This window comes from Lagenorhynchus albirostris, chromosome 13 (genome assembly GCF_949774975.1).
Source record: "Lagenorhynchus albirostris chromosome 13, mLagAlb1.1, whole genome shotgun sequence".
Taxonomy (NCBI): domain Eukaryota; kingdom Metazoa; phylum Chordata; class Mammalia; order Artiodactyla; family Delphinidae; genus Lagenorhynchus; species Lagenorhynchus albirostris.
This window is the reverse complement of record NC_083107.1, coordinates 20620770-20692858: the sequence shown is the minus strand read 5'-3', so window position 1 is coordinate 20692858 and position 72089 is coordinate 20620770. Positions and strand designations below refer to the sequence as shown.

Here is a 72089-nt window from a genome sequence, read left to right as displayed (position 1 = left end):
GAGCTATACACTAGCTTGTGACACTTGTCTTGTTTCTTTCGTTAAGCCATAATAAAATGTTTATTGGTTTGAGTCCCTAGTTGAAATCAATATATGAGCCTACTCATCAATGGCCTGATGACGGATGCTTTCAATTGGCTATACTTAAAAGGAAATAAATGTTTGAAAGCTGTCATCATAAACAGCTGCCAGATTGGTACTTATGAGAGAATCAAATTATAAGGGGAAAAAAAGGAGTTCTAAAGAATCTTTTATTAAAAGAACAGAAATCCAACTTAAACAAAAATCTAATATAAATTCCCTTTCTTAAAAATCACCCCATTACTTCAGCAATTCCCCAGACCTTCCTACAAATAGTGAGGAAATAAATCAGCTGGAGGCCAATATTCAAGGGCTAACAGAATCTGTCTTTTTCTTGCAAATCTCTATAAAACCAGAAGTACACCTCTAGAAACATGTCAAGGACCACCAAATCTTTACTAGTCCCAAGGCCTCACCTATTCCTCTCAAAGTGCTTTTAGATATCATAAAAGATCAAGATATTGGATGAAAATTGTCCTGCACTTAAGAAAATATATTTTAACAATAATTACCCTAAAACTTATGATAATAGAGCAATATATTCCAAAACTCTTGGAGAAATCTTACATTTTCTTTCTCTGTCCCTTAAAGTTATAAACCTTACCATGTCTTTGAAATGTAAAGGTACCTCACGTAGCTTGAGACTGAGTGCTTATTAACTAACTCAATGGGTAGAACATGATACTACAATTAAAAAAAAAAAGAAAGAAAAGAAAGAAGGGGGCCTTTTTCAGCACAAAATGCTAAAAGGACTCTCATTCCTAAACTCTTATAAATAACAACTTATTTAACATTGTATGTCCAGGGCAAATACAGATATTAAACATCTTCTCTAAAATAAGTAAGGACTTTAGCCATCTCAGTGAATAATGATTTTTATAAACTAGTGAGTTTTCTATTGCATCTGCTTCATCACTAAATTTTTAACATGAAAATATGAGATCTCTTGTTGTGACTGTCTGTATGTGTATGTTACCTCTGGGTAGGATTGCCAAGAGCTCTACTTAGTTGGCTTTAACAAACAAGTGCCTATATAAAAATTGTCAAAAAGATATTAAAAGCTAACTTGAATGTGCTTCAAGTTCACATGATCTAAGATAATCTTTAGTAAATAAAAGCTAATTTGAAGCTTGTTGGTTCAATAAATACAGGTATGTCTTCAGAGTTAACATTAAATATAATGCAGATAAACAACTTTTATTCCACCTGGGTTCATTTGTCAAATGGGCTAATGTTGCTTCTGATGCAAACTTTGTTAGAAAAGCAAATTAAAAAGTGACATAATTTCTAACTGCTTTAATGTCTCAGGAAATTTTCATGAGTAATCTAAGTATGATTATTAAGAACAAATAGATTAAAGAGATGTAAATGAGTAAAGAGTTGTTAGGTGAACTTCTTACCAATATTTGTTTTAAAAATGTCTACTGCAATAGTTTCTTAGTCTCTTTGGTAATTACATCCTTAGATTTTTTGCTAAGTTAAATTAAATGATGCGAATTCGTTGAATATCTACATCATTTCCATGTAAGATAAAATATTGAAACATTAATTGTTAAACAATATAAGTTTATACTTACTTTTAATCTCTTAGCACAGAGAAACTAAGTATGTTTGTATTTGTTAGTAATTATATCTTGTGCTTTACTGAAAGACTGTACTATGAAATAACATATGTTTCTAAAATTATAAAATGTGTTTGTGCTTCCTAAGCCACAAAATGTTAATACAATTCACAATTGTTTATTTTCACTAAAGAAATTAAGATTTCAAAGGTTTAAGAACTTTAATATATATGGTTAAAACAACCAGATATAATAATAGAAAAAGGATGTGTTTGGGGATAAGAAAAGGTATAAGGTATGGAGATGTTTTTATTTTATTTATTATTATTATTTATTTATTTTTTTTTTTTGCGGTACACGGGACTCTCACTGTTGTGGCCTCTCCCGTTGCGGAGCACAGGCTCCGGACACGCAGGCTCAGCGGCCATGGCTCACGGGCCTAGCCGTTCCACGGCATGTGAGATCTTCCCAGACTGGGGCACGAACTGCATGGGCAGGCAGACTCTCAACCACTGCGCCACCAGGGAATCCCTGGAGATGTTTTTTGTTTAGGAAAAAGAAAATGATTTTGTTCCAAAGTTGGTGATTTCTAAATGGGAAAGAAAACCAGGGACAATTTAAAATACACATAGAAAACTGTAAAATATTTGTAAATAAAGGAATCTTTGGAAAGGAACTGTATGTGTGGTCAGGACTGAGTAAGACTGGAATGAATTTAATTTAATAGGTGAGTTTTAATATCAAAATTAAGCTGGTAGAAAATTAGAACTGGTTTTCTCATTTTGTTTTTGTTTTTATTTTCTATTGGTCTGCTCCTGATAATAAGAGATTATGAAAGGTTTTTCTTTATATTTAAGTAATCTGCTAAAATAAACAACTTGTGTCTTGTCAAAATAATCACTACATTATATGTTATCTTTATCAGGTCTTTGCTTACTTAAGGAAGCCTAGTTCTCTCAATAATAAAGAGTAAAGTTTAATATAACCTTCTACATTTGCCTATGAAGTCTTTAATTGTTGTTTTAGTTAAATGGATGACCATGATTTGTTCTACTGTCACCTATATGACTAAGTGTTTTTAAGCCTTTTTGATAATTTTGTCAAACTTCCCCAAAAGCAAATTCTAAATAAAGTCTTTTTGAGTTAGAAATAACTTTGAGATATGAATTACATTAGAGAGCTCTTGAAGTATCTCAAAAATTTGTTTTCTCTCCTTTATGAAAAGAGCAATGTTCAACTAAATATATTTGATATGTTAAATTACATGGGACACATTGTCAAATAAGAAGTAACATTAACTCTTCTTTATGTTGTGTCTGTATGGATTTGTACTATAAGTGTCCCCAGAAACTACATAAAAGTCGTGGAAGTCATATATGTTCTGACATAAGATGTTAACTGTCATTAAAATTGAGGCTTATGCTAAAGGGACTGAACCCAAATATCAGGGAAATGCCCTGACTTTCGCGAAAAAGCAGCACCAACAGAATCTGTAAGGTTGTGGCACATGTGGTTGAAGTTCATTCTGCTTCTGTAAAAACAAAAAACAAAAACAAAACAAAACAGAACAAAAAAACGCTTATTGGCAGATTTATGTGATCTCAAGGTGCTTGTGACAAAGCAACAGTCTGCACCTAAATGAGAGAAATTAAGATGGATAAGCAATAGCTCTAAATTAACAAACAGTGAGGGAAATGGGAAACCAAAAAGGCCATTTGGTTCTTCGTGTCTATTTGGAAAACCTCATTTTTTTTTTCTTGCATTTCTTTACCCACCATAGTGAAGCTAAAATAATTCAAATTGTAAATAGCCATTGTCAGGAAGATTTCTATAAAATTAAGAAAACAGTCTACCTGCAATGTCTGAGCTGCTGGGTTCATAACACTGGGGAAAAAATAATTTTGTCCTCAGCGGTCTCAGACTTCCTTTCTCTGGACCTTTTGGACATCCGCAGCTGGACTTCATTCAACTATCACTTAATACTGGGTTATCAAAATGTTATTGTTACTGTATGTATGTTTTTCAAATGGGTTGAATCTTTCCCCTGCTGCAAAGCTGATGCCCTCACAATGGTAAAGAAACTTTTAAAAATGTGTTTTCTGCTTGGGGTCTACCTTCCACAATCTCCAGTGGTCAGGAACTCACTTCACTGGGCAAATACTATAAGCCTTAACAACAAACTTGCAAACTTCTTGGATTCGCACTGTCCCTGTCACCTCAATTTTCAGGCACGGTCAACAGAACTAATGGAAAACTGGACTAAAAAACCAAGAGTGAATTACATGGGAATGAATGAACTGATGAATTATTATAATTTTTATAACTTTTTGTCTAAAATACTACTGATTTTTTAACCTTTTTTTTACAGATACAAGGAAATTTTTTAAAATGTTTACAACGATTTGGTAAGACATACTGTTATAAGCAGAGTTGAGACATTGATCTTTTTCTCCCTAACTGATCCTTCCAGAATTCAGAAACTCTCAGTGAGCATTCTTATTTCCTTGGCAGTATAGTTATTTGCATAAGTTCAATAAGAATCTGTTCTCTTTATAATACAACGCAATTAGAAACACTGATTATATTACCAAGGCTTTGACTGGAATGTCATATAGGAAAGAGACACGCATAGACAAATATGACCAGAGAGCTTAGAGGAACTAAGCCTGACTTCTTGGAGCCAATAAGGCCCCTTGGAAAAAAATCCTTGTACCTTGTTAACAGGGTTTCCAGCAGCCTTACCTGGTAAATAAAGAAGGGTCCTTCCTGGAAGGCCCAGGAAACTTAGGATACTTTGGGGACTTCAAGAGGAGTGGAATTCACAAAATCTACAGTTATTATAGGAAAACCTGACAGCGAATATCTGGTGTGACTTACTGGCCCTGAGAGGTTACTAAAAGTTTAATATGGAGATTTCTTATAACAAGTTCCAGCAAAACATAATTAAAAGAGCCTACATGGGTAATCACTATTCTTGCTGGACTTATGAAAATAATCAGGTAAAGCTTATTAAATTAAAATATTTTCCAAACAACTTAGTCTTTTTTTGGCTTTGTAAAATGAGGGTGATTTTAGAGAGAAAAAATATGTTTCAATTAAACTATAATACCCACTTGTAGATATTAATTTCTAGTGCTATTACTTTCTTTTGAGATTTTGTTACTTACCTGAAAATTGGACTGGTTACCGACTTTTTCTAGTTTTCTGCAATATCTAACTACAGTTCTCTAAAGTTTCCAGTTTTACCCTCTTCTTTTGTTTTGGGATTATTGAGAACTAAAACTGCCCTTTTCCTGAAGCCCTGCAAATTGAAGCTACATGATGTGATATAAATTTCAAAGAAATCACTAGAATAGCTCATATTTAAACAATCCTTGTGCCTGTTTCCGTATAAGCCACTCAGAAAGTTTACCCACGCATCCTATTACTTCCTCAGAGATAATTCAAACTGCAAAAGATGCTTTGTCCCTGACATCTAGCAATCTGCTTGACTGACTGCAACCTGGGCTCAGAAACTGGTTTATAATCTGCTGTCTCATTAACCTTTGTTTTCCTTTTGTTCCCACAGAAGGGTCTCTTATTAAATACCTGATTCCTTGCACATATGTCTGGCTTGGGGAGCCCATCTGCATCATCACCTCATAAATGAGATACAACTGTTTAACTGATCTGTTCTCAGAACTAAAACGTTGGTTCAATGAAATGGAGGATCCTACTAACCTGTCCTCTTTCTATATAGTCAACAGCTCAGCTTTAAATATGAGAAACTTCCAAGTTTCAGAGGAAGTAGCTATTGGGGCCCAGGCTAGGCTGCCCCTAAATGTACTTCAATGGTACATTGATCCTATTGAATTAAAGTTACTTAAGAAGTAGCTAAGGAAGAGGAACACTCTGACCCTCCTTTCTGTCTCCCTGAAAGCAAGAATTAAATCTCTCATGTGAAATGTAGACTCCCTGCATCTGGAGGTAGGAGGACACCTTTAACACCAATGGTAGGGAATTTCAACTGAGAGGCCCATGTAAACAGACTTTGTTATTTCTTTAATTTACTTCCCCAAGCCCAAGCTCTGTTTAGGTTCTTCACTAATTAGGTACCCAAAGCCTAAGTTTCTTTATTCTGTCAATTCCTCACAAATTTATTATTTCTTTGTCTAAAAGTATAAAAGTTTCCTACTTTGTCCACTTCTTAGGTTCCATTTCTATGGGGCCTCCATGTACATAAATTAAAATTTGCTTATTTTTCGCCAGTTAATGTCTTGTTTCAATTTTATTTCAGCCACAAGAACTAAAGAATGGTAGAGGGGAAAACTTCCCCATCCCCAACAATACCATGATATATTTCTCTTGATAAAAGTAAGCAAGCAATTAATTTTTGAACATTAATACATGCTGGATTGTTGCTTTTTTAAATTTGAGATATTTCATTTTTCAAGAAGACTTTAAACACACAATGAGTTTCCAGGAATAAAAGATCTAATACTTTAAAATGCATATAGATATATTGTGGCTAGTGTTATATAGAGAGGGAGCTGCTGCAAGATAAAAGAGGAAAATTTAAAACAACAATTGACACAATAGTTGTCTCATCAAAGTTTTTATTGCCCCCAATAGCTGCATACTTATTGAGATAATTATCCATTTGCTTACATCTATGTCCGGCCAAATTTCACGTGCAAGGTAATAAAATTGAGGACTTTTGCTCTGTCCATAGTGATGCCTTTTTCAGGGAAGCTTTACTCCCATCCCTTCAATATGTACCTCCTTGGCCTCAGGGACCTCGACATACTATCTTCTGACTTCGTTTCACCATGTACAGAGGAGCTCATTTCAGGCCTTTCCCATCACAAGTCCTCTGAAACTCTTCTGATAGATGGAAAGCAGAATGCTAGATTTCTAGAGTTCATGTGTCCCAAGTGGAGTAATTCCTTAATAAGTCCCCAATAAGGCTTAGCACAGTTCAAGGCTGTGACTGATAAGTGGTTCTGTTGGCTGTCTTCTGGTACTTGTTCACTACGTTCCACCCTTGTACTAGGTATAGAAAACTTTCTATAGAGAGATTATCTCCAACTTGTTTTAATTCTTGGCAGTCCTGTGGGTAAGAACCTGACTAGAAAAATTTGACCTGTAATAAAAGGGGCTAAAAGAGCACATGATGGACTGAGGCCATTTCTGGTCTACTTACAACACAACCATTTTTACTTCAAAGGAAAAGTCTAGAACATTTAACACACACTTTTATTGCATGTTCTATTGGCAGCTACTATCTTAAATGCTTTACAAATAGTAGACTAGTTCATCTCCATCACATAAAAATCTGAAAATACAGGTGATGTTATTGAGCATATTTAACAGAGGAAAGAACTGAGGATCGCAGAGGCTAAGAAACTTAAGATCAAACAGCTACATAGTGCTGGAGCTGGATTGATTTGAAACCAAGAAGTTTTCTTTCAAGGTAATTTTATATTGCTAAAACTTTCTGTGTTCCTTTTCTTTAGTATCTTTATATTCAACCTATCCAGCTCTCTGAGGCCTGACTGATCTTAATAAATAACCATATATTGATCATGGCTATAACTACAGACCCCACGGGAAGAGCATAAAAATGAATAAATGTGAGACATCAAGCACAAAGTCCTTTGACCTACACTTAATTTGTCCTTTATGTATTTACATACACCAGATTCACTAACATGGGGGGAGAGGATGTTGTACTTTCTTATCTCAACATAGTTGTAAGCAAGCCCCACCCTTGGTCACAAACACATGGGGTCAGATAAATTAAAATCAGGATGGAGCCTGGAAAGATAGAGCCTCAACCTCTCACTCATGACTCAGTGTGTGTCCATGGAAATAAAGAACATAAAAGCATTAGGAAAAGAACCAGATATTATACAAAAGCATCCATGGTCTCTCCCTCCTCTAAATCGCATTATCTTTGAGTGGTCAGAAACACATTCTCCATCAAGCCACCAGTTATTTAATTTACTTAATTTGAGCAAGAAGTCTCTAGAAACATTGTAAATTTCTCACATTCAGAAATAGCTTTTTTTCCTCTAGATTCCTCCTCTATAAAGCCTTGAATTTGAATTATAAGGGGAGGGCACAGGTGAAAGCTCAGAGACCCTACAGAGGGTCCTGACAAGGAAATTCCAACATCAGGAGTAGCCGCTTCTTGGAACACCCTGGGAATTGTCACAGATGTGGTCCCATGCCCCAGACAGGTTGGCAAACTGTCCAAGTCAAAGGCAGGATTTGCCCTTCCCCAGTAGCAACCAGATGCTCTGTTCCCATGATCCCGAGCACAAGGGGAAGGAACTGAGTCCTTCCAGGAAGAGTGATGGCTGGTGTGAGAGGGAGGACAGCAGGGGGCCTGCAAAGAGAATGTGAACCTATAATGGGACAATCTGTGGGACACAGGGACAAGGGGGGCAGTGGGACCAAATGTGGAGCAACTTTGCTTGGGGCAAGTGGGGAAAGCAGCTTGAAATCACAGAACTTAACTGACTTGTCCAATATCTTACTGTCAAAGAAAGAGGGGTTAAAATTCAACACTTCTGTCTTCCAGTATATTTTTTCCTTCTTTTGCTTTCTTTCAAAATTCATGCTGTTCTTATCTCTGAACACCTCCACTTGCAGATTTCCTACTGAGTCCTTGTTTTGTTGGCCCTCCTCTGCCATCAGTTTCCTGACCTGTCCTCTGCCTGCATTGCTCTGATATGATTTCAATGGATTGACCAAACCACTCCTTCATTTGAACTGTGCCCATCTTCCAAGTAGCCTGTAAGCCCATGCTGCTTTTCTTCCATTGAGCACACTTTAAGGTCAGTCAGGATCACACACCATCCCTTGCAAATGGACCTCCTGGAATCTTTAAACATCTCTCTGATGGGACCATGCTGGTCTGTCCTCAGACCCTGCCATCTGGTGGATGTTTTCAACACTGGTGTTTTTCTTATTTTTCTAACTTCTGGGTACAATAGGGTCAGACAGAGAATTCTCTTTCACAATATTTTCCTTAAGCATGGCCTGATACAGGCTTAGGATACAGCAGAAGATAGACTAAATCTGTTCATTAAGATCTGACAGGCATTGGGCCTTTCATACTCAGAGAAGGTAATTTTCACTCAATAAGAGTGATTCCAGCCTAAGCCCCACATATTTTATCCCATGGAAACCCCACTGTATTAGTTTAATTTTGCTGTGTAACAAACTCCCACTTGTTTTCAGGTTATTGGCAGAATTCAGTTCCTGGTAGTTGTAGGACTGAGGTCCCATTTCCTGCTGGCTGTCCACTGAGGTGCCACTCTCAACTGCACACCTTGGTACATGGTCACCTCCATCTACTAAACCAGCAAAGACACAATAAATATTTTTGGTGCTTTGAATCTTTTGACTTCCCCTTACATAGTCAATCAGAGAAAACTGCATCTAAATGGCTCATGTAATTAGATTGGGCCCACTTCAATAATCTCCCAGAAAGTTCTCATTTTATTGACTCAATTAACTGATTAGTGACCTGAATTGTTTCTTAAAGAATCCATTTTGCCATATAACATAACATCATTGAGGGGTTGCTATCTCATCTTGCTAAAGGCTCTTTTCACAATCAAGGGGAGACAGTTTATAAGATCAAGTGTCATTGGGGGTCATTGGCATTCTGGATAACCCAGACTTATCTGCCATTCATGCTTCCCTGAGATGCACCTCACTCAAACCTGTATAATGAGATAATCCCCCTATTTCTTATATGAAAGCACCTGAAAGCACTCTTTTGGAGACTGAGACATTTCCTCTCTAATTTGCTTGTACTTGCCCCTGTGGCCATTCTCCACCTCTCTCCCAACCACCCCCACCTTGTACAGAAAGTTAGCCCCTGTATCTCTTCCCTCACTTAGAGAAAATCTAGATGGCCCAAGTTATGTTTGCTAATTTTCAAGAATATTCCTTTAATCTTGACAGTAGCTGAAACAACCCACCTTCCCATGCTACAGCTCCATAAAACAATACATATTTCTGACCCAAATCAGAATGTTCATTGGGAGGCTTCTCAGGCCAGATATTTTGAATAAAGGCTAACAGTGCTCTGCTTGATTTCCTTCCAGTTTTTGGTACACTGACTTGAACAGGGCTGGACCTCCTACCACTCAGTTCAGCCACTTCCAGAAACCCCTTGACATCTCTCCACCTGAGAGTCCCAGCAAATATGTGACTGAGGAAGGCCCCTCCTAAGCACTGCTCCACTCTCTTTGCTTTATAGAGTGGTTTAAACCCTTATTCTCTCTCTTCTTTGTCCTTGGTCTAAGCTTCTTGACCTAATCTGTTTCACCATGGTACTCATGGTTATCTAGAAAACCTGGGAAAGCAGTGCTGAGGAGATGCTGAATTTTTTTCTTCTATCTTCTTATCACTTGACTATGAGAAACTGATAGTCATTCAAAAAATTTCAGGGTCATTTTCTGCCTTTTAACATGACAAAGATTATGGTACCAATAGTGCTAAACACTTGAATCTCAGCTAGGATTTTATGAAAGAAAATTTAGAATGTCACAGTGTCATTAGGGGAATTTGAGATATAAATAAGACCCTCTCATTGTATAGTACCTTAAAATCAAAAGGTTTAAAGATTCTAAATATTTAATCATCTACATTTTTTAAAATCTTGTGAAGATGAATTTATAAATATATAAAAACTCTAAAAATGTAAGAAAAGTTGAAAATTCCTTTCTTTAACCATTCCTGAGGATAGACAAATAAAACAGACAATCTAACCCCCAAATTTAATGGTATTTTGGTTGATTCTTTTCCAAACTTGTTTTCTTACCTGATTTCCTGATCCATGACCTCGTGAAGTTCACAGTATTTGATATTAGCAGATATTTCAGGAGGGTATTGGTATAAGAGTCAGTTTTCCTTCAGAGAGAGGCTCTTGGAAAGCTCAGGAAAGAAGATGGAACTCCTAGTATCATGCAGGACTAGACATCATGTCAGGACTGGGTCTGTAACAACTGTAGATTTATAAGAGGGAGGGAAAGAGAGACACTGTAGGACCTTGGGGGAAAGGGAGGGAGGGGAGGACTGCCAGAGGAAAAGGCCAGGATAGCAGGTCTGACAGGTGTAATTTTAAAAAGAGCAAGAAACCTGGTTTTATATTGAAAGGAAAATGCAATGGAAACAGCAATAGAAATTAGGAAGTTAGACATAAGACATCTCAGTTAAAGTCCTTTTCTTCCAATGTGCTGCAAACGTTACTTCATTTCATGTCAAGGACCATGAGCTCTCTGAAATTTTGCTCTAATAGCAAGGCTAGTTGTCTCCCCATGGTTACACAGATATTTGCAGGAGGCAAAGGACATTAGTACTTGTAGCATCATGAGTTTCACAATATTCATCTCAGTCCCCCTTACTCGCTAGTCCCATGGTGGGGACATAAATGGGCCCATACAGGTGCCTTCACATGTAGTGGGTTATGTTATAGGAGAGGAATATCCCCTATAATTACACTAAAGGAGCTTGGGTAACATGAATCTTTATGATGGGCAGTAAGCTAGCCTACTCCTTACTTCAGATGGAGTCATCTTTCTTGTATTGGACAGTAACCAGGTGTGACTTACTTCACTCTGGATGGAAACACTATGTCAATTTTCTAAAACTATAAGCAAGCCTGCCTTTTGTTTGGAGAGAGATGCCATCTCTACTTTGTTTTTTTTTTTTAACATCTTTATTGGAGTATATTTGCTTTACAATGGTGTCTTACTTTCTGCTTTATAACAAAGTGAATCAGTTATACATATATCCCCATATCTCTTCCCTCTTGCATTTCCCTTCCTCCCACCCTCCCTATCCCACCCCTCTACGTGGTCACAAAGCATCAAGCTGATCTCCCTGTGCTATACGGCTTCTCTTGGTTAGTTATCTATTTTACATTTTGTAGTGTATGCCCATGCCACTCTCTCACTTTATCTCAGCTTACCCTTCCCCCTCCCCGTATCCTCAAGTCCATTCTCTAGTAGGTCTGTGTCTTTATTCCCATCTTGACCTTAGGTTCATGACCTTTTTTTTTTTTTAGATTCCATATATAAGTGGTAGCATACGGTATTTGTTTTTCTCTTTCTAACTTAATTCACTCTGTATGACAGACTCTAGGTCCATCCACCTCACTACAAATAACTCAATTTTGTTTCTTTTTATGGCTGAGTAATATTCCATTGTAAGTATGTGCCACATCTTCTTTATCCATTCACCTGTTGGTGGACACTTAGGTTGCTTCCATGTCCTGGCTATTGTAAATAGAGCTGCAATGAACATTGTGGTACATGACTCTTTTTGAATTATGGTTTTCTCTGGGTATATGCCCAGTAGTGGGATTGCTGGGTTGTATGGTAGTTCTATTTTTAGTATTTTAAGGAAACTCTATACTGTTCTCCATAGTGGCTGTATCAATTTACATTCCCACCAACAGTGCAAGAGGGTTCCCTTTTCTCCACACCCTCTCCAGCATTTATTGTTTGTAGATTTTTTGATGATGACCATTCTGACTGGTGTGAGATGATATCTCATTGTTGTTTTGAGTTGTATTTCTCTAACGATTAATGATCTTGAGTGTTTGTTGGCAATCTGTGAGAAATGTCTACTTAGGTCTTTTGCCCATTTTTGGATTAGATAGTTTGTTTTTTTGATATTGAGCTACATGCGTTGCTTGTATATTTTGGAGATTAATCCTTTGTCAGTTGCTTCATTTGCAAATATTTTCTCCCATTCTGAGGGTTGCCTTTTGGTCTTGTTTATGGTTTCCTTTGCTGTGCAAAATCTTTTAAGTTTCATTAGGTCCCATTTGTTAATTTTTGTTTTTATTTCCATTTCTCTAGGAGTTGGGTCAAAAAGTATCTTGCTGTGATTTATGTCAAAGAGTGTTCTGCCTATGTTTTCCTCTAAGTGTTTGATACTGTCTAGCCTTACATTTACGTCTTTAATCCATTTTGACTTTATTTTTGTGTATGGTGTTAGGGAGTGTTCTAATTTCATTCTTTTATATGTAGTTGTCCAGTTTTCCCAGCATCACTTACTGAAAAGGGTGTCTTTTCTCCACTGTATATACTTGCCTCCTTTATCAAAGATAAGGTGACCATATGTGCATGGGTTTATCTCTGGGCTTTATTTCCTGTTCCATTGATCTATATTTATGTTTTTGTGCCAGTACCATACTTTCTTGATTACTGTAGCTTTGTAGTATAGTCTGAAGTCAGGGAGCCTGATTCCTCCAACTCTGTTTTTCTTTCTTAAGATTGCTTTGGCTATTCGGGGTCTTTTGCATTTCTATACAAATTGTGAAATTTTTTGTTCTAGTTCTGTGAAAAATGTCAGTGGTAGTTTGATAGGGATTGCATTGAATCTGTAGATTACTTTGGGTATTAGAGTCATTTTCACAATGTTGATTCTTCCAATCCAAGAACATGGTATATCTCTCCATCTGTTTGTATCATTTTTAATTTCTTTCATCAGTGTCTTATAATTTTTTGCATACAGGTCTTTTGTCTCCTTTATTCCTATATATTTTAGTCTTTTTGTTGCAATGGTAAATGGGAGTGTTTCCTTAATTTCACTTTCAGATTTTTCACCATTAAGGTATAGGAAGGCAAGAGATTTCTGTGCATTAGTTTTGTATCCTGTTACTTTACCAAATTCATTGATTAACTCTAGTAGTTTTCTGGTGACATCTTTAGGATTCTTTATTTATAGTATCATGTCATCTTCAAACCCATCTCTATTTTTAAAGGCTCTTCACTACACAGACAACCTTGCAAATATAGTCCAGAACAAAGGGCAGTCAGTGTCTCTGCTTGCATGAAGTGCAGAAACATCAGAGCCCTGCACAGAATTATTTTCCAAGGCATCTCTGAACATTTTTTTTACTTCCTCAATGAAACAACAGGGTTCTTTCCACTTGTGATAGTCAATGACTTTTAGAAAAAAAAATATGATTTGCAAGGGTTTAAGTGTCTGGGGAAGGGTCCTTGTGTAACTGGCAACAGAGAGGTGCTCAGAGCATTTGGCAATCTTGAAATGTATGGAGTTGAAGAATGATTGTGCATAAAGCATTATACAACTAGAAACCTTTTATCATCCTTATGATACATTCTGAATAGCTCCTAAGGTATTGCAGGCATAACCTGCAGACAGCATCTCTGATTAACATTTTCTTGAGAAGTGTTACAATCAGGATATGAACTCAGTTTGGGCTCTTACATGCTGGAACACTGCCTCCACCCTAGAGAATGAGACGGCCTGAACTAGTTAGTGGCAGCTGTAAAGCAGAGAAGGTCACACACTGGAGAGCTATTAAGACATTAGAAAGGGCAAGTCTTGGTGACTGCTTAAAGTTATATCGCCTTCTTTTCATAATAACTGGGAATGATGAGTGGAAGTTTGAGTACAAGAATTTGCTCTTAAATTTTAATTAATTGAATATTGGTTCAAGATGGTGGAGTAGAAGAGTGTGCTCTCACTCCCTCTTGCAAGAACACCAGAATCACAGCTAACTGATGAACAATCATCAACCGGAAAACACTGGGACTCACCGAAAAAGATATCTCCACATCAAAATACAAAGGGGAAGCCACAGTGAGACATTATGAGGGGTGCAATCACAATAAAATCAAATCCCATAACTGCTGGGTGGGTGACTCCAAACTGGAGAACACTTATACCACAGAAATCCAACAACTGGAGTGAAGGTTCTGAGCCCCACGTCAGACTTCCCAATCTGGGGGTCCAGCAACAGGAGGAGGAATTCCTAGAGAATCAGACTTTGAAGACTAGAGGGATTTGATTGCAGGACTTCGACAGGACAGGGGGAAAGAGAGATACCACTCTTGAAGGGCACACACAAAGTAGTGTGCTCATCGGGACCCAGGGGAAAGAGCAGTGACCCCATAGGAGACTGAACCAGACCTATCTGTTAGTGTTGGAGGGTCTCCTGCAGAGGCAGGAGGTGGCTGTGTGTCACCATGAGGACAAGGACACTGGCAGCAGAAGTTCTGGGAAGTGCTCCTTGGTGTGAGCCTTCCCAGAGTCTGCCATTAGCCCCAACAAAGAGTCGGGGGAGGCTCCAGTCTGAGGTCACCTCAGGCCAAACAACCAACATGGAGGGAACCAAGCACCACCCATCAGCAGACAAGAGGATTAAAGTTTTACTGAGCTCTGCCCATCAAAGCAAAAGCCAGTTCTACCCACCACCAGTCCCTCCCATCAGGAAACTTGCACAAGCCTCTTAGATAACCTCATTCACCAGACGGCAGACAGTAGAAGCAGGAAAAACTACAATCCTGCAGCCTGCAGAACAAGAACCACATTCACAGAAATATAGACAAGATGAAAAGACAGAGGGTTATATACCAGATGAAGGAACAAGATGAAAGCCCAGAAAAACAACTAAATGAAGTGGAGATAGGCAACCTTCCAGAAAAAGAATTCAGAAAAATGATAGTGAAGAAGATCCAGGACCTCGGAAAAAGAAGGGAGGCAAAGATCAAGAAGATGCAAGAAATGTTTAACAAAAATCTAGAAGAATTAAAGAAAGAACAGAGATGAACAACACAATAACTGAAATGAAAACTGCACTAGAAGGAATCAATAGCAGAATAACTGAGGCAGAAGAATGGATAGGTGACCTGGAAGACGGAATGGTGGAATTCACTGTTGTGGAACAGAATAAAGAAAAAAGAATGAAAAGAAATGAAGACAGCCTAAGAGACCTCTGGGACAACATTAAATGTAACAACATTCACATTATAGGGGTCCCAGAAAGAGAAGAGAGAGAGAAAGGACCAGAGAAAATATTTGAAGAGATAATAGTCGAAAACTTCCCTAACACAGGAAAGGAAATAGGCAACCAACTCCAGGAAGTGCAGAGTCCCATACAGGATAAAGCAACAGAGAAACACGCCGAGACACATAGTAATCAAATTGGCAAAAAATTAAAGACAAAGAAAAATTATTGAAAGCAACAAGGGAAAAATGGCAAATAACATGCAAGGGAACTCCCATAAGGTTAACAGCTGATTTCTCAGCATAAACTCTACAAGCCAGAAGGGAGTGGCATGATATACTTAAAGTGATGAAAGGGAAGAAACTACAACTGAGATTACTCTACCTGGCAAGGATCTCATTCAGATTTGATGGAGAAATCAAAAGCTTTACAGATAAGCAAAAGCTAAGAGAATTCAGCACCACCAAACCAGCTCTACAACAAATGCTAAAGGATCTTCTCTAAGTGGGGAACACAAGAGAAGAAAAGGACCTACAAAAACAAAGCCAAAACAATTAAGAAAATGGTAATAGGAACATACATATCAATAATTACCTTAAACGTGAATGGATTAAATGCTCCAACAAAAAGACACAGGCTTGCTGAATGGATACAGAAACAAGACCCATATATATGCTGCATACAAGAGAACCACTTCAGACCTAGGGACACATACAGACTGAAAATGGTGGGGGAGGAAGATATTCCATGCAAATGGAAATCAAAAGAAAGCTGGAGTAGCAATACTCATATCAGATAAAATAGATTTTAAAATAAAGAATGTTACATGAGTCAAGGAAGGACACTACATAATGATCAAGTGATCAATACAAGAAGAAGATATAACAATTATAAATATATATGCACCCAACATAGGGACACCTCAATAAATAAGGGAACTTCTAACAGCTATAAAAGGATATCGACAGTAACACAATAATACGGGGGGGACTTTAAGACTTAACTTACACCAATGGACAGACTATCCAAACAGAAAATTAATAAGGAAACACAAGCTTTAAATGACACAATAAACCAAAAAGATTTAATTGATATTTATAGGACATTCCATTCAAAAAGAGCAGATTACACTTTCTTCTCAGGAGCACATGGAACATTCTCCAGGATAGATCACATCTTGGGTCACAAATCAAGCCTCAGTAAATTTAAGAAAATTAAAATCATATCAAGCATCTTTTCTGACCACAACACTATGAGATTAGAAATCAACTACAGTGAACAAATGTAAAAAAACACAAACACATAGAGGCTAAACAATACATTGCTAAATAACCAACAGATCACTGAAGAAATCAAAGAGGAAATCAAAAAGTACCTAGAGACAAATGTCAAAGAAAACACAAAGATCTAAAACCTATGGGATGCAGCAAAAGCAGTTCTAAGAGGGATGTTTATAGCAATACAAGCCTACCTCAAGAAGCAACAAAAATCTCAAATAAACAATCTAAACTTACACCTAAAGGAAGTAGAGAAAGAAGGACAAACAAAACCCAAAGTTAGTAGAAGGAAAGAAATCATAAATATCAGAGCAGAAATAAATGAAATAGAAACAAAGAAAAAAAATAGCCATGTTCAATAAAACTAAAAGCTGGTTCTTTGAGAAGATAAACAAAATTGATAAACCATTATCCCAACTCATCAAGAAAAAGAGGGAGAGGACGCAAATCGTTAAATTTAGAAATGAAAAAGGAGAAGCTACCATAGACACCGCAGAAATACAAGGTATCCTAAGAGACTACTACAAGCAACTCTATGCCAATAAAATGGACAACCTGGAAGAAATGGACAAATTCTTAGAAAGGTATAACCTTCCAAGACTGAACCAGGAAGAAATAGAAAATGTGAACAGACCAATCCCAAGTAATGAAATTGAAACTGTGATTAAAAATCTTCCAACAAACAAAAGTCCAGGACCAGATGGCTTCACAGGTGAATTCTATCAAACATTTAGAGAAGAGCTAACACCCATCCTTCCCAAACTCTTCCAAAAATTTGCAGAGGAAGGAACACTCCCAAACTCATTCTATGAGGCCACCATCACCCCGATACCAAAACCAACAAAGATAATACAAACAAAGAAAATTACAGACCAATATCACTAATGAATATAGATGCAAAAATCCTCAACAAAATACTAGAAAACAGAATCCAACAACACATTAAAAAGATAATACATCATGATCAAGTAGGATTTATCCCAGGGATGTAAGAATTCTTCAATATATGCAAATCAATCAATGTGATACACCATATTAACAAATTGAAGAAGAAAACCATATGAGCATCTCAATAGGTGCAAAAAAAAGCTTTTGACAAAATTCAACACCCATTTATGATAAAAACTCTCCAGAAAGTGGGCATAGAGGGAAACTACCTCAACATAATAAAGGCCATATATGAGAAGCCCACAGCAAACATCATTCTAAATGGTGAAAAACTGAAAGCATTTCCTCTAAGATCAGGAACAAGACAAGGATTCCCACTCTTACCACTATTATTTAACATAGTTTTGGAAGTCATAACCATGTCAATTAGAGAAGATAAAGAAATAAAAGGAATACAAATTAGAAAAGAAGTCATACTCTCACTGTTTGCAGATGACATGACACTATACATAGAGAATCCTAAAGATGTCACCAGGAAACTACTAGAGCTAATCAATGAATTTGGTACAGTAGCAGGATACAAAATTAATGCACAGAAATCTCTTGCATTCCTATACACTAATGATGAAAAATCTGAAAGAGAAATGAAGGAAACATCCCCATTTACCATTGCAACAAAAATAATAAGGTACCTAGGAATAAACCTACCTAGGGAGACAAAAAAACCTGTATGCAGAAAATTATAAGACACTGATGAAAGAAATTAAAGAGGATACTAACAGATGGAAAGATATCCCATGTTCTTGGATTGGAAGAATCAATATTGTGAAAATGACTATACTACCCAAAGCGATCTACAGATTCAATGCAATCCCTGTCAAATTACCAATGGCATTTTTTACAAAACTAGAACAAAAAAATCTTAAAATGTGTATGGAGACACAAAAGACCCCAAATAGCCAAAGCAGTGCTGAGGGAAAAAAACGGAGCTGGAGGAATCAGACTCCCGGACTTCAGACTATACTACAAAGGTACAGTAATAAGGACAATATGGTACTGGCACAAAAACAGAAATATAGATCAATGGAACAGGATAGATAACCCAGAGATAAACCCACACACCTATGGTCAACTAATCTATGACAAAGGAGACAAGGATATACAATGGAGAAAAGACAGTCCCTTCAATAAATAGTGCTGGGAAAACTGTACAGCTATATGTAAAGCAATGAAATTAGAACACTCCCTAACACCATACACAAAAATAAACTCAAAATGGATTAGAGACCTAAATATAAGTCCAGACACTATAAAACTCTTAGAGGAAAACATAGGAAGAACACTGTGTGACATAAATCACAGCAAGATGTTTTTCGATGCACCTCCTAGAGTAATGGAAATAAAAACAAAAGTAAACATATGGGACCTAATGAAACTTAAAAGTTTTTGCACAGCAAAGGAAACTACAAACAAGACAAAAAGACAACCCTCAAATGGGAGAAAATATTTGCAAACCAATCAATGGACAAAGGATTAATCTCCAAAATATATAAACAGCTCATGCAGCTCAATATCCAAAAAACAAAAAAACCAATCCAAAAATGGGCCGAAGGGTGGTGCAGTGGTTGAGAGTCCGCCTGCTGATGCAGGGGACACAGGTTCATGCCCCGGTCTGGGAAGATCCCACATGCCGCAGAGTGGCTGGGCCCGTGAGCCATGGCCACTGAGCCTGTGCGTCCAGAGCCTGTGCTCCACAACGGGAGAGGCCACAGCAGTGAGAGGCCCACGTTCCGCAAAAAAAATAAATAAATAAAAATTAAAAATGGGCCAAAGACCTAAATAGACATTTCTCCAAAGAATACCTACAGGTGGGCAAGAAGCACATGAAAAGCTGTTCAACATCATTAATCATTAGAGAAATGCAAATCAAACTACAATGAGGTATCACCTCACACCAGTTAGAATGGGCATCATCAGAACAATCTACAAACAACAAATGCTGGACAGCGTGTGGAGAAAAGGGAACTCTCTTAACCTGTTGGTGGGAATGTAAATTGATACAGCCACTATGGAGAACAGTATGGAGTTTCCTTAGAAAACTACAAATAGAACTACCATATGACCCAGCAATCTCACTGCTGGACATATACTCAGAGAAAACCATAATTCAAAAAGACACATGCACCCCAATGTTCATTGCAGCACTATTTACAATAGCCAGGTCATGGAAGCAACCTAAATGCCTATCGACAGATGAATGGTTAAAGAAGTGGTACATATATACAGTGGAATATTACTCAGCCTTAAAAAGGAATGAAATTGGGTCATTTGTAGACACATGGATGGATCTAGAGACTGTCATACTGAGTAAAGTAAGTCAGGAAGAGAAAAACAAATATTGTATATTAACGCATATATGTGGAACCTAGAAAAATGATACATATGAACTAGTTTTCAGGGCAGAAATAGAGACCCAGATGTAGAGAGTAAATGTATGGACACCAAGGGGGGAAAGGGGTGGGGGTGGGTGGGTGGTGTGATGAATTGGGAGATTAGGATTGACATATATACACTAATATGTATAAAATGGATTACTAATAAGAAGCTGCACTATAAAAAAAATACAATAATATTCAAAAATTAAAAAAAAAAGAATGTTGCCTATAGCCTGAAATATACAGGATAGCCCATTCTCAAGGCTCTGACCTTTAAGCATATAACACTCTTCCATTCATACACAGATAAAAAGTTGCAGAATAGAGAATAACATTTGTCTTGTTGGAGGTTTACAGGAACATTGTGACCTGACCTATGAGGACAGTTGCAAGAACAAAGGATTCCCACACCAAGAAGTTTGCAACTACCAACCACGTGCCTTCCTCACCTTGCCTTTAAAAATGCTTTGCTGAAACCCTTTGGAAAGTTAGGGATTTGGGGAAGCATGAGCCACCCATTCTCCTTGCATGGCCCTTCAATAAACCTATCTCTGCTCCAAACTCCAATGTTTTGGTTTATTTGACTTCATTGTGCATCAGGCATGTAAACTTATGCTTGGTAACAGCAGGAGGCCTGATCTCCTTCATCCTTTCTGGACTACCTCTTTGCTTCCCTTTTGCAGCCTTTCCTGGAAGATCTTTTCTCACTCTCTCCAACTCTTAAGGACACGAGAATTGGGCACCTGGGAGCATTCATAGAATGACAAAACTCCACCTTTGCCTAAAGGAAAGTGGGACTGATTGTGGAGAGGACACCTGACCTTGGACAGTTCTAGCCTATGCCTGGAAGGGCCTCTCCCCATTCTGGGAATCTCTCTGAGCCCACATCACCTTTGTCCCTTCTCAGTGTCCTGGCTTTGTTCTGCTCACTTCATAGGCTTTAATTTTGCCTCTACCCTTTCCTCTGGTTACATTACAACAAATATTCCTCATCTACTCTGGCAAAACCACTCAAGCTGGACAGTGAATGAGGGGGTGGAAAAGGAGTTCCTTCATTGCCTCCACCTCCTCCCACGTACACATTTTATAATTTTACAAAATTAAATATTTCTATGTAATTTATAATGGCTAATATTCAATTCAATAGTGTGCCACAATTTCTTAAACTTATCTGGCTTGTTGACTGTCTGTATTATTATTATTTTCATTTTAGGAAAGATAGGAATAAAAACTCTTGTAAATTAATAGTTAAAAATGCTCAGGATTGTTTGCAATGGTGTTGTTGTTTTCATTTTAAGAAAATCAGGAAGTACTTCTTTCTGTGAAAAGGCTGGCAGTAAAGAACTAGTTACAAATTTCCTATATTCTCGAAGTAACCAGTTGGCTTAGAGACCCAGAATATGAATACCAAGTGGCCTTATTCAAGTTCCAGGTAAACTACATATGATAGTGTTTAGCACATCCTTAGAAGAGCAGCAATACATTGATATCCAGTCTAAACCTGATTAAAGAGAAAACTTTTCAAAAGATTTAGTAAGTGACAATATCACAAATTTTTCCAAGTGTCTTCCTGATTCTCTGTCCTTTCATTGCTCTCAGGAGAAGGCAGAATTTTTATTTTATCATCACCAAATGACTTACTCACTTTTTGAAAATATATAGCATCACCAGCTTAGGTTTGAAAAATAATGTCATCTAAACCTTCAGTATCAGAGGGACTGATTACTTTCAAAGGGAGGCTGAGAATAACCAGAGAATATTTACATGATGATCTATGGAATAGGAAACCAAAGGAGAATTCACAATATAAGCTGGCAAAGAGAACTGAAAAGCTTCGACCAAAGGTATGAGGAAAAATGAGAAGAGTGATATTTTATGATGTCACTTGTCAATAACAAACTGACTATAAGAAAGTGACTGATCCTTGACTTGGAGTCTGCAAATTTGGGACGCTTCCCCTCACTGGACATACCTGTATTTTTAGTCTTTTGATGGAGGAAATATGGTAATTGCTGATAATCAACCAAAAAAGTAGGATTATATCATTTTTTACATTCTTTAATTCCAGTTAATTATTATGTCTAGTCTTACCTATCTCCAATTGTCTGAATGTGTGTGTGCTGAAAATCCCTGGGAACCTACCCTTTTCATTATTCTCTTTTCCCCTTTCTCTAAGAGCTCAGGTGGTCCACTAAGAAAATCCACTCCCTCCATGCTTCTGAGACCCCTTCCTGAGGTTTGTTGATAGTGATCACACTCTAAGATCCTGGAGAGTTTATAACTCATGTAATACTATATCCACTTTGCTCTAATTATGGTTCAAAGATGCACAGTAATTCAGGCTTCGAGCAACAGCCCATGACATTTTCCTGACCATAGTGATATGCTCAGTTTTGTCTAAAAAGGCAGGAGGAAGTCAGTATTATTCTTTTATCAATTGAGGAAATAATATATGTTCTACTGATATTAAGGAAACAGTAGCCCCAGCTGCTGCTGGCAACTCTCTTGAGCTATGAAAAGAAGGAAGCCAGTAGAGGAATAAAGGATACAGATAAAAGAGAATGTAGACAGGAGAACCCAAGAGAAATGACACTTGAGCCCTGGTCAAACTGAGCTCAAATCCTTCCTCACTGCTAGATTTTTCAGTAATGTGGTCCAGTAAATACCTTAAATTTTTGAGCCAAATCATTCTGGGATTTTTCTTACTTTCAACTTCAAATGTCATATCTAACACAATGGGTTCTCCAACAGGAAGGATAGGATCTGGTCCCCACAGCTGGAGTGGCTCACCTGCCATCAAAGGGAGAACTCAACTAAAATAGAAACTGACACAAGCACAATTACTGTGAACTTTTCAAACCCATGTTGTGACTTTAAACAGGGAAGAAAATCAAAACGTCTGACATTGTGCAATCATAAATTCATTGAAACTGATGTTTGGTGTTTCCACCAAAAATGCTGAAGGAATATTTAGTCAAGGCAGTCTATCCTAGAAAGAACAAATAACATTTAACAAACATTAAAAGAAAAAGACACTTACGATTCTTTTCATCTCTTTATTTAAGAAGCAATACCCTTACATGGCAAGACTGTAGTGTTCTTGGCCCATATGGAAAATTTTGTCAGTGTTCTCATAGAATAAATGCTTTTTTCCAGATTATGGAAAATCTGACCAAAACCATTTTTTCCACAATGGAAGCTTGTGGCGAGGGAGGGGTGATGATAAGGGGGGAAGGTAGATTAGTGGTCTTGAAATATGCAGATGCATGAAAAGTCTGGGTCTTGCCATCAGTTAGGTGAGGGGAACTTCTTCAAAAAACATCATTTTTTTTTTTAAGTATTAAAAAACATGTATTCTTGAACAGTGATTTGGATGGAAGTAGTATTCTGAGAAACTTATTTTTTTTAGGATAATGAAGCTATTTTAGTATTATTTAAAATAAGAACAACCTTTAAAACGTATGAAGTGGGCAATAGGGGAGAAGCACGCCTTCCTGAGAAGGGTCCTCCGAGAAGGGTCTTCTCAGGGGCAAAGGCAGCAAGGGTGGGTGGGCAGGAGGGAGTGCAGGCCTGGACGTCAGCGGTGCTTCCTCGGGGCGGGCTCTGCAGGTAGGAGAGGTGGCTCTGGGGCTTGGCAGCTCCTGGCTGAAGAGGAGAGAGCTGGCCTGGTGGTCCGTGCCAGTGACTCAGGCAGGGGTGGGGTAGGGCAGGGGTCAGCTGGGTAAAAGAAATGTGAGTTTGAGTGTCAGGAGGAGGTGGCCTTGGCTCTCAGGTCTCAAGGGGGACGTCAGGCTGCAGGAGGCCCAGACCCAGGAGTGCTGATCCGCCCCCATCTCTCCAGCGAGGCTCTGTGACTGTGCCCTGGACGGGTGGGGGGTGGGGGGACCTCACAGCAGGGTGGGCGGCAGACAGGGAAGGCTCAGGCAGGGCTGCTGGTCAGGCCGGGGCTCAGTGTCCTCTTCTCGGAGGCGCTTGCACCTGGAGCAGATGCTTCTTCTCAAAGGCCCCGGCCTGGGCACAAAGACAGGGACCACTCCAGTCCTCATCACGGGCCGGAAGGCCGACAGCCTGGGCTCGGGGCTCTCAGACCTGAGAGGCCCATCGAGCTGCCTTTGTCCTTCCTCGCATCGGCTGAGGGCCCTCAGCGCGGTCTCCTTGGCACAGGTGTCCAGGGACTCCTGGCTGGGCGGACACGTGGACAAACTGCTTAGGCTTTCAACGGGGGGCGGTACGGATGTCCACCAGGCTCTGCGTGTGGCAGGAGAGGCGGGCGTTCCACTGGGACCTCATCGTGAAACCGTTGCCATGGCCGGAAAACCCCAGCCCCGAGGAGGTGCGGAGGGACGGCCCGCTGGGAAGGCGTGTCCAACCCTGGGGCGCCGAGGACCCGCGGACCAGGTAGTACTTCCAGCTGCGCAGGGCGGCGGGGAGCGGCCGCCTGCTGCGGAACCAGAGCACGCGATCCTGGCGGCGGCGGCGGTAGCACAGGATTGGGCGCCCGTCCCGGCCCATCAGGAAGCAGGTGCCGCGGGCGGGCCCGGTCCATGGGAACCATGGGGACCGGCGCTTCAGGGCGTGGGCTGGCTGCGTGGCCTTGGCCGTGCCCAGGTATATGCTCAGGTAGCTGTCCATGCTCGCGGGTCAGCGGGGTCGGACCTTCGACGGGCTTTGGCTTCTGGGCGGCCCCGAAGTCTGTAGACGCGAAGCTTACGGCGCTGAGGCGACCGTTGGCATCGGGGTGTGGGACGGTTCGTGGGGCGTCGGAACCTCTGGGCACGAGGTCCTGCGCGCGCCAGGCCGGGGCCTCGCGGACCCGCCCGGTCGCGACCCCGGGGCCTCGCGACCCCGGGGCCTCGCGACCCCGGGGCCTCGCGACCCCGGGGCCTCGCGACCCCGGGGCCTCGCGACCCCGGGGCCTCGCGGGGCGCCCCTGTGTTCTGAGCACAGGGGATCCTTCAGCTCCCACTGCTGGCCCAGGCGCTTGGCTCTGGGTGGCGGGGGAGCCCTCCACTTTTTGCCCTTGACATTTAAAGGGAGAAAATATAATAATTTGTACCAGGTCCTGAAAATTGACTGAAGGGCACTCTCTTTCATTACTGTAAAAATGAACAAAATGCACTTGAATGCTCCTTTAAGGAAAAAGAGCGAATTTACTTGTATTTCTACAGAGGCTGTGTACTTCTTCTAGAGTGGCTGCTAATGTCACTTTTTGTAATTTTATTCTTTTTTTTTTAACATCTTTATTAGGGTATAATTGCTTTACAATGGTGTGTTAGTTTCTGCTTTATAACAAAGTGAATCAGTAATGCATATACATATGTCCCCATATCTCTTCCCTCTTGCGTCTCCCTCCCTCCCACCCTCCCTATCCCACCCCTCCAGGCGGTCACAAAGCACCAAGCCGATATCCCTGTTCCATGAGGCTGCTTCCCACTAGCTATCTACTTTACGTTTGTTAGTATATAAATGTCCATGCCTCTCTCTCTCGCCCTGTCACAGCTCACCCTTCCCCCTCCCCATATCCTCGTTCTCCAGTAGATCTGTGTCTTTATTCCTGTCTTACTCCTAGGTTCTTCATGACATTTTTTTTCTTAAATTCCATATATGTGTGTTAGCATACGGTATTTGTCTTTCTGTTTCTGACTGACTTCACTCTGTATGACAGACTAAAAAAGCATCATTTTTTTTAATACAGAAAATGTTTGTATATTTTGGAGACTAATCCTTTGTCAGTTGCTTAATTTTCAAATATTTTCTCCCATTCTGAGTGTTGTCCCTTCATCTTGTTTATGGTTTCCTTTGCTGTGCAAAAGCTTCATTAGGTTCCATTTGTATATTTTTGTTTTTACTTCCCTTACTCTAGGAGGTGGGTCAAAAAGTATCTTGCTGTGATTTATGTCATAGAGTGTTCTGCCTGTGTTTTCCTCTAAGAGTTTTATAGTGTCTGGCCTTGCATTTAGGTCTTTAATCACATCTTTATTAGAGTATAAATGTTTTACAATGTTGTGTTAGTTTCTGCTGTACAACAAAGTGAATCAGCTATATGTGTACATATATCCTTATATCCCTTCCCTCTTGAGCCTCCCTTCTGACCTCCATATCCCATCTCTCTAGGTCGTCACAAAACACCAAGCTGATCTCCCTGTACTATGCAGCAGCTTCTCACTAGCCATCCATTTTACATTTGGTAGTGTATATATGTCAATGCTACTCTTCATCCCAGCTTCCCCTTCCCCACCTGTGCTCTCAAGTCCATTATCTAAGCCTCTGTCTTTATTCCTGCCTGGCCACTATGTTCATCAGTACCGCTTTTTAAATTTCCGTATATATGTGTTAGCATATGGTGTTTGTTTTTCTCTTTCTGACTTACTTCACTCTGACAGATTCTAGGTCCATCCACCTCACTACAAAAAACTCAATTTCATTCCTTTTTATGGCTGAGTAATATTCCATTGTATATATGTGCCACATCTTCTTTATCCATTCATCTGTTGATGGACATTTAGGTTGCTTCCATGGAAAAAAATAAGTTAAGAGAAATCCTGCCAGACAATAAGTTGCCCAAATCCAGTCCTGACTGGAGTCAGAGTGTTTTAAGAGGACCTTCTGGGGTTTGTCCTCCCAAGTGCCTTCTAGGAACAGGGCAACATGTAGTTAAATGGACTCGTGCCAATCGACCATGGCAAGGGAAGTATAGAAGCTGAAATTGTACAACAATTAGAAAGATTACCTTTTTTCTGTCAAAACTAATAACAAAACAATTATATATGCATTTCAAATATGTGTTTTATCCATTTAATTTTTGAATTTCTTCATTTTATTTCTATTTTATGAATGTTAATAAAATCTTATCATTATCTTTTACACGGATAGTTTAGGAAATACTGTTCTAAACATCATCAGATCCTAAAATGGTTGCCTCATACCATCAGAGACCTTGTCTAGGAATTTTTGTGCAGTAGAGTGTGTGGGAGAGCAATGTCTTTATATGTACACAACCCACATCCTACAGAAGCAGTGCTGACATACCTCACCACAAATATGCCAAGAGGAATATATATATATATATATTTATTTATTTATTTATTTATTTCCCCAGGGACCTGAGTGAAATTGGGCATAGATTGACCCACCAATTCCCCTCACTCACCCACTTCCTCCTCAGAGTTTGTCTATGAGAATGAAGCAGAGAAGCAATGAAAAACTAAAATTTTTATTATAGTACCTTGAAAACTCAGGTTATAGAACATAGAAAAGAGCCTGATATGAGGTTGGAGGGTAGGAAATGTCAAAATAAGGTGGTTAGATTGGGGGTGTGGGGAGAATATCCCCTTCTGGGATGGGTCTTCACACTTGGTTCCAAGTCCACGATGAACTACACACCAGACTCAGACTGCTGACTTCCCTTCTGACCTAGTCCTTGAACTTGCAGACATAGGATAAGTTAATATAACAGTTATAAACTCTCCACTTCAGATACCCTAAAGTGACAGAAGAACTCAAGTGAATGGGGCTGGTGGAGCTTGAGAATCCAATGGAGATATATCCCAGATTCTGGCCTAGGACTCAAATGCTCTCCTTCATCTTCATCAGGGTCCCACCCCGGGTAAAGAGACAGAAAGAAAGGAGAGAAGAGGGGTGATGGGAACAGACAAGCCAGTATTACAGTTCCAGCCCAGGAGGATTCTCTGAAAACCAGACCCAGAAATGGGGGATGAGGGGAGGGAAAAGGCTGGGCAGAAGTGACCTCTTCTGTTTCTTACCTGTGCTTTTTGACAGGCTTCCACAGTAGCCAGGGTTTGAGATGGTGGCTGGATTTCTCTTCCAGGCAACTTAATTGAGCACATCAGTACTACTCCACTCCCATCCACTGGCATTGGGCTCAGAGCCTTATAGAGCAGAGGATGGAGTCAGGTGAGGTGGAAAGGCCTTTAGAGTTCTCCTGGCCTGATTCCCTCAGCTGGAATGCCTGATCCCCTCCCCAGCATCATGGAATTTGCTCTGCTCTTCCATGTGGTGTCTCCACAGCTCTCCTCTGGGAAACTCTCCCTAAATCTATTGGCACATTCCAAAATGAATGATCACAAAGACCAATGGAACCTCTCAGAGTAACATGTCACTATCTGAACTACACTTAGTGGTACATTTGTGATTAACATCTAAACCTCGAAGATAACATCAGTTTTATAAGGGAAAAATGTGTCAGTCCTAAATCTTCATTTAGGACTCACTAAGCACAGTATGTGCAGACTCAGTGAATCATAGAGAACTGAATTACAAGGCATAATGTGTGAATCATGTAAAAAGTTTGACAAGAGGCAGCTTAACTTTACCTGGAGACCTGCACATAACTCAGCTCTGCAGCTGGTCTCAAGGCTCTCCATTTTTTTCCAATTATCCCCTGAGCTCCAGGGATTTCTAGGACATTTACTTGGCAGACACAGGGGACAGGGAGGGGCCTGGGTGGCCATAGCATCTTGGGAGGTAACAGATTAAAGAGGATGTAAGTGTACCTCTGTGGGGTCATGGAGCCCAATCCAGACGTCTGAGAGGAGTTTCAAATTGTTCTTGGCCAGGGAGGCCACGAAGAATCCCTCAGGCCCACTGAGCACAGACACAAGGTGGCCTGAGGGCCTCTTCTGGCAGGTCATCTGTGTGGAGAAGGGAGACACTGAGAAGGATCTTGAGATGCCTCATGCTGGGGGAAAAGCAGAGCCGAGGTAGGTGAGAAGGGGTGTGTTTGCAAAAGATGAGGTGCTCATTCTCATGCTCAAGAAGCTCTAGATAATGAGACTGCTCATGCCCCACAATCTGGTCTGTAATTTGCTTTTCACTATCACCCCTAACTGCAAATCCCAGCACTCAGGTCTGCATCCATCCAGGTTTTGGGTGCTATAAACAAGGCATAGCAGTAGGACACATAGGCCATGGAGCCTTTGGGGCATCTGATCCATGCAAAAGGAAGTTTGTTCTGGGAGTCTTCCCCTGGGGAGGAAGAAATAAAGGAGAGGCATGGGGTGAAATGGAGAGAGGGGATTGGAGTGGAGAGGTGACTTGGGTAACGTCTATGAGGCCAGTGCTTTGGGCAGTGACACCAAACTCCTGACTGCCTGTCACCATTGCCAACACTTCCAGGATTTTTTTTTTTTAATTTTGAATGAAAGTTACTAATTGAGAGATAATCTCTTTTGCTCTTACTATTCTCTTTTATTCAAAAGTCCAAGGCTTCTCCTCCTCTGGGCTGACTATTCTTACACTGGATCCTCCAATCATTTTCCTATTCATCTCATTAATGACACTCTATGCTTACCCTCCTTAATCTACCCACATGAATTAGAATCTAATGAGAAAATGGAAATCACCTCATCCCACTGTTACTAGACCGATGTGGTGCCTCCCACCACTAGTTACCCTGAAGGAAGGATGATGATGCAGGAATTGCAGGCAGTGTTGCTGTGTGGGGATGTACCATTACCACGGGAGGCACACAGGAGCTTTCCTCCTCTTCTTGGACCTGAATAAACACTGGGAACCCAGTGCTAGAGGCAGAGAAATCTCACCTTGGACCTGAGACAGGAGCATTAGGCAGGAGTGCAACATCCATGGAAGGCATCATTTTGTCTGTGATGTGCAGAGGCAACCAGAGAACTAAAGGGTGGTCAGAGAGAGGGCGTGAGAAAGCCCCTGTTGTACCTCTTGTCTCTTCCTCTGTCTAGTCCCCTCAGAATAAATCTATCTTGATGGCATCCATCCCCTTCTATATTTCTTGAAAGAATTGGAAAATCTATATACCCTACTACACCTGAGACCTCCTGGGACTGCCTTTGCCTTGTCTCAGTGCTCCTGTGTTCTCTGAGGACAGGGATCCTTGTATACCTTCTCTGAAATGTGTGAGGTGAAACCCCTGCCAGGGGTCTCATCTTCTCTCAGCTCCCACTTATCTGTCTTGCAGGGATCTTCACTGGTTTGTCAGGGTAGAAAGGACTGGGCTTTTATAAGAGGATTTGAAGGAGGGGCACTGTAATGAATAACAGGAAAGTGGAGCCATGACAGGGGTCATGGGAGGAGTCTGGCTTTGGTTCAAGGAGATCCTGCCATGGGGAGGAGTCTCTTCCTTGCAAAGCCTGGGAATTGCCACAGATATTGCCTTTTTCTCATTATCAAGTCAGCACTTTTGCCAGGAACAGGTGAAGTTTTTTCTTTCCCTGACTCTTCCCTGTTAGACAACTGTGGCACAAAATGAGGTATTAACTTTTAAGGAGCACATCTCCTGGAGTAGTTCTTCTGGTTGATGCCACAAATGCTCACTCCTGTAGGCATACACATGTATTTCTTTCTAACTGTGCAGTAGAATTAAATAAATGTTGGATGTTAAGTGGAGGTGAGTATGGGAATGACAAGTATCACACATAGATAAAGGCAGAGAAGAACTTTGCCTCTTATACATGGTAGCTAGTTTTAAGGAAAATTCAGAATAATCTCACAAGTCTATAGATGAGACAAAATCTTAAGGAAAATGAGTTGCAGAAACTTGCCTTGCTGGTCTTCTTGAGAGATGTAACTTCCCTGATGGATAATGATAATGTGATATATTAAGAGGCAATGAAGGAATTTCAAACCTAGGAAGACTATAGTCAAATGATGGAGAGTCAAAGGAAGAATGAGAGAGGGTTAAGGAAGGGTAAGAGCAAGAACTGGATGAAATTGTAGACCTGATCCTACATTAAATGTAAGTTAGATCTCTACTTCATCAAGATGCTCACTCCCCTGGACTGATGCTCACTCCCCTGGACTGATGAAAACTGCCTTGCAAATTGTCATTGGCTGTAGAAGAATTGTCATTTCTTTTGTATTCTACCTGGGAGGGTGATCAGCTTTGCTTTTACTGAGAAAAACTTGTTAGTCAGGTTTCCTTCTGATTTGGAAATTTTGACAGCTCTGTGACACTGAACCTATATGGTTCAGGTTTATTTTAGAGATTCTGGTGAAAAGTTAGGCTGGTATTCTCTACAAACCTGACCCTCATGCAATTTTTATAGGTCAGCTTTTGTGCAGGTATCTACTGTGGACTTTTGTGAAGTGGTCAATGCAACTCAGCTTGTAGTTGATTTATGTCCTCCAAATCCAAAAGTCAATAGAACTCACAAATAATATAATAGGAAGGATAGCACAGCCAACAGATTCATTTGTTAAAAAGTAAGGATGGAATTACTTCACCAAAAAATAAGTAAATGTAAGGATATAACTATAGTGAGAGTTCGGTGAAAATTAAAGTTTAAAAAAACAGAATATCATGCAAATATGTTAGGATGACTTAAAAAGTAATATTGCTACATTAAAAGTATTATTTCAGTGAATTCTCTGGTGGTCCAGTGATTAGGACTCTATGCTCTCACTGCCAAGGGCCTGGGTTCAATCTCCAGTTGGGGAACAAATATCCTACAAGCTACATGGCATAGCCAAAAAGAAAGAGAGAATTATTTGAGAAGAAGTAAATAGTAGCAATCACATATGCAAAATGGAGTATGTATGTTCTTGAATTCTTGAAAAATTCGGTGTTGTGGGGAAAGATACCATTTTACATTAAAATACCCTAAAGATATACATCAACCTATTGTAGTAAGTAAATTTGAATGTTGTCTTGATTAATAAAGTACACCATTTGAGGGACAGTTATGAAATTGTCAACATACCCATGGGAGAGTCAGAAGACAAAAAGGGAAGATTTAGGTATCACAGGTAAAATTTTCCCCTCTCTTTAGCTGTTCTTGTTGTCATTTCACTACCAGAAAATCAGGAATGGAAAAAACAAACAAACAAACAAACTCCAGAACACTCTAGACTATGGAGTTAGTGACTTAATAAGAAATAGCATTCCTTGGACTTCCTGGTGGCACAGTGGTTAAGAATCCACCTGCCAATGCAGGGGTCACAAGTTCGAGCCCTGGTCCGGGAAGATCCCACATGCCATGGAGCAACTAAGCCCGTGTGCCACAACTACTAAGTCTGTGCTTTAGAGCCTGCGAGCCACAACTGCTGGAGCCGGCATGCCTAGAGCCCATGCTCTGAATCAAGAGAAGCCACCACAATGAGAAGCCCACATACCGCAAAGAAGAATAGCCCCCGCTCTCCACAACTAGAGAAACCCTGTATGCAGTAATGAAGACCCAACGCAGCCAAAAATAAATAAATAAATTTATTAAAAAAAAAAAAAGAAAGAAAATAAGGTCTATTTGTCTATTTAGAGTGATCACTCTCAGCACTGTCTTGACAGGAATGCCGAATGTCTTGAGTATGAGTAGAAATCCATGACTTTCAGTTGAAGGTGATTTAATTTATCAAGCAGATGGGATTTTGAGCACATCAGCAGGCTGCTATGGGAAGCCTTAGGGTCTTTCCAGTGATGGTTCTGATTTTTCAACTCACCTATGTATCACCATTATAATCCTTTGCTAGAGCTTTAACTGAACAGTAGATATAAAGTGGAAGAGGAAGTGAACATGAAGTTGATAAACCAAATTTTGATTTCTGCTATACCTCATTAGCTATGCTGTCTATGTTGCCCCTCATTCTTTAAAGAGAGACTGCCTTCCAATGCCCCTTGCATCTCAGGAAGGTGATTTGCAAACAACAGCAGTTATTGAAGCCACTTCCTCCCATCCAGGTTTTTCTCATTCCAGCTTTGTTAATACTTTGTTCCTGTTTTCCACTACCCCCAAGATCTTTGCTCTGAACTAGAATCTTGAGCTCTCTTCCCAGTATCTCCAGACTTAGTGTTTAATGTGCTTTCCCAGTTGGCTTAAGTGATCTATAAGGACACTCTTAGCTCTAACCCTATAAGGTACGACATACAATTGTTCAGCAAAACATTAAACATTAACATTCTGAGTTACAGGCCCAGGAGGTATTCAACTGGGTGATGATTTGTCTAGTTCCATCAAACTACACCACAAAAGGACTCTAAAGTTACTTATTTATTGATCTAAACATATTTAGGAGCCCACCAGAAGGTTATATGCTATATTCAAACATCATGCCTTTGAAATGAGTAGAAACCCAACTGTGCCTTCAAGAACAACTAACCCCAACCAGCATAATGTTGACCACAGAAATGCAAACATTTCCTAGTCCCCTTGATCTGCTTAGACAAACTATTGTTGGCTCTGATCTTTAATTTTCTACAGAACTCAGTTTTATATCTTTACCTTCAATCCCAGCATCTTCGGCTATTTTGACTTAGTATATGATTTTTGTTTTTGCTAGGACTTTCCTTCCCTCCAGTGGAGTTGTCCCTGCTTCTCTTCATCTACTGTATACATTATGATACTTTTGGCTGCAACAAAAGACCCAACCATAAGCAGCTTAAATAATACAGAGATTTATTGATTTACTTAAGTATTCTGGGAACAGACTTTTTCAGGTTTCACATTCAGAAGTTCAGAGATGTCAGGACTGTAGGTAGAGATCTCCATGATGACCTTGGCCTTTTCCTCATGGACAGAAAATATCACAGCAGCCTAGGCATTGTCCAACAATTTCCAGTGCAGTAAGGAAAGAAGGGAAGATGAGAAAAAAAGACTCCCTTCTTATACATTCTTTCTTACTATGGAGGAATATTTGTCTCATAAGCCTGTAGTCAATGTAGTCTTATATCTTATTGGACAATGTTGGGTTGCAGTTCTAGTCATCCCCTTTCCAAAAGAAGGTCTCAAAATTGTCATAATTTTCTTTGACCACTCAGGATTAATCTGCTGGGACTGGACATACTGTCTTTCATGCAAAGTGGGGGTTCTGTTAGCAGAATTTAAAAGAATAGCTGTTGTCAAATCAGTCAACACGTCTACTGTAATTATAGCCATGCTCAAGTTCCTTAGTTACTGATCGCAGAGGATATTTTGCTAAATTCATAGTCTTTATTGCTGACCAGTTTGTGTCCTGAACTATGTTATAAATTTTCTTCCCCTGGTAAACAATCATGAAGCTTTCCATCTAGAAGTCTAGAACAGAGGTAGGGAAGCAGTTTCCATCTTTCCTTCCCCTGTATCCATTCTGTCCCATTGAGCCCTCCATAACTTTGTGCCTTTCAGGCTGTCTAGAGTTCTACTCCTGACACAGTTGATAAAATTGTCCCTCTCCCCTAATATTTATAATTTCTTACTTTCTCTCTCTAGAAACTATTCCCACTCAATTTGGAGGGAAGATAAAGATCCTCCAATTTGTATGTGAGCCCTCAACACACAAACTTTGCATGAGAAACTTTGTATCATATCCGGTACCTGAGTTCCCCAGTGTCCTCTTCTAGAGTGCATACTCCTATTAGGTTGTTGAGAATTCAAAGGTGCCTTGACTGACATAGGACACAGGCTTCTTTCAGGCTCACTTAGTTTAAGCTATTTGCATATAAGGTGCTGACATGCATTGTAACTCACTCAAGTAAAAAGGAATGATTTAGGAAGGACACAGATTTATCTCAACGCACCCAAGATTAGGGCATATAGCCAAGTCTCACGAAGTACTAGACAAAGGAAGAACAAAGTCAGAAAATGAGGGTATGCTCTCCTTCCTTTTCTTTTTATTTCACTGGGTTTCATGCATATTCTTTTAGCCTGTCAGTTTCCTTGCCCTGGTGATACAGGAAGAGTGATCAAACATGGTTAATTCATTAGAGTTCTCCTAAGCTTTTCACTTCATGGACTTAAAAATTGACTACATTCTCAGTGAACAAATTAATTTTCAGTACAATATCTGATTAATGTAGGTAGGCCTGGGTATTTACTCCCATTCAATCAGTTGGGGCAAGGAATTTGAGTCACTTGGTATTATTATGGGAGCTGCACTCACCTCTTAAATAGGACCTGTGGATGAGACCTAGTTCTTAGAGAAGGGGACCAAGAAGGCACCCCAACATAAGTTACTGCAGCAAACAGACTATCTCAGCCTCTTGTTCTGACTTTGGCTTGTTTTCTGACCTAGATACCCTTCTTGGATATTTCCTCAGGTACCATAACTCCTTCTGACCTTGGACTGTCTTCCACTTATCCAAGAGTTATCCTACTGGCTGTTGTGTTCACTCTTCTCATGGTATTTTTCTAATCCTCATCTGCTTCGAGAACTATGTGTTTTGAATTTCTACCAGTCACTGGGAACCAATGAACTGGACCAAACCTCATCTCCAGTTGGATCAGCACATCCCCACAGGCTCCTCAGCCTCTGGTGGTGCCTCTATCATTGACTTTACACTCCGTCTAAATTTCGGTAGATAAAAATATATGATAGTAATAGCAAATGCACATAATAGTTGGATAAAAGTTAAGGGAACTTATTTGCCAATATCACCGAATGTGTTTCACTCTTTTTATTTTTAAGTTTTTCTCACTCTACTTCATAATGTCCTTATTAACTAGTCTGAGTAGTTTGTCCAAATACTATATTTACACAGCTAGATTTTGATTACTTACAATATAATTCTTAATGGTAAGAGAGGAATTCTTCCTCTTATATTAGCCAAGTCTCAGCTTTAAGTTTTCTTTACCAAAAAATAAGGTAACCAAACTGTACTTTTTATTCCTATTACCTTCCAAGTCCAATAATATTAATATTTGCAGATAAGCCTCAGTTGGTTATTCCTAGAATAATACAAGGGGTAAATGATCCCTTTGCAGGAATCCAGTATCTTTCTTCCAAGGATGTCAATATGTGAAGAGCTCCAGGAAGATGATTTAGCAGAGCCAAGTTCAAAAATAGCCTCAAAATATATTTTATTGAAGACATCACTAAAGCACACTATTTGGGATATATTAACCAAATATTCAGGATGCTAGTTTAGTCCTTTCATCTTATCCTAAGCCTATCAGAAGAAGTGGAAAATAATCAAATATAAAGATACCATGTACTTTGTGAAACAAGGCAAATGGGACAAACCTCAAAGTCTCTCAGGCAATAAGGAAAGTTATCAGTGTATCGCAAAGCTGATACCACAGCTGCTTGAATTTTGTTAGTCATATTCTCGTAATGAATAGTAACTAGTAATTAACAGTAACTATCTTATGACCTATGCAGTTATTGGGGGCAATAAAGTTTTTATCAGGAAATTGTGTCAAATTTTATTTGGTTTCAATGTCTCACATTGGTTTGGGACAGTTCACTCTTGTATTTCATGTTTATTCTTCTAATATATCTACTGAGTATTTTATAAAGGCTATTGGCTGTTATTTATTTTTCTTTTAGGATAAACTGGTCATAATACAAGGTGTTCTTCATTTGAGAAATAATTAAGATTATGTTTCCAACAGATTACCACCAATTATATTTAGTTTGTTCATGGTAATTCTGCAGCTCTGAACTGCATTTCCAGTGGTCACATTTCTTTTGGCAGCAAATAAAAATAAAAAGAAGAAATACTTCCTTAACCATATTGCTTTTCTTTCCTTTCCTTTTTTATTGAAGTATAATTGATTTACAATATTGGTTTCAGTTGTGCAACATCAGGATTCAATATTTTTATACATTATACTCAATTTAAATTTCTTATAAAACATTGGCTATATTCACTGTGCTGTACAATATATTCTTGTAGCTTATTTATTTTATGCATAGTAGTTTGCACCTCTTAATCCTATACCCCTATGTTGCTCCTCCCCTTTTCTCTCTGCCACTGAACACCACTAGTTTTCCTCTATCTCTGTAAATCTATTTTTTTTTTACTCATTAATTTGTTTCATTTTTTAGATTCCACATATAAGTGACAACATACAGTATTTTTCTTTCTCTGTCTGATCTATTTCACTAAGCATAATAGGTAATACCCTCCAAGTCTATCCAAGCTGCTGCAAATAGCAAAATTCCATATTCACCACTTCTTTGTCTGTTCATCTACTGATGAACAATTAGGTTGCTTCTATATCTTGGCTATTGTAAATAATGCTGCTATGAACATTGGGGTGCATGTATCTTTTCAAATTAGTGTTTTCAATTTCTTTGGTTATATACCTAGGAGTGCAACTGCTGGATCACATGGCAGTTCTATTTTTAGTTTTTTGAGGAAACGACATACTGTTTTCCATAGTGGCTGCACCAATTTACATTGCTACTAACAGTGTACTAGGGTTCCCTTTTCTCTACATCTTTGCCAACATTTGATATTTGTGTCTTTTTGATGGTATACATTCTAACATGTATGAGATGATATCTCGTTGTTCTCATCGTGGGGATTTTTTGGTAGCCCTCTGATTAGTGGTTACTTATAACTTTTATTTCATCTGATATGTAACTGGTGCCTTCAGGGTATTTCCAAGGATGTTTTGGGTACCAACTTATTGTGTGACATTGAGCAAGTAGTTTTCCCAACCTGAGACTTTCTTACCTTGTATAATGGGGAGTTTGGGATTAGACTATCTTCCTAGATCCTTCTAGCCCTGTGGTTAGTGTTTATATTTCTGAAAAATATATATATATTGAAATATAGTTGATTTACAATATTATTTTATTTTCAGGTGTACAGCATAGTGATTCAGTAATTTTACAGATTATACTCCATTAAAAATTATTACAAGATAATGGCTATAATTCCCAGTGCTCTACAATATTTACTTTCGCTTATGTATTTTATACATAGTAGGTTGTATACCTTTATCCCATACCTTTATCTTGCCCCTCCCACCTCCCCTCTCCCCAGTGGTAACCACTAGTTTGTTTTCTACATGTGTGAGTCTGTGTCTGTTTTGCTATATATGTTCATTTGTTTTATTTTTTAGATTCCACATATAAGTGATAACATACAGTATTTGTCTTTCTTTGCCTGACTTATTTCACTAAGCATAATATTCTCTAGGTCCATCCAAGTTCCTACAAATGGCAGAATTTAATTATCTTTATGACTGAGTAATATTCCTCTACTTTACCATTCATCTGTTGATGGAGACTTGGGTTGCTTCCATATCTTGGCTATTGTAAACAGTGCTGCTATGAACATTGGAGTGCATATATATTTTCAAATTAGTGTTTTCTGAGGATATATGCCCAGGAATGGAATTGCTGGATCATATGGTAGTTTGATTTTTAGTTTTCTATGGAAACTCCATACTATTTTCCATAGTGGCTGCACCAGTTTACATTCCCACCAACAGTGTACAAGTGTTCCCTTTTCTCCACATCCTTGCCAACATTTGTTGTTTGTAGACCTGTTGATGATAGCTGTTCTGACAGGTGTGAGGTATCTCATTGTGGTTTTGATTTGCATTTCTCTAGTAATTAGTAATATCAAGCATGTTTTCACGTGCCTGTTAGCCATCTGCATTACCTCTTTGGAAAAATGTCTATTACCATTGAGTATGAAGTTAGCTCTGGGATGGTCATAAATGACCTTTTTTAGGTTGAGCAATGTTCCCTTTACACCCATTTTGAAGAGAGTTTTTATCATGAATAGACGTTGAATTTTTTCAAATGCTTTTTCTGCATCCATTGAGATGATCTGTAATTTTTATCCTTCCTTTTGTTAATGTAGTGATCACATTGATTGATTTGTGAATATTTAATCATCCTTGAGTTGCTGAAATAAATCCAAATTGATGATGGCCTATAATACTTTATTTATATTGTTGCATTTGGTTGACCAATATTTTGCTGAGTTTTTTTGCATCTATATTCATCAAAGATCAATTTGGCCTGTAATTTTCTTTCTTTCTTTCTTTCTTTTTTTCTTTTTTTGGAGTGCCCTTGTTATTTGTATCAGGGTAATTATGACCTCATAACATGAATTGGAAGTGTTCTATCCTCTTCAGTTTGGGGGGAAAGCATGAGAAGTATAGGTATTAGTTCTTCTTTACATGTTTGGTAGAATTCCCACATGAAGCCATCTGATCTTGGACTTTGGTTTGCTTGAAGGTTTTTCATTACAAATTCCACTTCACTGCTCGTGATCAGTCTGTTCAAATTGTCTGTTTCTTCTTGATGTAGTCTTAGCAGGTTCAATCTTTTTAGAAATGTGTCCACTTTTTCCAGCTTGTCCAAAATGTTGGCATATAACTTCATAGTAATCTCTTATGATTTTTTGTATCTCTGAGTTATTGGTTGTTATTTCCCCTCTTTAATTTCATATTTTGTTTATTTGGGTCCCTTCTCTTTTCTTCTTAGTGAGCCTGGCTAAAGGCTTATCAATTTATTTTATGTTTCAAAAACCCAGCTCTTGGTTTCTTTGATCATTTCTAGTTTTTTAATCTCTATTTTATATATTTCCTCTCTGATCTTTACTATTTCCTTCTTTCTGCTGACTTTGGGCTTTGTTCTTTTTCTAATTCATTTAGATGGTAGGTTAAATTGTTTGAGATTTTTCTTGTTTCTTTAGGAAGTTCTCTATTGCTATAAAATTCCCTCTTAGAACTGCTTTTGCTGCATCCCATAGATTTTGGAGTGCCATGTTTCCATGTTCATTTGTCTCAAGGTATTTTCTGATATTTATTTGATTTATTCATTGACCCATTGTTTTAGTAGTATTTTATTTAGTCTCCACCTGTTTGTTCTTATTCCATTTTTGTTTCTGTAATCAATTTCTAGTTTCATACCATTGTGGTAGGAAAATCCTTGATATAATTTTTATCCTCTTAAATTTGTTGAGACTTATTTTCTGGCCTAGCATGTGATCTATCCTGGAGAATATTCTGTGTGCACTTGAAAAGAATGCGTATTCTGCTGTGTTTTGATATAATGTCCTGTAGATATCTGTTAAGTCCAACTGTCTTTTGTGTCATTTAAGACCACTGTTGCCTTACTGGTTTTCTTTTGTATGATCTGTCCATTGATGTAAGTGGGGTATTAAAGTCCCCTACTATGATTGTATTATTGTGAATTTCTCCCTTTATATTTGTTAATATTTTCTTTATATATTTAAGGGCTCCTGTATTGGGTGCATATATATTAACAAATGTTATATCTTCTTCTTGTATTGATCCCTTTATTATTGTATAATGACCTTCTTTGTTTTTTCTTATTGACTTTGTTTTAAAGTCTACTTACTCTGATATAAGTATTGCTACCCCAGCTTTCTTTTTGTATCCATCTGCATGAAATATCTTCTTCCATCCTCTCACATATGCTAACAGAGTCTGATTGTGTCTTTACCTCTGAAGTGAGTCTCTTGTAGGTGGCGTATAGATGGATCTTGTTTTGTTTTTTGTCCAGTCAGCTACATCTTTAGATTGGAGTATTTAGTTTATTGGCATTTACAGTGATTATCAATAGGTATGTACTTACTGCCATTTTGTTACTTAGTGTCTTGTTTTTTTGTAGTACTTTTCTGTTACTTTCTTCTTCTTTTAGTTTATTCCTTTGTGGTTTGATGTTTTTCTTTAGTGGTAAGCTTGTGTTACTTTCTCTCTAGTTGTTTATGTCTATTGTAAATTTTGGATTTGTGGTTACCATGGGGTTCATATATGTTGACCTATAATTATATTTTATTTTAAACTGATAGTCATTAAGTTCAAACATATTCTAAGAGATTTACCTTTTCTAATCTTCCCCCCCCATGTTTTGTGTTTTTGATGTCATATTTTACATCTTCATGTTAATCCCTTCACTGTTTATTGTAGTTAAAAATAATTTTACATTTTTTGTCTTTTAATCTTATACTAGCTTATTTGTCTTTTAATCTTATACTAGCTTACTTAAGTGGTTGATCCACAGCTTTCAGAATGTAGTCACCTTTAGTAGTGGGATTTTCCCTTTCCCATAAAATCTTACTTTTGTTTACCTTTTCTTTTCCACTTAGCAAAGGCCTTTTAACATATCTTTTAGAGTCAGTTTAGTATTGATGAACTTTTAATTTTTGCCTCTCTGAGAAGTCTTTTATTTTCTATTCTATTCTAAATGATAACCTTGCTGCATAGAGTGTCCTAGGTTGTTGATTTTCCCCTTCCAGCACTTTAAATATATTCTGGCCTTCAAAGTTTCTGCAGAGAAATCAGTTGATAGCCTTATGGGGGTTCCCTTGTATGTGACTCTTTGTTTTACTTTTGCTGCCTTTAGAATTCTCTATTTACCTTTAAATGTTGCCATTTTAATTATGATATGTCTTCATGTGGGTCTCTTTGGATTTATCTTGTTTGGGACACTCTGTGATTCCTATCCCTGGATATCTGTTTCCTTTTTCAGGTTCAGAAAGTTATATCAAATACATTTTTACTCCTTTCACTTTATGTTCATATCTTGACATATTTCTTTATATCTTCATTTTTTTGAGAAATAAAGGAGCAAAGTGAAGTAATAAACAGAAAATACAATAGTAGTCTATTTGCATCACCCCTCAGTTCCACTTCTCTTCTTACTTCTCCGTTATGAATTTTTGATCATTCTTCCAATTTAGGTTTTTGGTTTTTTGCAGTATGTGGGCCTCTCACTGTTGTGGCCTCTCCCATTGCAGAGCACAGGCTCCGGACACGCAGGCTCAGTGGCCATGGCTCACAGGCCCAGCCGCTCCGCGGCATGTGGGATCTTCCCAGACCAGGGCATGAACCCATGTCCCCTGCATTGGCAGGTGGACTCTCAAACACTGTGCCACCAGGGGAGCCCCAACTTAGGTTTTTAATAATTTACTACATATAGGTGTATAAATCAATAGATGTAGTATTATTTCATACTGTTTCATACTATGTAATATTTCCTATTATATACATGTATCATATTTTATATAACATTCTAAAATGTTTTTGTTCATTTGACCTTAGTTTTCAAAAATCTATCTACACTGAGATAGTCCTTATTTATTGATTTTAGCTGCAGTATACTATTTATTCATGTAAGTATTTCAAAACGATATATTCATTTCTCTACTCATGGAAATTTACTGTATTTTGTTGACTTTAAGATGTAACTTATCACATTTAAAAACCTCTGAAATCTGAATACAGTGCTAATAATGACAAATATGGCCTGCATCTTTACTGTGTAGGACAAGGGTCAGCAAACTTCTTCCATAAAGGAATATATAGGAAATAATTTGGTGTCTGTAGACCACACCATGTTTGTCATAAGCACTCATCTCTACCATTGACACATGAAAGCAGCCAAAGACAATATGTAAATGAATGGATATGTCTGTGTTCTAGTCAAACATAAATTATGGACATTAAACTTTGAATTTCATGTCCTTTTTATGTGTCACAGAATATTCTTCTTTTGATTGTTTTCTAACTACTTAAAATGTAAAAAAACAGAAAAAAATTTTAAGCTCTTGGGTCATAAAAAAACAGTCCATGTGCAAGATTTTGCCCACTGACTGAAGTTTTCTATATAAACACCTGGTATATATAAAATGAAAAGTCAAATAATAACACAATTGATTATAGTATGGTAAGAGCTTTGAAAAAATAAGTATAAAGATTTTTAAAACATAAGACAGAAAGGACCTGATCTGATCTTAGCAGACAGATAATAAGTTGATCTGAATCCAAATTCCAACTGAAGGTTTTCTGCAAGGAACTAGAAAATGCAGATCCAAGTTCCAGGTCCAAAGTCCATGTCCAGAGTATAGGTACTTAGTCAATATCTATGACCAAGGTTAGGTCTAAGTTCAAGTCCATGTGATGGTCCAAAGTTCATATATCTAAGGACAAAAGTCATGTCTAATCTCATGGTCCAATGTATATTTTCCCCATCCAGGATCTGGTCTATTATCAGGTCCAAGATCTAGGTCAAATCCATTTATGAGTTCCAGATTCATCATCCAAAGCAAGGTACAGGTTCAGGGTCAAGGTAAATTTCTAAAATTCAAGTTCACATCTATGTCTAGAATTGAAGTACAGGTCCAAGGTCAGGTCCAGGTCCAGATATAAGGTCCACATCTAAGATTAAATCTCTACCTCAATGTCAAAGTCTAAAGCCGAAGTCTACCAACCATGGAGCATGATTAAGAGCAGATTCAAGTTTCTGGACAAATTCAGGTTCAAATTTTAGGTCTTATGTTTCATTCCAATGTCCAAGTCCAGGTAATAAGTTCAGATTAAGGTCCAAGATCAAGGTCTGATATCTAGGTCTTGGTCTAAAGTCCAAGTTCAAAATCATGGTTCCAAGCACAGGTAAAAGAATGAAGGTCCCATTCCAATGTCTATATTCAATACAAGTTTATGGTAAAGGTCCATAGCTGTGATATAATGTACATGTCTTAGGTCAGGTCCAGGTCTAGGGCCATGTCTAATGTCAATCTCAAATTCCAGGTTATTCCAGGTTCTATGACTTTCCTCCCTTTCCTTCACAATGACATCTCTTCCTTTGTAACATCTGTCATTTCCCCTAGATTTTATTCATCCTTTTCCTCCTTCTACCTAAATCTAATGTTGATTCCCCAGGATATTCCCCTCTTCTAACACTTGCTAATTCTCCCTCAATATTTCCCCCCATCCTTTCCTTTCTCCTGTCTATGACACAAGCTGATTCCCAAATATTTTCATAAGCAAGAGCATAAGAGCAAGAAAGCCCAGAAATATACATTCCTCTCAGTTTCACTTTCCTAGTATTGATGCTTTTTGTCTCTCTATGCTGGCTGCTTAGGGCAAGACTGAAAATTAGACCTGAAACAAAGGATTTCATCTGAGTGAAGTTCCTGCATCTGGACAAAGACTCATCCTTCAAGTGAAGAAGAGCACAGTGACAGATGCTGCCCTATAATGTGAATAAATACATCTGAGTTCAGGATTTTAATACTGAATGAAACATAATATGTTGGTCCTATGTATAATTAATGAACATGCTTCCCTTGTTATCTTCATCTCTATAGCTGTAGGATTTATGAATATGCAAGTTAGAAAACCTTAATATGTTAACCCATATGGTCTATGGTGACCTTCACTGGGATGTAGCCAACCCTTGTATGTAGTTACTGATAAGGAGTTATGGTCAGAATTAGAACTTGTATTCATAATTCATACACATAAGTAATCCACAGGAGGCTTTTGTTAGTATGACTAAAAATCTATAAAATACAAAAGAATAAATTGGTAACTTATTTTACATAAAAATAAAACACTTTAATGAAAGAGATTTAATAAAATATCAAAGTAAAAAGGCAAACCTGGGAACAACCATTTCTAACGTATACCAAAAATATAACAAATATACAATGATTTCCCATAAAACAATTTAAAAAGACCAACACTCAGTAGAAAAATTGTAGAGAATATGAAAAAATAGCTCACAATAAAGGAAATATAATTTTCTTTTAAACATATAAAAATATGAATGATCTATTACAAATATGCTCACATATAATAAAATAGCTACAAATTTAAACTGCACTGTACTTTTTGCTCTATTTTTTGATAAACTTAAAACTTCTCAAAAATGAAGTCTATTAATTAAAGTAAAAGTATACTGACTCAGAGTGACAAAGATCTAGATGTTTGATTGCACACTATGTGAGCAAGAATGTGAGGAAGCAGAACCTTCATATATGAAGCTAGGGAAGATAAATTAGTTTGCTGCCTCCCCCTCCATAGGGCAATTTAGCAATATCTATCAAAATATACAATGTGTATACCTTTTGATCCTAGAGGGTTTTTCCTTGATATTTGTTATATGAATATCATTGCATGTATACAAAATTAAATATGTTCAAGGTTGCTCATTATAAGGCTATTAGTAACTGGAAAAGAATAGAAATAGCCTAAATATGTAACAAAGGAGTAGAATACATAAACTCTGGTATCTCCATTCAGTGAAATACAGATCCACAGTCACTGAACATGGTGTGTTTTATAATTCAGAACTTTTGGATTTAAAGGTAATATGGTAACTGTGCATTACATGACATTCAAAGACTAGGACAGCACCTCTTTATAAACCACATTAACATTCTGCAGCAAAATGTTTGAAAAATCACATTAAGTAGGATATATAAAGACCATAATATCTAAGTATCTTCAGGTCAGGGCAGGGCAGTTCAGAGAGGATGAGACTGCATTGCTGGGTCAGGTAGAATAGTGGTTCCTTAAAGATGTTCATGTTCTAATCCCTGGAACCTATGAGTCCCAGGGTTACATGACATTGCATTAGTTTATATATATTAGGTTATATGACAAAAGGAATTTTACAGATGTAATTAACATTATGGACATTGAGATGGTGAGATTATCATGTATTTTCTGGATGAATCCAGTACAGTTGCATGAACCATTAAGAATAGAGAACCATCTCTGGCTGGAAATGAAAGTCAGAAGAGAAGAGGAAGAGAGAGGTGGCAGAAAGGAAAGGCACAGAGGACTCTATGCACCATTGTTGGTTTACAGGTGGAGGGGGCAAAAAAGAATACAAATGTCCTCAGAGGGACTGAGAGAGGCTGACAACCAACAAGGAAATAAAGACCTCAGCCTTTCAAATGCACAGAACAGAATTTTCTGATTGGTTCATGTCATACCTAGACTTCTAAACTGTTTTAAGAATCTAACTTTGCGGTAATCTGCCCAGGCAGCAATGGAAAACTAACACAATCACCAAATAGAAAACTAATACAATCACCAAATGAGTAATAAAAAACACTTTGTGGGCTTCCCTGGTGGCGCAGTGGTTGAGAGTCCGCCTGCCGATGCAGGGGACACGGGTTCGTGCCCCGGTCCGGGAAGCTCCCACATACCGCGGAGCGGCTGGGCCTGTGAGCCATGGCCGCTGAGCCTGCGCGTCCGGAGCCTGTGCTCCGCAACGGGAGAGGCCCCAACAGTGAGAGGCCCGCGTACTGCAAAACAAACAAACAAAAAAACACTTTGTTTTCAATTTTTTTACATTTTATTAAAGTATAATATATATGCAGAAAAGTCCACAAATGATACAGGACTATTTTAACGAATTTTCAGTGACTGAGTACATCAGTGCATCCAGAGCCCAGATCAGGAAATAGAACAGTATCAGCATCCCAGAAGATCCACCTGTGCTTTCTTCCACAGGGGCCTGACTTCAGATACTTAAATGAGTTAGGCCTCCTTCTGTACTTGACATAAATGAAATCATAAAAGATGTGCCTTCTTGTGTCTGGCTTCTCTCAATCAACTTTGTGTTTGTGAGATACATCTACAATATTTGTGTACTTATAGATTGTTCATTCTAATTGGTGTATGGTATTCACGATATGGATATACTGTAATTTATTTAACTTTTTTTCTGTTAATGGACATTTGGGTATTTCTCAGCATTTGGCTTTGTGAGTAGTGCTGCTAGGAACATTCTAATACATGTCTTGTAGCATATATATGTAAACTTTATTCTTAGATATGTATCTGGGAATGAAATACTCAGTGATTTAAAGTTTTGTTTTATTTTGTTTTTCTGAAAGGCAAATAAAGAGTTGAAAATCCATCTTGTATATCCATAAAAAAAGGAAATGGCAGCTCTTCCTATACTGATGAGAAAAAAACCTTAAGAGATTATTATAAGTTAATAAAAGGTACAAATAGAGTACATTGTATTTTGTATAAAAAGAGGATAGTAAATTATATTAATATTTGCTTTCATATGCATGAAGAAACTCTTGGAGGATAATAAAGTGACCACTTTCATATATAGGGAGTGGTGGTGGGAATCCAAGATGAAACCAGAAGTAGGAGAAAAACTTCCCATGCACACATGTACACACACGTGTGTGTATATATATCCAGCTTTTAGCAATGCAGCCCTTCTTCTGGGGCAACTGCTGCCTTCCCTGGGGAGAGCTCCAGTCCTCTCTCTATATTAAAGGTGACTAGAGGCATTGCCCTGCTTCATAATAAAAACAAACAAGAGGACCAAAACACTTTTTAAAACCATAATTATATTTTAAAACAAAATACCCTCATTATGTGTAAGGCTCTAAAGGGAAAACACGGCATCCAATTTTCCCTGGTTTAAAACTGTGGCACATGTTTCCAAGGTAAAATTTTATAAGAGAAGTTATCATGCTTTCCTTCCACCCTAATGAAGACCTGGAGTATACTATCCAAATAGGAAGCAATGTAAATCTGAGACATCAAGAAGTGTTTTTTCAGTGCTCAAAACAATGACCATATTTGTTTCCTCCATCCATAATATATATTCCCATGGCAGCCTCCTAAAAGGAGCAGCCTCACAGCCAGGCTTGGCTGCATGGGCCTGTCAGACCTCTGCACCTCTTCACCTCCTTTGGCCCTGTCCAGTAGGAAAGCACAGGGAGGCACAGAGCCACCTACTCTGTCCAAACATAATGCCAAAATACATTATGAGTGTGAAAGTGACTCACCAATTTCTGGTCCCAAGTCAAAGCTCAGTAAAAGTTTGTACCATCTACTCCAATCACAGTCATAAATCTGGCTTCTTCTGCCTAAGAAGTCATCATAATTGATAAAATGGCTGCATTTCAAAGACAAAACAGTCAATATACTGGGCAGGTCTCCCCATCCATTTCTCAGAAGCCATACACGCAATTTATGACCCTTCTAACTGATCATCATTCAGGAATGCATTGATTTTTTTAACCATATAGTTGACATCTCTGATCCATGGCTTCAAAGGGAACTGATATTTAAACAGCAAAATAATTTCAGCCTTTATATTTGTAAGTGATCAGCAATTCCCATCATTTTATACCACTTTCTGCAAGCTTCTGGCTCCGAGAGAATCTGTGATTTATGGCCTTCACATTGAAGAAACAAATCAGCGTTTCTTCAGTGCAGGAGCTCTGTTGAACATTGTGGTTGACAAATTCTAAAGATATTCCCCCAATATTTCTGCCCCCTGGTAATTCAATCAAACACTAGTCTAGGTACTGTTGTAAGGACGTTTGTAATTAAGGCTACCATGTATCTGCTCTTAAATAGGGAAATAGCCTTGGATTATCCAGGTGGGCACATCACATGAACCCTTCAAAGAAGAAGAGGGAGACAGAAAAGTCAGTCAGAGAGATGTGGCAGAGGAAGGCAGAAGAGATTAGACAGCAGGGGAGGACAGAGACACATTAAGTGTGAAAAGGACGTGACCCTTTATTGCTGGCTTTAAAAATGGAGGAAGGGGAACATGAGCTAAGGAATGTTGTTATCCTCTAGAAACTGAGAACAGACCCCAGCTGACTGCCAGGAAGGCAACAGAGACCTCAGTCTTACAAGCACAAGGAACTGAATACTGCCAACAACCTGAGTCAGCTGGGAAGCAGATTCATCACCAGTGCCTCTAGAAAGAAATGCCGCTCTACTGCTACATTGGTTTCAGCCTCGTGAAGCCTGGAGCAGAGAAACAGTTGAGCCATGCTATGCCCAGATTTCTCAAATACAGAACTGTGAGATAATAAAAGTGTATTGTTTTTAGTTGCTAAATTTGTGATTATTTGCTATGGAAGCTATAGAAAATGAATACAAATATTTATTAGGTTTTGTATAAGAAGTAAAATTTTCCAATAAAACATGACATGGTGTCATCTTCACACAAACCACAGTATTCACCCCAATAGCATAGTCATTAACATCCTTACTTTCCTCTGCCTCATTCTGTCTTTACCACCATGTTCTCCTCAAGACAGACTATTGTGACTCTATCATTCATGAATAAATGTGTTTCAAAGCATTTCTGCAAAAACTGAGTGTTACTCATCTTTTAAATTTTTACAGCACCTAGTGCAGAGCCTTGCTCATTGAAGATCTTCAATAACCACTCACTGGAATAGATGATTTATTTTTTTCCCCATGAATGTCATCTAAACACTTTTACATTCTGAGATGTTCTCTCCCAAGTTTAAACCAATTAATGACAATATGTCAGATGTGGTCATTGAGTTGTAGCTTCCCTGAAATGGGACTCGATAACACTAATGCAAACAAACGCTTACCTGACCTCCTAGTTCCACTGGTATATATTTAGGAAACAGGTTATGGAGTAAGTTTCAGTCTCTGGCTGTGGCTAGAAGGAACACAAAATTAGGGATCAGTCTGTAATTATATCTAGAAGTCAGTCTGAAAAGAGGGATCAAGTGTTGGTCTATAGATTTAGAAACATTCTTGAGGATTAACTTGTGGTTAGCACTTATATCATCTTCTGCTTGTGGCTTAAGCAGAGTTCTAAATTAACTTTGGAAATTCACCAAAATCTTCAGATTAGTTCTAAGCCTTCTTCAGCATTTACTCTGTGTAAAAACTGACAAATCCCCCTAATTAATGAGCCATGCAACTCCAGGAAAACTGTTTACATTTCCTTAACCCCAAGAATAGGGAGGAAGGTTTTGTGAGACATAAAGCAAGTAAGGGAAGTGCTCATGCCCTGTGACAATAGCAGAACCCAGAAAGAAGAAGAAAGACTCCTCTTCTTTCCTGGCAAGGACTCAGCCAGTGAAAAGTCATGGACTCTCTTTACTACCGCACCCCCCAACTTCTTTTTCCCCTCTATAAAAGTGGTCTCTTTCCCTTGCCAGGTGGGGAGCTTGCACATGACTTGCCACAATTGCAGACTCTGGAATTCCAATTCTCTGTTAATCCCAAATAAACCCACCTTTGCTGAAGAAATATCTGGTAGTCTATTTGTTTTAGGTTAAAACTTTGGTGACCCATACAGGTAACAGATAAGACACCCAAAACCTCCAGGGCCGGTGAGCAAATAGGTGCAGAACCCACAATTGAGCCCCTTTTTGCTCACTGCTTTTCTCATTGACCTTGAAGTTATGTCTTTCTCCTGGATTCAAGCTCACACCCTCTTTGCATTTGAAGCTCTCCAGGTTTTATTCATCATCTATTTTAAGGTTTGTCTTTCTGGTTAAGGCCCTGTTCTGTTTACAAGTGCTCGTTTGACACTTCAGTCTGATTTTGAGATCAGACTGCTTCAACACAACCTGGCTGAAAATGCTTTCAGCCCTTTCCTTCAGAAACAGGGGCTGCTTCACTGAAACTGCGCTGGCTTTTCAGTTTCAGCCTATTCCTTTGGAAGAAGCTGTTCTCTGGAAACTGGATAAAAAATCTTTGACCTGGCTCTTCTGGACAAAGCTCTTCCCTTAAACTGGCTGGTATTAGCTTGCAAGCTGTTTGAAGTGAGCTGTATAAACTGTTTGAGAATTGTTCTTTTACTCAAAGTAAAAGAACTTCTGAGAAATGGAATCTCAGTTATCCAAGTACTTTGAGAGTGCCCTGCCCAACAGGGGCTCCGGCTGATTTTATGTTTAAAATCCACAGTTCTTACTCATGCTCATTTCTAGTTAAATGGACCAACCTGATAAAAGGAAATTTAGACTATCAATGGCTGTTATGGGATTTTTGAATTCCCCAAACTTATTTCCTTAAAGCAAATTGGATTACAATGGCTCAAAAACTTCCAGAACTGAGGAGAATGTCTCTTTCAATTGGTATTTTGAGGCTTCCAAATGCTACCAAGATTCTAAAATTGCCTCTCTTTATAATAAAACTTTAAGATTAACTGAGGCAAGAGAAATAATTAAATAAAGATAAAATGACTCCCAAAGCCTCAGGCTCTACTTCCATGGATTCCTGTCTCAGGCTCTGCCCCCAGTGCCATCTTGTTTCTCTCCCTTGGCCCCTCAGACACCACTTCCAGCACCCTTTTCCTCCTTTCCTTGTATACTGTTTACACCTCCTCTATACCCTCCATTTCCCCACACTAATTCTCTAGCCAAATTTCCCCTTTTCTCTGAAACTCCACACACTTTACTCTGAATTTGTTAGAACCTGTTTCTTTAAAATCCAGCCTTCTGTGGATCCCAGAGGCTAAACCCCTTAATTTATTTTTTAATAGGTTTTTACTGGAGTATAATTCTTCACAATACTGTGTTAGTTTCTGTTGTACAACAAAGTGAATTGGCCATATGCATATATACATCCCCATATCCCGTCCCTCTTAAGCCTCCCTCCCACCCTCCCTATCCCACCCCTCTAGGTCCTCACAAAGCACCAAGCTGATCTCCCTGTGCTATGCGGCCTCTTCCCACCAGCCAACTATTTTACATTTGGTAGTGGACCTATGTCGATGCTATTCTCACTTTGCCACAGCTTCCCCCTCCCCCTTCCTCCATGTCCTCAAGTCCATTCTCTATGTCTACATCTTTATTCCTGCCCTGCCACTAGGTTCATCAGTACCATTTTTTTTTTTTTTAGATTCCATATATATGCATTAGCACATGGTATTTGTGTTTCTCTTTCTGACTTATTTCACTCTGTATGACAGACTCTAGGTCCATCCATCTCACTACAAATAATTTCATTTCTTTTTATGGCTGAGTAATGTTCCACTGTATATATGTGCCACATCTTCTTTATCCATTCATCTGCTGACAGACATTTAGGTTGCTTCCATGTCTTGGCTATTGTAAATAGTGCTGCAGTGAATATTGTGGTACATGTCTCTTTTTTTTTTTTTTGCGATACGTGGGCCTCTCACTGCTGTGGCCTCTCCCATTGTGGAGCACAGGCCCCGGACGTGCAGGTTCAGTGGCCATGGCTCATGGGCCCAGCCGCTCCGCAGCATGTGGGATCTTCCCAGACTGGGGCACGAACCCGTGTCCCCTGCAACGGCAGGCAGACTCTCAACCACTGCGCCACCAGGGAAGCCCATACATGTCTCTTTTTGAATTATGGTTTTCTCAGGGTATATGCCCAGTAGTGGCATTGATGGGTCATATGGTAGTTCTATTTTTAGATTTTTAAGGAACCTCCATACTTTTCTCCATAGTGGTTGTATCAATTTACATTCCCATCAATAGCGAAGAGGGTTCCCTTTCCACCACACCCTTTCCAGCATTTATTGTTTGTAGATTTTTTGATAATGGCCATTCTGACTGTCATAGGCTGCTACCTCATTGTAGTTTTGATTTGCATTTCTCTAATAATTAGTGATGTTGAGCATCTTTTCATGTGTCTCTTGGCCATCTGTATGTCTTCTTTGGAGAAATGTCTATTTAGTTCTTCCACCCATTTTTTAATTGAATTATTTGGTTTTTTTTGATATTGAGCTCCATGAGCTGTTTGTATATTTTGGAGATTAATCTTTTGTCCATTGTTTCATTTGCAAATATTTTCTCCCATTCTGAGGTTTATCTTTTCATCTTGTTTATGGTTTCCTTTGCTGTGCAAAAGCTTTTAAGTTTAATTAGGTTCCATTTGCTTATTTTTGTTTTTATTTTCATTACTCTAGGAGGTGGGTCAAAAAAGATCTTGGTGCAATTTATGTCAAGGAGTGTTCTGTGGACACTGTAAGCCACTGTAACACACTGTGTAAACTGTAAGCCATAGTCAAAGATTTTCCCAAAGTAACTGAATAGTCTCACAGATTTGCTGAGGGATTTAAGATAGTCATTCAAACTTATCAACCTGGTTTCTCTGACTTCTATCAGCTAGTTTATATGCTTGTTGGTGAAGACCAGACCCAGCAATTGGATGAAAATTGCTAATTGAGAAAATTCTGAAAGGTCTCTAGAATTACAACCAGGAGACCAGCCGACTACCTTATTATATGTTCAGGCTCAGGCAATTGCTAGGTGACTTCATCAGCAACTCCTGGGGTTTTCCCAAAAGTCTGTTGATTGGAATGAAATTCAACCATGCACACAAAAATCTGATGAATCTGTTCATGTCTACAGGTATTACAATTGACTGACTAGAGACTGTTTTAAAGACAATTCTGGTCTTTCTTTAGATGTTGATTCTACCCAGGTAGCTTTTAATTCTATGTTTATTAATGGGCTGAAGCAGGATATTTCCTGTTTAGGAAAAAAGGACCAGCATGGAATGGGAAACAATGCCCACTCAGATTTAGTTAATCTGGCAAATCAGGTCTCTCAAACTCTAGGTGACTCACTTAAAATGAGGACCACCAAAATCTTAATCTTCAACTCCAGGAAATGAAGGCTCCTAAATGAAACCAAAACTCTTGTAGCTTCCACTATTATTGCAAAGAGCCAGGATATTGGAAATGAGATTGTTAAAAGTTTAAGCACTTTAAGCACCTTCAGCCCTCTCATCAGTCTTTCAAATATAGTCTTCCCAATTCTCAATGATAGGGTTCCAAGGCACTAGAGGGGATCTTCCCAACCCTCCTCTTAATTAGCTTGGAGAAACATTCCTCCAGATTGGATTTCTTCCAATTCTAATTGATACATGATCCACACCCTTGTTGCTCAGCCCCACAACTATAAAGCAGTCCCAGACTCAGGGTATTAAAACACTTCAATTAGTAGGGATCAATAATGAGCCTGAAAGGATTCCTATCTCTGAACCGATGCCTTTCTGTTTTAGGCCCTTTGAGATATTCACACCTTTATCTCCATAGTTTCTCTGTCCCTACTCATTTATTAGGGCAAGAGTTCTTAGATAATTATCATGCCAGAATCCTTTCCAAAAGGTATAATTAATTCTAGAACTTGACAGCAGTCATCAAAGCAACCAATCGAATTAAATGACCATTTGACAACTTTTATTTGTTCTATTTCTGACAGTACTAGAACTGATTCTGGAAACACTGATTATTTGTTTCTACTGAATCAGCTACATTTTTTATGGGAAAAATCTCCAACTGATGTTGGCAAAATTCAGAGGGCAACTCCCATCAAAATTTATGTAGACTCCTCAAAACCTCTTCCTAAAATTAACCAATATCCTATAAGTAAAGAAGATCTTCAAAGCATAAATTCCATACTAAAAAAATTACAAGGCTCAAGATTTCATTATCCCTTTTACTAGCCCCTAAACACTCTCATTTTACCAGTGAGAAAACCTACGTTCTGAGGATGGAAGTTTGTGCAGAACATGGAAACAATAAACAACATTATTATCCCTCAATAGCCTGTTGTTCCTAAACCTCATACTTTACTAACATCCATTCCCACCAGAAGTACATTCTTTACTGTAACTGATTTATGTAGTGCATTCTTTAGCATTTCAGCTGATAAAGGTAGCCAATGCCTTTCTACTTTCACTTGGGAAGAAAAATAATTCACCGGGACAGTAATGCCTCAGGGCTTTACTGAGTCCTTATTTCTTGCAAATTCTGAAGGCTGATCTGGATGATAAAATGTTCCTAAGAGGTTCTACTTTGTGCAGTATGTGAATGATTTGCTTTGTCCTCTCTTTCTCCAGCCTCATTACAGGAAGATAACACCCACTTGCCAAAGCTTTTAGCCTTAAAGGGGCATAAGGTCACAAAAAAAAATGTTGCAGTTTGCCCAAAGCCAGGTTTTGTATTTAGGACATCTGATATCAAAACAAGTGTTATGTCTAGATCCAGATAGAATTTATGGTATCCTAAGTTTCCCAAAACCCAAAGCTAAGCACCAAATTCAACGTTTTCTTGGGGTGGTTGGTTATTGCCAAAGTTGGATTCCAAACGAACCTCTGTATGTTTTACTCAACAATAACAACCCCAACCCAATTTTATGAGAAGTACCAGACAACACAGATTTTAAGGCCTTAAAGCATAGTTTGATGAACACACCTTCCCTTGAGCATCCCAATTATCAGATTCCTTTTTTCCTTTTTGTGTATGAAAAGGAAGGAATGCCTTTGAGGTACTCACCCAAAAACATGGAGACCACCATCAATCCACATGTTGTTATAGCCAGCTCTGGACCCTGTGGCACAGGGATACCCTCAGAGCCATTATGGTCACAGTCTTTTTGGTCAAGTTTATCAAGAAAAATCATTGTAGGATACCATTTAACAATTTTTGTACCTCATGCAGTAGTAGCTCCCCTGAATTCTCATCACACAACATTTCTCAGCCAGTGGACTCACCTCTTATAAAATTATTTTGTTAGCTGCTCCTCACATAACTCATTTACATTGTAAAAACCTACACCCTGTAACTCTTCTCCCCTATGTCACCAACAAAGTCTCTAATGGCTACTTCATGCTGATGGACCATCTCCTGACTCCTCACAATGATCTACAGGAAATTCCCTTGGGTAACACTGACTTCTCATGGTTCACTAATGGTTCTTACTTAAAAAGTGACAATGGCAAATATTGTGCTGGGTATGCTATTGCAACCCCTTTTGATGTTGTTGAGGTGGCATCTTTACCTAAGGCTACTTCAGCCCAATAAGCTGAATTATACTCTCTTCCATTAGCTTGTACTTTAGCCAGTGACAAACTGCCAGTACTTATACTGATAGTAGACATGCTTTTGGAGCGGCTCATGATTTTGGAATGTCATAGAAGCAATGTGGCTTCCTTACTTCCAGCTAAAATAAAATGTAAAATGTCCCCTTTGCTCAGGAATTATTAAGTGCAATACTTTTACCTGCTGCTTTAGCGATTATTAAGATTCTGGGGCATTCTAAACTTTATTCTCTAGAAGGTAAGGGAAATCACCTTACTTATATTTCCATAAGAAATGATTCCCTTAAAGGGACCAACAGTAGCCAAACCTCTGTCATGGTCCAAAAGGATATTTCCCCAAATGATAATTCAGAAAAACTGGCTAGAGTGGCCAAAAATTACCTCAGAAAAAGAAAAACAATATTGAAAATTCAACAATTGTTGGTTTAAGAAAAATGGAAAGCTCTGGTTTGGAACAAATAACAACCCAGTCCTACCAGAGACTCAAAAATAGCTACCCTTCACCAATGTATATGCATTAAACCATTGTTCTACTGATAAAATGATAGCATTCATGAATCAATATTCATGTGGAAACTTAATAAGGCCACAAAACATATTTACCTCCCTTGTCCTTCTTGTGAGAAGTATGACCCAGGGAAGCGTTTTCCTACTGCTCCCAGATATTTGAAACTGGTTAATGGACCATTTGAGATCTGGAAAATGGATGTTGAGCATCTTTTCTTGTGCTTTTTGGCCATCTGTATGTCTTCTTTGGAGAAATGTCTATTTAGATCTTCCCCCCATTTTTTGATTGGGTTATTTGTTGTTTGTTTTTTTTTTTTGATATTGAGCTGTTTGCATATTTTGGAGATTAATCCCTCGTCTGTTACTTCATTTGCAAATGTTTTCTCCCATTCTGAGCGTTGCCTTTTTGTTCTGTTTATGGTTTCCTTTGCTGTGCAAAAGCTTTTAAGTTTTATTAGATCCCATTTATTTAATTTTGTTTTTATTTTCATTACACTAGGAGGTGGATCAAAAAAGATCTTGCAAAGATTTATGTCAAAGAGTGATCTGCCTATGCTTTCCTCTAAGAGTTTTATAGTATCTGGCCTTACATTTAGGTCTTTAATCCATTTTGAGTTTATTTTTGTGTATGGTGTTAGGGAGTGTTCTAATTTCATTCTTTTACATGTAGCTGTCCAGTTTTCCCAGCACCACTTAATGAAGAGACTGTCTTTTCTCCACTGTATATCCTTGCCTCCTTTGTCTTATCAACACCACTAATCATTAGAGAAGGGCAAATCAAAACTAAAATGAGGTATCTCCTCACACTGGTCAGAATGGCCATCATTAAAAATCTACAAACAATAAATGCTGGGCTGGAGAGGGTGTGGAGAAAAGGGAACCCTCCTACATGTCGGTGGGCATATAAATTGGTACAGCTACTATGGAGAATAGTGTAAAGTTTCCTTAAAAAACTAAAAATGGAACTACCATATGACCCAGCAATGCCAATCTTGGGCATATACCCAGAGAAAACCATAATTCAAAATAAGGCATGTACCACAGTGTTCATTACAGCACTATTTACAATAACCAGGACATGGAAATGACCTAAATGCCCATCAACAGAAGAATGGATAAAGAAGATGTGTTATATATATGCAATGGAATATTACTCAGCCATAAAAAAGAACAAAATAATGCCATTTGCAGCAACATGGTTGGACCTAGGGATTCTCATACTGAGTGAATTAAGCCAGACACAGAAAGACAAATATCATAGGATATCGCTTACATGTGGGATCTAAAAAAAGGGGGATACAAATGAACTTATTTACAAAACAGAAGTAGAGTTACAGATGTAGAAAACAAACTTATGGTTACCAGGGGATAGGAGGCATAAACTGGAAGATTGGAACTGACATATACACACTCATTATTATATATAAAATAGATAACTAGTAAGAACCTGCTGTATAGCACAAGGAACTCAACTCAATACACTGTAATGACCTATATGGGAATATAATCTAATATAATCTAAAAAAGTGTTGATCTAAAAAAGTCAGTTATATATAATATAATCTAAAAAAGATATATAATAAAATATATATTTTAATATATAATATATATTTATAATATATTATATATATTATATATATATTATATATATTATATATATATTATATATATTATATATTATATATATTATATATAATATATATTTATAATATATAAAATATATATATATATAAAAAAGATATATATATAATATAATCTAAAAAAGTCAGTTATATATGTATAACTGACTCACTTTGCTGTACATCTGAAACTATCACAACATTGTAACTCAATTATACTCCAATAAAAATTTTTCAAAAAAAAGTACTATTGCAACTACTGAGGTTAGTAATAACAGAACATTTTGTCATCTGAAAAACATTTAATTCTGTGTTCCAATTCCATATGGAGTTTTCCTTCATTTTCTCTATCAAAAAATTATTGACTAAAAAAATCTGGAAAATGGATATCATACAACTTCCTATGTTTCATGGAGATAAATATGTTTTAGTCATCATCTGAATGTTTTCACACTGGACTGAAGCCTTCCTTTGCAGACAGTTTACTGCCTCTTCTTGGCTAAAGTCATTTTTGAAAATATTGTCCCTACCTGGGGAACTCTTCTCAAACTTCATAGTGATTATGGAACCCATATGTACTGCTGGCCTGGTACTTTGATAAATCCATGCTGTTTGGCCAATTTTACACTTTCACAGTATTTATCACCCTCAATCCTCTAGTTTAGTCAAATGCACTAATGACGTTATTAAGACTCAGTTGGCAAGCTTTTTAGAAGCCTTCCAAATACCCTGGCCAAAAGCATTGTTGTGGTCCTTCTAAATCTCAGATCCCACCACTTGAGATAGTAACTCTCACCACTTGATAACTCTCACCACTTGAGATAGTAACAGAATGCCCAATGCATTTGTCTCCTGCTTCTTTTGACCCAAGATTGATAATAGGAGAGATACTCCAATATTGCAAAGGCCTAAATTGCTTCTATTAAAAATATCCATGCTTTGGTAGAGAAATCTCTTCACAGTACACTCTTGGGAGACAAAGATTTTAAGCATCACACTTTACAACCTGGAGATTTCATCTGTTGGAAAAGACACCTCCAGAAGAACTCTCTTCAACCTCACTAGAGAGACCCCTATCAGGTACCGCTAACCAATACTTGTGCCACTAAACTCCAAGAAATAGACTCTTAGTTTCACATCATACACCTAAACAAAGCACTGAACCCTGTCTGTACCTGAACATCATCTGGTGGCTTGAAAGCAAAGATTCTTATAATTGAAACAGAAGATATCTGGTGAGACATCTTTCCCAAGGTATCCAGACTAGGTCTGTTGGAAGTTTATTACCAAACCTTTGATGATTACATAATACTTCAGATGAGTTCCAATACCTATATCTTGCAAACATTTGAACTTCACATAAAATGTGTCTGAGAGTTTTGCCTCCTACCCCTCCTTTTAACACAAATATGACCTCAGTAGGTTTCTAATCTCTTCACTTTCCCTCTGACATGAGAGACTACACCCAAGAAAGGTCCTTCCTAGCACTGAGGGACAAAAAGCTACTAAAACTAGAAAACCTGACTCTTTCAGAGAAAGATCTTGACCAAAAGGGGAAAGTGTGAAAAATTAATAAACAGAAACCTCAATTAAATAGTGTAGGAGATCAGAAGGGGGAGCTCTCAGGCCCTTCAACAATAGCAGAGCCCAACAGGAAGAAGAATGGCTCCTCTTCTTTCCTGACAAGGACTTCTCCACCAATGAAAAGCCAAGGACTCTGTTCACTATAGTCCTCCCTACTTCCTTTTCCCCTCTATAAAAGTGTTCTATTTCCCGTGCTGTGTGGAGAACTTGCATTACGTTTGCCATGGTTACAGACTTCCAAATTGAAATTCTCTGCTGAGCCCAAATAAACCCATCTTTGCTGGAGAAAAATCTGGTATTCTTTTTGTTTTATGTCAACAAATGTTATTGTCCTGGGATATTGCCTTGAGATTATTGTGCTTCTAAGTTTGCTACCCAGACAGCATGGAACAGAAAGACCCACAAAGAAAAGATGTTCAAATCATGCATTTTATTGAATCAATTCAAAAGATAAGATGAAAATTCAAAGAGAAGAGATAAGGCAAATTAACACTTAGGAAAGGGTATAAGCAGAGTAGAAGGACTACACTACTTAATTTGAGAATAGACAATTATAGTATAATAGTTATCTATTGCTGTGTAAAAAGTCACCCCCAAAGCTAGCCCCTTAAAGCAACAGATAATAATTATATCATAGTTTTGTAATTCAGAAGTGCAGGAGAATCCTAGAACAGAATAGTCATTAGGAAAATATTGAGAAACTCTGAATAAAATACAAACTGTAGTTAAAGAAAAAGTAAAATGCTTTATTTATTTAAGTATGTTTTTTAAGAAAGAGTTTGTGAGTGCTACAAATACTATCTTTAATTCCTCTAATTTTAATCCAAAAATGATATCTTGGCTGGTTATAAAATTCTGTGGGAATTGATTTTCTCCTTCAGTTTTCTTATGCAAGTGGTTTATTGCTTTCTGGAATCTAATGTTTTATGGAGAAGAGTAAAAATAATTTATGTTTTCCCTCCTTTGTAGAACATGTGATCTTTCTACACAGCTTCCAATAGTCTTTTATTTATTTACTAAATTATTTATTTTAGTTCTTATCCATTGCATTTTGACCATTTCTCCACCTTGTCCTAAAAGCTATAAATTTGCTCTTTTTCATCTCAGATCTATTCTTTAGTGCTTCCTTAGTTTCAGATCTATGATAAATTCTGATTTTTTGTTTGTCTTCCATATCTTATAAGTAATAAGATGATACATATGGAATGATACATATGGAATATGGACTACATAAACCATATAATAATGGTATAATTTGTACAATAGAAGAAGAAAAACATAACAGAAAGGACAGAAAAATTAGTCAAGGACATAATAAAAATAAAACTTTAAAATAAAGGGCTGAGTCCAGAACCTTCCAGTTTCCAAAAAAAGAGAAAGTACTTACTATTAAGATGAATAAACTAGATGAATAAACTTCAAGAATAAGAAATGGATATCACCATCATAACTTTTTCCTCTTGTTATTCTGTTATATCTTCTGTCTTGAGTACGCTCTCTTTTTTTCATTGAGAGCTTCTTATTCTTCTGAGAATACTAATAAACTTTTGCAAAACTTTTGTCTGTTTTTTTGAATTTCAACATGTATTCTTCATTTGAACTTCATTTCTCATAACTATGTCCTTTGTTGGAAACAACATAGTTACAGATCTTTTCTTATTCATCTTTGAATGTAAGTTTTATATGTATTGTTACATAATTTGTCCTAGAAAAAAATATTGAAGGGTTCCACTCAACTCCTGTCTTTGTCTTCCTGGATACTTTTTATTTTTCACATAGTGTCTGAGTTGGAAGGCTGTATATCAGTGGTTTGTAATTTCTGTTAGAACTTGTATTGCTTGAGTGTGGGAGGTGGCAACGGTATCCAGAGTGAACTGGCAAAACGAACAGTCTACAGCTGGTAGTTCTAATTATGGTAAGTTCTTTCTTAGCATTTGCCAAATTTGAAATACCATCTGCCTGAGGGCTGTATGTGCTCCCTTGATGAGAAGTGGAGGCTACCTCGAGTTCATTATTTCCCTTGTTTTGAGGAGAGCAAGTTGCATTTTGGGAAACAAGTGACTGTGAGATTCCCTTGGCTCCCAAATTTTTGTTGCATAGTTATCAACTTACCTCAATTGACTTTCATCTGAAACTGCAAACCTGAATCTCATCTCATCATTACCCAACATTCTCTGCCCTGCTTCACCTTGTATCATTCAGGACTCTTTATGAGTAAAGAAACCGAAATGGCTTTGGCAATAAGGTTTTTGTTGAGTTGTTTGTATAAATAAAAATATAGAAGCTGGGTGAATTCTATATAAGGATTGACCTGCCAGCAAGGACCCAGTGTATCTCTAAATTTGTTCTGCTCACTTCATTCATAACTGAATATTGTTAAAGCTGGGTAATGGACACATGTGGTTTATTACATTTTCTCTTCTTTTGTATTTTTGTTAAATTTTCAATGTAAAAAGTAAACTGAAATTACCTAAATGGGGAACTCTCTATGTATCTCTCCCTAGCCTCATCATTTCAAAAATGGGGCCTGTTTTCAGGGCCTTTTCCTCCCTTTCATCTTACACTCAGAGCTCTGTATTATACTTGATATGGAAAGGATCCTCTGTGCCTGTCTTTCTTCTATTTGATCCAAATTTCATGTATCTGGTAAATTTGTTATATGGACTTGAGACAGGTTGATGAAAGATGAATTTTACTACACTCTCTTAAACTTTGGTTCATTCAGACAGGTTGATTTTAGAAAAGCAAGTTAAATAAACAAGAACTTTTCCTTGACAAAACAGTCTATTGAGAAGGGCATTTATTAATTTATCTGAGCAGAGGTGTCAATAATGCTCTAAAAACACAAAGTACAAAACACAAAACTGTACTGGATATAAATAATCCTAAAAATATCATGACCATATATAGTACTTAGTCTTTTCCAGCTTTTCTCTTTGCATGGCCCTCACTCATTTTCTGTTGAAATTACAATTCTTTTTTTGACGCTGCTGCACCTAGTTCTGGTAACAAAGGAATCTCAGCCCTCGGGACTATTAAAGCCTCCTTCCAGTCTATGAATGAAGTTTTTATATATAATTTTCTCAATTCTACAGTGCCATTATTGTAAAAAGCAATTTATGATATGGTGTATCATTGAATTAATAATGATTTTTCCATAATAGGGAACATAGCTATTTGAAGGTTCTTTCTGATTTCAGAAACGTTGAGTATGACAAAATGCAGCAGTTAGAATTGCATAAATCTGTAATTCTTCTGTTTTCATAGGCCCAGGTAACCTGAAGTTTCTTAGAAATCCAGGTGCCAGCAGTCAAATCAGATTGTGGCTTAGCTTCTGCAGCCTTGCTGGGGCTAGTGGGGAGCAGGTTGTCTGAGTCAGGTCCCTTTTTCTGTGAGTTGTGGCTTTGCAGGGGTTCCTTGTTGTTCATATCTCTGTTTTATTGGGACACCAAGCTTTCTACATACCTGGCTGAAACTGCCCAATTCTGTTGCTCAGATACAGGAAGAGTTACCTTTGGAGAGTGTGTAACAGCACTTAGAACTGTCTTGTGTTCTCTGTCATACCCTTGCTTGACCATCTGAGTCTTTCCACGGAGAAATTGTCTACACTACTGTACATATTATCATATCCTATTGCCTCCTTATTCCTTATTTAACATAGCATGACACTGTGGTTTACATCAACTGCAGGGTGTCAGTGATGGCAGTTGTATTGAAACCAAGAATCACCAACCTGAATACAATGGTCCTCAGAATACCATTTAACTCAATCTCTGACGTACAAGTTAACACAGTGGGATCCAGTTTCAAGAGGGAGGAAAACTGTCTTACAGGTCAACACAGTGGGATCTGTTTTCAAGAGGGAAGTAAACTGATACAAAACAATTGTGACAGAGTTCCTGGGAAAGGTAATGAGCATCTGTCTTTTCTGGAACATGTGGAACCTCCTCCCCAAATGAACACACAGCCTGTAGGTGCCACCACCATGTTTTCATGATGGGCAATTCTTTTCAGGGTAAAAGAAATTCAGCTGTCATATCATATCTTTTAACATCCCATTCTCTAATAATAAAGGAAGCCTCAATCAGCCACATGGGGAAGAAGTGACTACTGATGTTCTGATTTAAATTAATGAAGGTCTTCTTTCCACCTCTGCAAATGTAGAGCGATATATAACCGCAGCTCTGGAATGCTTGTATTGTACTAAGTTCTTTCCGCTAGGCCATCTCAAATCTTTACTGGACTGCATCAAGAGTAAAATAAGGAATTTGGTGAAATAATGCAAAGCTAAATTTACTCAAAATTAAAAATTTCCCCTGTGATTATGTTTTTCATATATTTAAAGGTATTAGAATATTCTCTATTTGTAAATAATGATAAGGAAAGATGGTAAATTCTGTTTTGTTCAGTTTTACTTTTTAAAATGAAATACAGAATTGGCAATGCTATTACAGCTTCCTATATCTAGTCCATGAAATTCAAAACCTTGATGAGGACTTCAATGATTCATGGGTACTCCAAATCCTAGCTAATGTCTGTAATGGCACAATGTCTGACACAGAAGAGTATTTAGTAAGTGCTTATTATTGTCGTTGTTATTCCCAGGAAGAAAACTGGTCACTGAGGGTGTTGGATTTGCTCTTCTGAATTTCTTTTCTCCCATTTGTGAACTGGAGAATAGAGGGTGAAATTTGCAATGACTTTAGTGAAGGAAAATGTGTGCTCTTTGTGCACATGTGTTTGTACTCAACAAAACATTGTCACATGTATTTGGTATAAGACAGCCCACAAAGAGCTTCATCTGTTTGACAAATCAGGAAACCTAAAAGTGCTTACTAGTATATAGCTATCTTCAGAGCAAAGCTCCTATAGGTGGATTTTGACTTAAGATTTACCATACTTTGTACTATGTCTTACCACTCTGGCAACAGCTTGATTAGACTAGGGTGAGTGGCCTGTAGATTTAGCTGTGGTGGGGTGGTCTGGTATGAAGTATCTGCCTAAAACTAACACGCTAAATTTGATACTGTCTAACCAAGGCAGATAAATTTTCCTCTTTGTAAATTTTAATACAAAACCTATTGAGAAGATGTAGCGAGTGTGATAAAAAGTACAGATATAGGGCTTCCCTGGTGGTGCAGTGGTTGAGGGTCTGCCTGCCGATGCAGGGGACACGGGTTTGTGCCCCGGTCCGGGAGGGTCCCGCATGCCGCGGAGAGGCTGGGCCCGTGGGCCGTGGCCGCTGAGCCTGTGCGTCCAGAGCCTGTGCTCCGCAGCGGGAGAGGCCGCGGCAGTGAGAGAGGCCCGCGTACCGCAAAAAAAAAAAAAGTACAGATATAAATTCATCCATCCATTCATTCATTCTACAAACAATCATAGGAGCCATGTCAAAGGAAGAAAGAAATACCAAGAATAAGAAATAAGAGACGCTTGCTTCTTAAGAGATGATCACTCTACTTTCCATTAGAAGAGCAGAATTTCCATTGTATCCTGAACTATAAAGATTTCACTTACATGTGATAGTTTCTGAGTTCTCTTTTATCACACATAACAAATCCAGCTCAAGCTAGTTTAAGGAAGAAAGATGGTTTTACCATACAGGTAAGAGCTTTTCTCACATAACCCAAATCAAGAAAACCATTGGGTACTAGCAAGGACCTGGATGCAGGGAATCTGCCGCCTGACTGCTCCCTGTCTCCTGTCTCTGCACCTCTACTTCAGTCCTCATTCAGAGCATTTCTTTTTTAGCAAAAAAAGCAGCAGAGCAGCTTGTTTTAATTTTCCCATCACCTTAGCCTGGAATTCCCAGTCTCCAGTTTACAGACCAGCCACCAGAGAGAGACCTTGACCTCTGCCAGTGTCCACTCCCAGTTCTAAGTTCCTGAGGAAGGGTTTTAATGCCTCAGCTTGGATCAGGTGCCCATAACAGCAGTTCCTATTTTCATTATGTGGTGAGGAAAGGAAGGCATTTCGCAGGAAGAGGGCTGTAAGTCAAAAATCCAATTAAGTGTCTGCCACAGTTTTCCTGCATTTCCACTTACGTCTATGAAACCAACCTCCTATTTCTTGAAACCCAGAAGATTTTAGAATGTAAGAAATGGCAAATGTATGGTCTTTTCTCTGAAAAAAAATATATATAGTTAGGTATTGAAAATAATGGTGGGATGGGGGATATTTATTCTGGTATTACAGCCAGAAGACCCAGAAACGTCTGAATCCATATTAGATCTGCACCGTGTCCATTTGTTCACCAGTGGAAGGATTAACAACAGAAGGAAACTTAATACCATATTCTTTTAATTTTTTTGTTTTATTTTTAAATTTTAATTATTGTGGTAAAAACACTTACCATGAGAGTTACCCATATTTTCATATGTTCTTTATTCTGAATTTGAGATATTTTGTATAACTAATAAAAAATTTGACAGAAAGGTTGTAATCTATTAATCATTGATTGTACATGTATAAACTTAAGCACATTTAAGTTTTCTATTCAATCCCATAGAGTCATATGCATTTGTATCACATTTTTAATGTGCTATACATCTTTAATGGTCACTTAAAGTGTGTTGAGAAGATCAATCATTGTAGTAAAAAGTTTATGTTTTCATAGAAGGCTACCTCTTAATAATTAAAGGCAGTATGAACTGCTAACTATCTTGGATTACATCAAAGAATTTTCAAGAATGTCAGCTAGGAGATGTTGTTGTGACTCTTTAATGCTTCATAAAATTCTGTCACTCAGGCATAGATTCTTTAGCTATCAGACCTTTGGCTAAATATCAGTGATACATGACTGATTAGGAACAAAGAAAGAAAACAAGTTTAACCAAACATTAAATGCAAGTGAAAATCTAGTGTTCTTTAACATCCTTCAGACTTAAAGAACTTAATAGGTCAAGACCATAAACAGTTTATAAGAAGCAGTTGTGTCATTGTGATGATATCATAATTGCTGGGTTCAGAAGAGATTAAAAAGTTGCTTAAATACTAATCAGTAATGAAGAAGAAAATATGTAATTTTGTTTATATATGTGTATTATTATCTAATAAGGTTTTTAATGTATACATTAAGTAGTGTTTATTTTTCCCAAAGTATATCAGTAGTGGTATCTTATAATGCATGATGTGACATTCTAGAATAAGTTAAAATAGTGTATTAAACATAGCTTTTCCCCTCACCCAAATGGGGGAGCTCTAGTGTGGTAGGCTGGACCATATGGTAAATCTCTTTTTCCTAAGCTAGTTGGGCTAATATTCTTGCTCTGTTTCAACTTCCAATCACCAAAATGTACTTTGGTTCTTATCACCCTCAGACTTCCTGATAGGAAGAGGCAGAAATACCACTGGAGCATTACCTTTAGAGCAGCTGCCTCATTAGCAGAGTGGCTCCATCAGTTGCTAGAACCTAAAAATTCAGAAAAATTGCATCCTCTTTGGAGAAGACTGAGGAGGGGGTTGGATGCAAGAGGCAAGATAGGTTGAGGTAAGTGTGAGGTACAGACAATAGACAATAGAAAATATACATATTCTTAGAGATGAGAAAATTCACTGGAGTGGGGTAATGAAACTTTAATTGGATCTTAGAGGACAGGTTGAGTTTACATAGGTGGAAAAGCAGATGGAAGGTATTTTAAAGGCAGGGAATATGTAATAGAAGAAAAGGCACCACTATGGAAAAGAAAAAACTCCTTAAGGGGGTCAAATTGGAAGTTTAGTGATGGGGAAAATGTTCATGTATGCTCAGAGAGAGTATTTTCTTAATGTAAGCTCTTGTCAGTCAGAATCCTCTACTCCACTGAAGGAAGAGCACACTGTTATTTATTTGATAAAATAAAAGTAATTAAAAGGCACTAGTTCAGAGCTAAACTGTAAGCTCTATGGAAGAAGGCACTATTTGTATTATTAAATGTGGTACACCCACATCCAATTAACACAGTGTCTGACACATTGTGGATGTTCCAAAATTATCTGTTGAATCAATTTCAGTGAGTGTCTATGTGTTCTGAGCAGCTCAACATCAAGATGCTGGTTAGGACCACATTGTGAACATGGAATCACACTCAAAGAGAGTAAAGCTGCAAAGCAGTTCATCTCCATTCATGGCACCGTGAATGACACTTAGCATTGAATAACAAACACGTAAAATAAAAAGAATGGCCTTTAGTATTTAATAACAAAAAAATACAATAAAATATCTCCGCTTTCATATCTGATGGTGATAATTTGTATTTTTCCTTTTTTTTTTTTTCGGAATCAGTATTACTAGAAGTTTATCTATTTTATTGATCTTTTCAAAGACCCAAATTTAGTTTTATGATTTTTCTCTAGTATGTTTTTATTTTCTATTTCACTGATATTTGATCTTACCATATTATTTTCATTTCTCTGTCTTTTAGGATCTAACTTGCTATTTTTTCTCTCTTCCTTTAAAATGGAAACAAAGGAAAAATCTCACCAGAATAAAAGGAGCAAACAGAAATTGTCAGCAGTAGGGGAGAGAGAACAGACCAGGTCCAGATACTCAGCTCCTATGAAACAAAGGGTGGGAGAGAATTTGAAGGGCTGAAGGGGTGTAGCGGGATGGGGTGGTGATGGGGGGGTTGGGGGTGAGGAGATGGAGAATGACATGATGACAGTGGGGCAGGGTGAGGGGATCATAGACCATCTGTGTCCATGTGTGTCTGTATTTGCTAATTTCCCTTACCCAGAGAAAAAGCAAACTTTTTCCTCTGTTCAAAAGAAGTGACTGGAAGAGCATGGGGATGTCATCTTGTATCATCTCACTTCAGGCTATGGTGAATCTGGCTTTTGCTGGTCCCTGAGGACCCAGACCCAGTAGGCTATCCCAGACTATTGGTCTTCTCTGTGGCTGACACACTTAACCCTCTAAATGGGGTAGTGGTTAGCTGGTAGATTTCAGGACACTTTATTATAAATCTCTAATACCTATAGCAAACCTGTTGCCACATGATGTTAGTGGCTTCTCTGCAGTCCACTTCTGACCTCCAAGATAGGTGTCCAAACATACAGGTCAGTAAGACCCAAGCCTCAGCACAGGTAGGGCTGCTTACCTTATGTATGCAAGCTTCATCCCCTTCAACTGTCACTGAGGCTGCCTCTGCTTCTCACCTTCAGAGAAATTCAAAGTGTCTGAAAAACATGCCCAATTTACTTAGAAAACCACAACCATTTTAGAAAAACTCAAGGATTGTGTTTTGCAGTGGAATCTGAAATGCTATTTTGTGTTTTATAATTTCTCAGAGAATATTGTTCCCCTTCTGCAACCCAACAAACCCCAGCAACATTTTGTGAAATCTCTTTTTTCTTTTGGATTCTTTCAACAGCCCTGCCTAAGGAATAAAGATGACGTAGCCATTTGGGATTGCCACCATAGGGAAGGAACTATGGGTTGGTATGCATTAGAATTCAGACTACTGTCTTCAAAGCGCTCACAGTGTGCTTCTGAGAAAGTTTTAGTTCCAAAATGATACCCTCTTTGCATGACTACTGCTTTTTTAACAATAACAGCTCTAGAGCCATTTGCCATTCCTATTACTTAGGAGACCCAATTGCTGAGCATACTTTGCATACAAATAGCACTGAATCTCTTGTTAATTGCTGCTTCCCTTAAGCCTACCTCAGATATGCAGAAATGAGACCCTTCTCAGAAACCTCCAGAAGGAACCCAAATCTAACCAAAGAGCTTCCCTCCTCCCTCTTGGACAGCAGCAGATAGGTCCTTTGGGAGCTATGCCACTGATTTGAGTCACTAAATTTGATTCTGCCTGACTAAAACCTGGCCTCTGGTGGTCTTTGGCTAATTGAGCTTTGACAGGAATAAAGCCTGATAACTTTCGTCCCTTCGTATAACATGTATCCCTCACCCTCCTACCACAGGTCATCCTGACTCTGCTCGATGTTGTCCTGATGGTATGAAGAGCTTCCATTTTTCCCATCCTTGTGTGTGCTTCTTGCTTCAGAAGCAGGAAACAAACCCTGATACACCCAGAGAATCATAAAAATGAAAGTCAGACACTGTAATATCAGCAGGTCTTTGCAGCACTTTTCCAGCCCAGGGATCTCAATGCGTTTATACCTGCCACCAACTTTTTTGTCATTCATATCTGAGTGTGACAAGAGGGTTGAGTAATGTCATCTGAGGAAAGAGCAAGTTTTGTCATCTCTGAATCCTCAGCAGAGAGAACAAAGCACAGTATATGGAGGTGATTCAATAAATATCACTGAAGGAAAGTCCTGGTGCCTATAATACTAAAAGTAAATAATAAGCTGGAGGAAGGGATTCAGGGGTAGATGGAAGCAGGGAAGTGGACTCTGTTTTGTGTATCTACAGCTTGAAATGTGGTCCTCTGAGGCCTTTTAAGTGACACATTAGAATTTATAGTGCTTAGATAATCCCAACTGTTTTCACACAGTTACTCCTGGTTGAGTAGCTCTGAGAAATAGACTGAAGCCAGACTCTTGTTATTTACTGCCTTTTCAGGAATTAATGAATTTCTGCCTCTATTAACCCTGTGAATTTCACTTTCTTAAAATTATGTATTGCAGAAAATTTGTTTTCTTTCAATATAAAACTATGTATCATCCATAGCATACCTTTTGGATTATCAGATTCCAGCCCTGTTCATCAAAATAGTCTTTAAGCTATTTTGCAACTCTTTGTAATTTGTAAGTACAGGTATCCTCTACTTTTCAAAACTTTTCTTTACACCACTTTGCTTTATGAAAGACCTACATTAATACCTGTTTTCTCTAACTGAAAGAAACTTGAAGAGGATTTTTGCTTTTGCAACAAAAAGGTGAAAAGCAAAAATAGCATTAGTTTTGCAGTGAGCCATAATAGAAGCAGTGGGCAGCCCTGAGCAGGGAGAGCGGCACCACCAAGCTCCTTCCTGGTAACCACACTCAGCATCACAGCATTGAAACCAAGCTCCTTCCTGTGAGGATCCTGTGAGGGGTCCTGTGAAGGACCCTGTGAGACCTTCCCAGGAACAGACCCCTGTGTCCCCCACCTCTTGTTTGTAGAAAAGCTTTAGCCTCCTAGGTCTTCCCCTATTTCCAGAGATCAAATTTACTCAGAGAAATGAGAAAATGAAGAAACAAAGGAAAACATTCAAGCAAGACAAAATATTAATAAAGTCAAGGACCTTTAATTTCTCTTAAAGGGCTATAGATAATATCCTGAGCCATAACCTTGAGTTGTTTTGCAGATACTAAAACTCTCACTAGGTGGAAGAATTTAACTGCTGACCACAGACCAGTTGGAAAAAGAAGGTTGATGATGTTAACTCCTGAAATAAATACCACCCTGTTACCTCACCACCAACCTGTCAGAAGAATGTCTACAAGCTGATCAGGCATCCTGTGGCCCTCTCCCTCAACTTGCCTTTCAAATCCCTTCCCCAAAAGCCATCAGGGAGTTTGGGTCTTTTAAGCATGAGCTGACCATGCTCCTTACATGGCCCCATGTTGAACACCTTGCAGTAAACACTGTACTTTCCTTCACTGCAACCCAGTGTCAGTAGATTGACTTTACTGCACTCTGGTGAGCAGACCCAAGTTTGCATCAGTAATAGCATTAAGCCACAATAGGTTTGAACTGTGTCTGTGAGCATCTGTGCTTTATCTTGATTTATTGTGTGCATTCATTAGCAAGATATATCTTAAGGTAATTGCTTCTTTGCTTAATGACATTTTGGCTTACAAAAGTTTTCATAGGAATGCTCTACTTTTAGATAGAGGGGGAATCCTGTTATATATATTATAAATAAATAAATATTCATATTACTCTCTAGCAGTGATTTGACTCCTCAACCCACTCCCACCCTGCCTGGAAAAAAACAAAAACAAAAACAGTTCCATTTGTGATTTATTTTATCCTATTTGCAATTCATCTCAACATTTCTTTTCCCCATATACATAACTCTGTGCTGTTTTGACTTTTCCTTTGAACTGGTCATAACTTCTGCGTGGTTCCCTTATATAATATGAGTAAAATAAAAAATTTCACATGCATTTAATCACTATGAAATTTTGATTTTACCTTTTTCTGAAAATGATCTTTGAAGATATCTATTTCACAGGATTACCTGTGAGTGCCTCATACTTCATAATAATTTTGCTTTGGTCCATGATAAAGAATTGAATAACATTAGGAGATTTTTGAAGTTTCTCTGAAATTTTTCAAAATATTTACTTTATGTTCTCACTTATTTCACTTTTCTGCAAAGCAAATTCATTACACTGGAGGGAAGTGGAAATTCCACCATCTCAGCAAAGGCTACCTAATGCAGTTACTTGTAGACATGGCTTGGGGTCAAAGTTTTATGTGATCAGCTATTTTTGCTGTTTTTGTTGTTGCAGAATTCCTGTTTAGGGATACATACATCTTTATTTCTTCTCAACATCTCTTATGGTTTTGATTTATATATTTAGAACAAGAGAGTGAGATGGTCCAATTCACCTTGGTGCCTTCAGCATCCCTCTTCTCCAGATTCTTTCTCACATCATTTCAAGGTTTGTTTTCTTTCTCTAGATCTGATTCTTCATCCACTTATGAATATCAAGCCCACAGGAAAAACTTTTGTTTTCTTTCCTTTATACCTTGAAACATACAAAGTGCTAGAAATCACATTGTCTCCCATTCTTCTGCTTCCTCACTTAGAGATAAGCCCTGCATGGAAATAAAGACCACCAAATTAGAACAAACACAGACTGTTTATTCAGAGTTTGCTATAGTCAACCACCGTCACTTACATTTAGAAGAGACTCAAAGGCAGCTAGGAGAATAGGAAAATTTTATATTGAGAAACAAGGACAGCTCGGGAATGCCCTGATTGGAAATTGCTTGCACCACAAGATGCAAGCGGACAGTTAAGTGGTGCATCTTGTCTGACTGGTTTGTAAAGCACATTTATCTTTCTGTGGTTGGTCCTCAGCTGGAAGCCGGGGCAAAAAATAAGAAAGCTGGCAGTCATTGACCAAGTCCTAAGTGTTCTGGGCTGTTTGCTATGGAGGCTGTGGTTTGGTTTCCTAGGCTCATTGCTGTAGAAATTGTGGGTCAGAGTTATATTATCATGTACGGTCTGGCCGTTGTCCATTTGGATGTTCAATCTCGTACTGCCTAACTTCCTTTTATAATGTAAAATAATAACTATAAATCTAAAGAAATCCAGAAGAAAGACTGTCAGCAAGAATTTTGGATCCTTCCTCTTTTTTGGTGCTAAAGATTAATTTTTGTTGAGAGTCCATGGTACTAGATACTGTGTTGTGCTTTACTTACATCATCCCATGTGGATCCTTGTGTAAACTTTGTCAGGAAGG

General features: G+C 38.2%; 1 pseudogene; it reads right to left on the bottom strand.

Annotated features, from left to right (window-relative positions):
• Positions 1 to 27421: 27421 nt before the first annotated feature.
• On the bottom strand, positions 27422 to 29608 carry LOC132531524 (lithostathine-like; annotated as a pseudogene).
• Positions 29609 to 72089: the final 42481 nt, after the last annotated feature.